The sequence below is a fragment of the Gordionus sp. m RMFG-2023 genome, chromosome 2 (genome assembly GCF_954871325.1).
Source record: "Gordionus sp. m RMFG-2023 chromosome 2, tfGorSpeb1-WG-v2, whole genome shotgun sequence".
In the NCBI taxonomy this organism is placed as follows: Eukaryota; Metazoa; Nematomorpha; class Gordioida; order Chordodea; family Parachordodidae; genus Gordionus; species Gordionus sp. m RMFG-2023.
Window position 1 is genome coordinate 23092847 of NC_088776.1, and position 71841 is coordinate 23164687.

A 71841-nucleotide genomic window follows, 5' to 3' on the forward strand; every position below is an offset into this window, starting at 1 on the left:
TTATGTATTTCATATAATCCCAAAATTTAAAAAAAATATAAATAAAAATATCTAAAATTTTTCTTAAAAATAAATTACTTACAACCACTAAAAATAGTTATTTAATATATGTTTAAAATATAAAAACTTAATTTACATAGCACACCTATCTCGAGTCCGTATAATGTCACCTTTCTATAGTATTATTTTCCGCCTTGATATGAAAGGTTTATAGAATTACGTTCACTTTGTATAATTTTTATATAAATATTGGGTTCCTTTACCCATAAATGTATCCAGGATTTTTTTAATGATGGGGGGAAGATTTTAATTGACTTTTTTACCATAAATTTTATTAGAATGTAAGCCCTTTTTTGAAAATCTCTGGCTGAATTAGATTTTTTTTAAAAAATGATTTTGGTGTACTTCTTTCTTAAACATTTTAATTATACTCTTTATTGAAAATATTAATAACATTCATTAAAAAATTTTTTTTATAATGACATTTTACTTGTATTCATTTTTTTGGGAGTTTAGGGGGGGGGGGAGGGATTTAGCTCAAAATCATATTTATCAAGACTGGAAAATTCGGAGCCTTTCTGCTATGTCTTTGAAAGCGCTCTTCATAATTTTTTTTAACCCAACATACTAGAAAAGTAGAATTTTTCCCAGCCAACCCAATCCAGAAATTTCTCAAAAAAAATCCCACTTACCTCGACCCGAAAAACAAATTGTAATAAAAATTTACCATATATTTTATTTATTTTTTAGTATATATATATCTAAAAATAAACAGTGACAAAATAATATATAATCAAACATAATTTTTTGATATCACTGATTGAAATCGATAACAAAAATATCTACAGACCAAAACCGACCCATTTGAAAAATTTAACATCCCAACTCGACCCATTCCGAAATAAAAGTTATTTACAATAATCCGACAATCAATATCTATATATTTTGAATAAATATCATATACCCACCCTTAAAAAAATTGCTTTTAATTTAGATTTAAAAAAAATTAAATATTTTACATGGCATTTAAAAATTTTGATTGACATTTTTTTATTTGAAAAATCGACATTTTTGAACCCAAACCGCCCTTATTTTTGCCAAACCCACCTCCATACCGAGTTCAAAATTTTGTTTTTCGAATTCAGAGCCTGGCTAATTTTGTTTGATGATTATCTCTTATGATACATATTTATCAACCACTTATTACATTTCAAATCCGCTTATTTTAAAGAGGAACAAAAGTTATGAGAGCCTCCTAACAATGTTTTTTTCCCTTTTTAAATCTTATATCATTTATTAAGTCTCTCCTGCCTTATATTTTCTTTATTTTTAGCTTTTTTTAGCCACATAGTATTTTCAAACACTATAGTATATTTTTCCAAACACATATTGGGCTTTTTCAATCTTGTTAATCTAAATTCATAATGTAATAATTCATAATATATAACGATATTTCAATCATAATTAACATATTTTTTAAAAAAGGCGCTCAATAATCTGGTTAAGAGGAAACTTTTTTAAAAATAAATATCACTATATGTTCGAAAAAGGACATTGTGGAAATAAAAATGCTTTATTATATTAATATAAAAATTTTTTAATATAATTTTAATATATATATATAATATTTCTATTTGTCTTTATAGTATGATTACTCATTTTACTTTATTGTTAATATCATACTAATGTTTAACATAAGTGTGCTTGGGGAAGAGGAATTATAAAAATTGCGCCTGAGATTAAAGTGCATTACTTGAAGAATGCGGGGAATTTACTAAAATTTTGTTTGAAATCGAATTTCTTTTTATTAGTTTATCAATTTTCGCAATGGTAAAATTTGGGAAATTAATGAAGAATATCGCTTATAATTAAATTTTCTTTCCAAGATTTCTTGCTCAATTGCTTATTTAAGAAGCTTCTAGTAATTCATTTTTAATCTGAAAATTCTTGAAAAATTTATATATGAAAAGAGTAGGCATATTTTATCGACATAACATCCTAGAGCCCTTTCCTCAGCCAATATTCCATTTGCATTGGAAACCGTAGGTCGTAATTTTTGAAAAATATTAGGCCAGGTGGAATGTTGTTCATACCATGGAGCAGCGGAATTCCACTTTGCACTATCCTTTAGCTTCAATTCTTTGTTAGATCGGAAATTAGAAAAATAATAAATATAATATCATTTCTAATATCACTTTAATCCCCATTGTTTCCGACACAAGCGGTACTTTTGGATCGAGAGCCTGAGGTTTCTTCGAAGCACTCAGTAAAGAATGTGCTTAATTTTGCGTGATCTCCTTAAGATTTTTTTTTACCTAGGGCAACGGATATGTAAGTCACACTTTATATCAAAGCGCGGTGCTGTTACCTAGAGGCACCTTCTCACTTTTTCTAAGCATATTTTTTATTATAAAATTTTTATCTAATTTTTTTTATAATTTCTTTTTTAAAATACATTTTATTTTGATGGTTTATATAATACTATATTTTTAATAAATTGAAATCGTTTTTAAATAAAGAAAAAATTTATACATGTGGCCCGGATATGAAAAAAAATCCATTTCCAATCCCAGGCCGAAATTTTTAAAAATATTTTGACCTAACTTGGATTTTTATTTTTAATTATTTTTACATCCCCAGCTCGAAATTTATAAAATTTAGTGATTTGGAATAACCTTGGTTCAGTTTATAAAATTGTTTCAAAGGGAAATTAAAAATATAGGCAGTAAATGAATTATAAACGCTCCATTCTAAAATTGCCGACATTCTCCCACTGATTAATTGATATAATTCTTTTTTTGAATTTTAAAATCGGCCCGGTCGAATTCTTAAAGTCATATCATTTTTTGGCCCACTCCGGGACGGATACGGAGTCGAGCTTGCAGGTCTCTGGATCAATATACTAGATTCTTGTTCCTTAATATTTGCTGCTTTTGTATATGTGAAGCCATATGATGAATTAGATGTGACTTCATAATGATATAATTTAATTAGAAAATTAAATTTAAAGATTTTAAAATTTATTCTTGTAAAAATACAAATTCCCATTATAATTTATTAATTTATATTTTACTTTCCTTAAGACTCCAAATTTTTAAAATCTATAAGCCTTGTGGGACTTCTTCTTATCAATCTTATTGACCAGTCTGCTCCTGGGTATGTCAAATATTTGATCCAGTTATAAATTTAACACTACAATATTTAATTGTCCCAATATAGATTTTAATATTGTTGATGTATATTCCATACCCAAAAACATTTCAAAATAATTAACGATTAAAAATTAATTTTTATGATATAAAACTTTGATGTCAAATTTCAAAAAATTATAGACATTTTTATAAAATAGGTTTTTATGTTGCGTCAATGTGTTTTTTCGGTAATATTTTTACAACTTTAAATCATTTTTTATGCACATTTTTAATTAAAAATTTTAAAATCTGACTTTACCTGAAATATATTCTATCATGTTTGGAATACCTATCTTATGAATTGTAGACACTTTTGTTGGTTCCTTTGAGTTATTTATAATTTATATAAAAAATATATGAAAATTTAAAATTATATTAAGCTTAAAAGTTCATAGAAAAATTGTTTGAAATTCATAGGGAAGGTATTCGGCATGCATTTCCGGTAAAATCAGATTTTTAAATCTTAAAAAACCCGCTTAAAAAACTATTTAAAGTTTAAAAAATACACATTGCCGGAAAAACACATTGACGCTAACATATATAAACCCCTTGGCAAAAAATATTTTTTGGATAATTTTATATGTTAATTTATTGTTTAAAATCTATATGAATTCTATTAAATACTATGTGAAAAAAGAGACAAGATTATAATTTATATTAAGTTTAAAAAATATTATAATTTAAAGTAGAGCCAGCCCTTTTTTATAATCTGAGAAAGTTTTACGAAACATTCATAGTGTCTATATATATTGTTTTAATCATGATTAATAAATATAGTGCTAATGGGGCATGGGAAACCAGGGTACTTTGTAACACTATTATATCATTATATATATTTTTTCATATGTATTTTATTTTTGGTTTTGTGAATTATATTTATATCAAATTTGGATATTATATAAAATTAAAAAACTAAGTATTTTATATGTCCAAAATATTTATATAATAATTAAAATTATGTTTTAACACTTGGCTAAATTTTATTGTATAGTTATAATTTAAACAATATAAAATATTAAAATAACCTAAAAGTAATATCTAATAATAATTTATGGAGAATATTAAAACACACTCCAATTAATTTACATTAAAGAAACGTCGCATTCAATTCCTAGCTCACAACATAAAGAACTCGGATCAAAATCTAGTTCATGACGCCATTACATGGCTCTACACTTATAATAGGAAAGAATACACAAAATATAAATCTTTATGGTATTATAAAACCATAAAAGATATTATGGAACTAAACTTAAACATGAAACAATTTATCAAGTTAGATTGAAATAATATCTAGGTATAATAAATATTCTCATAAAACTTTCCCAATTATAGAAGAGTGTTTAAACTTTGCTATAAAATTTAATTTACATATAAATTATTATATATTTTAATAAAAATTAAAATTCTTTCATGTAAAAATCTTTTGAAAATTTTATCAAAATTATATTTCTTAAATATAATTTTTAGTAATTAAATATTTCAAAAGATTTTTTGTCTATAGATGTAAACTTATAAAAACTATATTAAGATAAAATTTTAACCTTCTGGTGTATTTAAAATGAGATTAAGTGGTTTGCCAAGCCCTGGGGTTTACCTAACCCCAGCCTCCCCTACAAGAATAAAATTTGAAAGGACCCGGGTCCAGGGTTCGGGTTCAGGGAACATAAAAATAATGACTCAAAATAATATTTTTTTAAATTCATTTTTTATTATACTTCAATATATACATCATCATAATTTACAATTGGAAAATTTAAAAATGAAATAATTTACATTTTAAATGATTTATTCTCGCACAATCATAATATCTTCTAAAATATCATCCTTGAGAATTCCACGTAAAGTAGACAATATATATTTCAAAGATGAAAATTCACGTTCTACCCTTACCTAAATTAGTTATCTTTATAGTACATAAATTATTGTACTTGTGTCGCCGGTGCAGCCATGACGATTTTAGACAAGATACATAATTCCGGATATATTGAAGAATTTTCTTCCCAGAATATTAAAATATTTGTATCCATATTTATTCTCTTAATTTCTGAGAACTTTTCTATTAAAATGCAATATGCATTTTTTAATCCTCCTTTCTATCTGATGATAATTTAATTTTTTTTCTCTATCTAAAAGTAAAATTTCAAGATCATCAATGTAGCTTTCATTATCATCATTATCACTACAACCATTAGGTATTGTAGCCTCCAATATATTGTAAATAATGTAAGTTTTGCGTATGCCATAAATACTTAAGATGGTCTTTAGCATTTGTTTTTGCTCAATACTCAATAAAACTTGATATCGAGGGTCTAAATATATAGAAGCTTATACAACACTATTTTGCAAATATTGTTGCTCTCGAATTATCATGTTTTCTAATATTTCGTATAAAAAGGACTGTAAATTTTACTAAATCTAATCGGCATCTAATCCATATGCTATGAAATCAAATAAACATAATTGTTCTGATTGTAATCTTAATATTGTTATTTTTAAACAAACTAATACACTAGTAAGGTACTTTATTTGGCACCAATCATCTTCCGACAAAATGACTTAACATGCTCTTATAATAAAATCATTACAGAAATCTTTCAAACTTAATAATCGTTCTAGCATAATACAAATTGAGGACCAACGTGTTGTGCATTATCATTTAAATTAAAATATTATTACTTGTACTACAAAATAATTTACTTTCAAAATAATCAACGTATTCCTATTAATAAATTAACTAGTGTTGTTAAAGTAACTAGTTACCTTTTTTGCTAAAAAATAACTGTAACTAGTTATATTTTAAAAATTGTAACTAGTAACTGTAACTAGTTATATTTTTTGAAATGTAACTGCCAAAAGTAACTGGTTACTTCTAAAAATATGTATGTATATATTTAAATAATTTATTCAAAAAATTAATTTTATTTTTAATATGTGAATTGATCATTTATTAAAAGAATATTAAATTATAATTAATATACTATAACTTTATAAAAATATATAATTAAAAGAAGAGAAATAAAAAAAATAAAATAATATATTTTAAGTTTGGTCGGCGGGGCTTAATTACCCATGTATAGATATACAGTTGGATCAACAAATTTATTGATATTCTTTGTCGTAGGTAGAAGCCTTCTTTTGAATCACTTGTGATTAAACGTAACCTTTGCCCTATTATTTTGAATAATTTTAGGGCTTGGGGTCCAAATGATCCACAGGTGCCTGAGACTACCCGAACAAACAAAAGATTATTAAGGTGGCTATATTTATTTTTAGTATTTTCAGCTTTAGTGATGGAGTTAACATTGAAAGATCTGGCAAAACGATCTACACATGTTTAATCCCAAGCTTGTGGTAAACCTTGGTTCCAAGGGACTAGCTTTGTGCTAAATTGATTTTAAATTAAATTAAAAATTTTGTTTAAATGTCAGATTGTGTTCGCAAAGGATATGCCCAAATAAATTTTCTTTTCTTAAATTGTTACATTGCTGGATTTTATAATTTTGCAACCAAATTCAAGTAATAAACCTATTTTTTAATATTATATTTCCTTACAAATTTAGCACAATATTTTCGATATTTTTTGCCCTCAAGTTGATGTTGCATGCATATATAATTAAATAAAAAATAAATTATCTAATACCCTTCCCTTATTATTCTTATTATCACAATTTCTTGACTAAAAATATTCCAATATTATACAGTTCTATTTGAATTAACATTAAAAAATATATATTTGCAATAAGTTTAAAATAAATATTTGGAACAACTGTATATATAAATATCATATTTGTAAATATTAGAGTGAAATAATTAATAATTCTTAATACATAACCTGAAACCCATTTTTAGAATTAATAGAACATTTTAAAATTTATAAGAACCAGAAAGTAACTTATAATATAACTGTAACTAATAACTATTTACATTTATAAAAATGTAACTAGTAACTGTATCTAATTATATTTTTAACGATGTAACTAGTAGTAACTAGTTATGTTTCAAAAGTAACTTTAACAACACTAAAATTTACATAATAAAATATTATTACACTGGAAAATAATTTATGATATCAATCTCTATTTATAATGGAAGTCCAGGGAGAAAATTGTAAGAATAACGCGAAGAAAAAATAAATGATTCCACAAAAAAAGTTAATAAAATTTATATTATTTTTAAAAAAAATATTTTTATTTTTAAAAATATTTTATACCTAGAACCCTTGGACCCTCCACTTTTAAAAAAGGTCCGGGTTCAGCCAAAATACAAGGGTTCAAGGTCAGGATTCGGGTTCACATCCTTGGTGTTAGCTGGCCATAATATATTATTTAAGAATTTTATTATAAATATGAAATAATCAATATGAAATAGTTGTAAAAGACCTATGATAATATTTCTACAATTTTTAGTTATATAAAAATTTAATTATACACTAATTTAATTAGTATTAAAATTTCAATTTATCACCATCTATTTAATGATAATATTATAAATTAATATCTTAATTTTCTTTTTGCTAAGCATTCTAAAGCTTGTATCATTTGAAATTTCAGCAAATGTTGTTTTCGACGAGCTTTTCATTTTCATTTTAATATGAATATGTGAATGTGCGAATTGTGGCCAATCAATACATGGTCAAACAATACTCACCTCTTTATTATTATTAAGCGCCTTTATATATCTATTAAATAAAGCTTTTAGTCTAATTTTTTGTGTGAATAATGCTAAATGCATAAGGATATTATTTATATAAAATATTAGTAATCTAAATTAGTAATTTTTTAACCAAACTAAAAAATGTGTAGGTGATTTTTCCAGAAAGAGGTTCTAAAAACAGTTTATTTAAAATATTTTTTTATTGAATTGCTCTATTCAATAAATGAACTTAGATATGGTACATCTCATAAATATACACATTTTGATCAGTTTTGAGTGAAATTGGTCCAATAGATAAAAGACTAAAGGGTGGTGGCCAGTCTTCACACATGGCCATTTATAACACATTTCCCCTATATGAGTTAAATTTTCAGGCTTGCATAATATTATTTTGGTTATGATCTTTATCCGGCCGATTTCAAAAATCGACCCGAATCGGGCTTTTTAACAACACTAGTCCCAACAAGTTAAATTGTGTTATGCTATTGTAAGCGTTATATTAAGATAACGCTCTTGTAATTTTTGCATTTTAGTAACGAAGAGCTTCTGTAACCGTTATATTTGCTTGTGTAACGTTAATTTTGTTTTTCATTACTTTAGAAATAAAGCATTTTTTACTCTTTTTTAAAAAATATAAATAAATTTTTTTAATAAAAAAGGTATTAAATGTTTAAAATGGAATACCTTGTTATGCTTGCTAACGGAAAACAAAGAAACCAATTGAAAGAAGGAATATGATTTTTTTATTTTCAAATCTCTTCGTTGTGTGGTTTAGTCATTTCGTTTTCTATTTTCTTAAATCATGGCAACTATTTAAAAATTTATCATTTTAGCAGAAGATGAAAATTGGTCCATAAAATACCTTAAATCACATGCCCCAACCCTTTAACTAAAATATTTTTGCCCATCCGCCTTTGTTCAAATATTTAAGCCATTTCGTTCTTATTAAGGATTGGCGCTAAGAAATAATTTGTTTAATTAATTTGCTTTATAAAATACAATTTTCAAATTTTTAAAAATATACGTTTCAAAATATAATAATTAATTGCTGCTTTTTATATTAAAGTACATAATTTATAATTATATCATGGGTTAATGTTTTATCGACAAATATTGGTCTCTATTAATATACTTATATCTTGGTGAATTTGCATAGCATGTGTATCACGTTCATTGTACAAATAACCAAAATGATGCTTAAAAAATATTATTTATTTCCTAAATTATAATTGTATATTGAATAAATCATGTTTATCCTTTAGAATGGTAGATTATATATTATCTTCATGCCACATTTCCAGTTATAAAAGGTGACAATCAGATTCGCATAAAAGAGTCAGTCAATGTATCTATCGTTTATAGTAGATCGCTTAATATATCATTTTATATATAAAAGAAAATAAAATACAAGGCAAATCAAGACATCATACAACATCGTGATCATGCATATGATTATAAAACGCTTCATTTTATTTAACATATAAATAAATAAAAAATTAGGGTTTGCTAAGTTAGATACATTTATTGCCATTAATTTAAACCATATTTTTTTTTAAGAATTATATATCGATAAACTCATCAATTATTATAAATCGGAAATGAGCGTACGTATGATTTATAGAACGACAATTAAAACTAATTTGATAATCATGTGGCATTTTTAAAATATGTAAAATAGGATCAAATTTATACCAACAAATATAATGTAAAAGTAATCCTTTTTTTACAATAGGAAAAAAAACTAATCAATGTTTTTTCTTTTTTTCTTTCTTTCTATATTTCAATTTCGTCAAAATGATTTTAAAAAATTTATGATCAAATTTTATTATGGGCATATAAAGGCTTAAAAGAGCGACCAATCGAAGAAAATTGAAAATAAATACCTTCCTTATACTTTAATATTTTGAACTTATAAAATATTAATTATCTTTAATAAAAGAAATAATAATTTTTAAAAAAAATTAATTATAGTATAATATGTGGGAATAACAACATAGTGAGGATTCAGAATCTCCCAATTTTAAATAATCTACCAGGAATTTAAAAATAAAAAATTGATTTTGCCATATTTATTATAGCATGTGTGTAAGAGTGTATATTAGAGTTATGCAATGGAGAGTTTTTAAACACGAATCCCGCCTGTCCAGATTGTTTAAAAATTATTTGATTGGTTGGTTTGGCTCTTTATTCATTTGATTTTAATATAATTTTAGTTAAACCTCTAGAATATGAAATATTATGAAATAAAAAACTAACTTTAAAAAAAATATAAGCTCTTTATGTTCATTTCGCCCAAATATTTCAGATTTACTCCCATCCCCCCGTTTGCTTGATCATTGTTTATAAATATTTTTCATCACAAGCCAATGTTTAAAACCTTTAAACTACGAGCCCATACTCGCCCAAAATGTGTGCAGGTTAAAAACCACCCATTAAAACCTCTGGTGTCTATACCATAGGCACTCATACTACTCGGCAAAACGGCATATCCCTCTCTTCAAAAAGTTAAATCATTTCTTTCTAAATCTAATTAACAGATTAAAATTATGATTATAAAAATTTAGTATTAATAATAATTTTAGATTCCAAATGACTATAACTTAATAGAAGAAGCATAGATTTTGTTTGATTTATGTCAAAATAAAAATAACTAAGACTTTCGGCTAAACGGCTTAACTTGTAATAATTAACAAAGCACAATAAAATAATATCAGCAATCTCTTTTTTATATATGCTCTAGTAAAAATGTAAAAAATATATGTTCCCTCTTAGAAAGAAAGTATATGAGCACTCTTGATATAGTCTATGAATTCCAAACAATTTGGCCATAAGCTTTATTTTTAATTTATATGAAAACTATACATAAATCAGGATGCTCCAAATCTTACAATGTTGTACATAGGTTATTATTTTAATTTCGATAATCCCTTGAGAATTGATTTAGGCGAAGATTATAATATAATTACTGCGCATGATTATTAAAACAAATAAATAAGGCTATAGAAAATGTTATCACATTTTAATACATTAGAAATCTCAGTCTTAAAAAAATTTCTATACAAAGTAGGATAGGTGATATCATACTTGAATTTATAATATTATTGTGTGTATATATATATACTAAGCCAGATAAATTTATAGACAGGAATGTTATAATAATTTATCATTTATGAAACATATATAAATATTATAGTTATTATATGATATGTTTATACAAATCGAAAGGTGGCACCATTTTTATTTTATTAGGATTTATCATCGGATTCAATTATTTCAGCCATTGACCAAATTTTATTTTTTTTCGTGCTTAAAATGTTGATGTTTTCGTTTTTGAAATTTTTTTCTCCCTTCGAATTATCCAGGAACGAATTATTAAGTTCAATTGAAGAATCTGATTTCGAATTTTCTAGATATGTATAAATGAAATGATAATAATATTTATATTAAGGATAAATGAATTATTAATATAAATATTATAGAGTCTTATGATAGTATGGTTAGATATGCATCGATACCAAGATGAATTACTTAACCTTTTACCCATACCACTGGGTCTTACAAATACAATTTGAACAAATCAGAAATTACAATAAATATTTTATCAATAAGCCATCCTGCGAAATTTTTTATATTATTAATTTTAGAATAACAAATTTTTTTTATAGGAGACCGAATATATGAGGCCATAGGGGTTGGCTTGCCGCCCTCTAACATCTCATCTATTATATTATTTTATCCACAAATTTCTTCAAATTTATATAGTTAAATCATGTTACCCTGCCTATGTTCATTTATTCGATTGATTAATCAATAAAAAATATTAAAAAATAATGTTTTTTGTAACACAAAATCACGTTCTAACTTTTTTTTTGTCTAGCGAAGAATTTATGCTTTCAAATTTATAATAGGTTCTATTGATACTAAAACCTTTATTTATAGATTCTCTTATATTACGCTCAAACTGACCGTTTCAAACGTAAATAATGCATTTTAGATGGTATCATGCAAATTGTTCAAGCTAACGCTTTACTTTACATTTGCATTTATTTCGAAAAACCCAAATTGGTTTCATTTTTCTACTTTTTTATTCTTTATTTAGAAATATTATATAAAATTAAATTATTTATCTTTATGGAATATTTAGAAATAATAAAAAGGCAGACGATAATATAATTTATTTACAAAATCGAATTCTTTTGTAGAACTGTTAAAATTTTGAATCGACGATGATAAAAAGGCAGCTTCAAAAACAAGAGATGCGTTACGTTTCTTTTATTAAAAAAAGTGTGGCAAAACACAAAAGCTCAATTTGTTAACATTATTATGATATAAAACTTTCACTTCACAGGTTATAGAGAATGGTTTAAGCTTCATTTTATATATTATTTATTACTTAATGAATCTTATTAGTAAAACTCCAGATTAAACTCAATCGAACATAAATTTTTTGCATTTTAAGCGATAAAAACATAATTTTCAATATAAAATTTTAATGAGTTGACACATAAGCCAAATATTTTTGTCGAAAGGTATAATCCATAATTATCTATTAGAAAGAATCATATTTCAAACCTTAGATTTATTTATTTGAAATAAACTGGATTGGATACACGCTCCCCTAATATAATAAAGTTGTTAGTGTTTTTATATAAAAAATTATCAAAATTTAAAAAAACATGCAAATAAGAACACTCATATTTTTGGTTTGCACTTGGCTTGTTATGCTTTGTTTGCATTTCTTTCTTTTTTTAATTTTTCCCATTTATTAAGAATTTCTTATAATAACAAACCTCATATTTTTCGTTTCTGTCAATTCTGTTACTGCAAAATGATTTAAATCTACAAATTTATAATTTCTCATTTATAGTAAAAATGTAGGTAGAACTCTCCAATAATCAAGGGACGATATATGATATTATATATATATGTCATATTGGGATATATAATTCTTTGGGATTCTGAATCTCTCAATAGAATGAAATTCTTTCTTTCTTTCTTAAGTCATTTACTGCAAGCGATTTTTAAATCTGAAAAATCTGATTTGGCCGGAAATGTATTATAACTTTTATAGAGTACTCACTCTGCGAATTACAGATAATTTGTCCCCAAACTGTTGAAATACTGTTAATTTATATCCGTTTTTATATAGATTATTCATATATATAAAAAATTGTACAAAAGTTTATGTCGGAAATTATCTGGAATATAGGGTAAGTATTCTACACCTGTAGTAATACATTTCCGGTATAATCAGATTTAATAAGCGTCTTAAGTGATTAATATAAAATTGAGAGATTCCGAATTCCCATGGATTTCATTTCTTAATGAGACATGTTCTCATGGGAAAAAAATATAATTTGTCAACATTTAATTTATGATTTTTGATTATATACAATCATCTAAATAAATCTACCAATATTTTATCACATTTTTTATCAACGCATTCATTAAATAATTTGCTCATTTTGTTAAATTGTTTTATTAAATAAAAATTATTTAAATTTCTTTAAAATGATATTTACATTTTTATAAAAATCTTTTCTCCGTTGTTTTTCCCCCGTTCTTAGTGTTAAATTTTATTATGTTTTTATTTCATATATTCTCAATATACTTATATGCACAATAAATTATATACATATTTACCAGAATTCTGGAATAAGGGCATTATTTTGTGTGGTAGGTTGGTGTCACCTTTAAGTTTCTTAGTGCAATTTTCACTATTGCTATTGTGGTCGTCAAAACTTCTTTTGGGTGTTCTCTTATTACTGGAATTCGCATATGTTGTTATATTTTTGGAAATGGTATCTTTATCGTTAATTTCATTTTGGAAGGTTAACTCACCAAAGCTTGCGTTTGGTTTAATAATTTGTTCATTCATATTATTTTTATAATCATTTAGACTGTGTGTGTCATTTTCCTTAGATGTGTATTTAGTTTGTTCTTTATAAAAACTGTGGTGTTTGTGCAGGATATGCGGAAATGACGATGTTAGGTCTACATTGGATTTATCCAAGATCGTAGCTTGAGTAAAGGAATCTTTAGCATTGAGAGGTAAAGCAAAGCCGTCATAGCACGGAAAATAATATGGTGGATAGAAAGGCGGATAATAGCAATAGCTAAGTGATGTTGGAGGCATTAAATGTCTCATAGGAAAGAATGGTCTTTGCAACATTGAAGTATCTCTTAAAAATTGAGATTCATTAATTATTTTAGGGTTCCATTTATCAATATTTTTTGAAACTTTTTCATCAAAAATTTGCCGACGATTGATATCGGAGGAGATATCACAATGCACTGTGATTGGGGAAGACTGATTATCAGTTTTTGTGTTAGAAGAGTCATACTTTTGCGTGATAGTGGTTGTGGTAATACTTTGAAAACTGTTAGAATATTTGAGAGCTAGATCTTTATATTGTTGCCAGATATCTTCCTGATTATAATTATCCTCCTCCCTATTTTGGTCAGAAGAGGCGTCATCTTGGTCAAGTTCGCCTTCATTCTCATCGAGAAGCGATTTGAATGGAGAAGAATTTCCAGAATTTGGGGTAGAATCATTTATAATTTTGCCATTATCGCAAAAAACTAGGACAGCCTTACTTTCCTTCTTCAGCCTGCGCCTGGCGTTGGCGAACCAAGTGGATACTTGAGTCAGGGTCATTTTGGTGATAATGGCCAGCATTATTTTTTCACCTTTGGTAGGATAAGGATTTTTACGGTGGTCGATTAACCAGGCTTTCAGCGCGCTAGTCGTTTCTCGAGTTGCATTTTTCCTTCTAGGTTGCACTTGAGCGGCCGTAGCTCCCTCTTTGTCCTCGCCTTCTTCGTATTCCAAATTATCGGCATTTTTAGCTTCGAGTTTCGGTTTGAGAGAGTCATTTCTAGAGAATTCTCGGTCCCTCTGATGCATCATTGGCATAATCATCCTAATTTATGGGGAAAAAAGCAGACTATGTAATTATATTGTCTTATTAAAGCATATATTTACCCTAAAAATGTATTAGTTGAATTTTCTTCAGCGGGGTCATTAAAATTATAACTTTCTTCCAATTTCTCTATGTAATCCGAACTATCAAGCTTGATATTCTAGGAATAAGTAATCATTTTATAAAATATAATTGTTAATTTTATGCATAATAATAACATTTAAAAAATAAATTATCTCTTTATTATATCTTCCTAGCTAAATATTATATACTATGCTTTATTCCACCTTTGGTTTAATATATTATAGATATTTGGATCAAACAAGTCGCTTTTCCCAAGTTAAGCTTTTTTATATAACAATAACTATTTTTTTTTACTTATGTATAAAGATAAACAAATTTTGGCCTAACCATTAATTTGTTTAAAAACAAATTTATTATTACACTTATTCATATGTATTAATAATCGAAATCTTTTTTTGTTATTAATTTTGTTTTATTACGAATAATTATAAAGCAGTTCATATATTTTCTTAAAATATAATATTTATAATGGCGGCAAATTATGTTTATTAATATAAGATCAAAGCATATTTTTTTTTGAAAAGCCAAAAAACATTTTTTTTAATATTTAAAAATAAAATTATGTTTTTCGGTGTTAAAAAAATGAACTAAAATATATAGTCTCACTCTCAATTAAATAAATATCCTCTCATCTTGCTTATCTATTATACCCTATTCTGTTTCTGTATATTGTATTGTATACAGTCCGATTGTTACATTTATATTTAAAAAAATTAAATTAATTGAAAAAACAAAATTTGGCAGAGAACTGAATATTTTTTCAAAAAAAATGTCATTTTATGCTCTTTATACATAAAATGCTTTTAGGAGAGAGAAAGAAAGAGAGACTAATTAATTAATTTGAAAAAATACAAAGGAAAGTAAGGTTTTTTCCTCGTCATGTAAAAATTATATCATCTGTTTTTACATGGAAAATATAACTAAACAAATTTTATTTCAAGGATTTATAATTATGCTTAACATTCTTTTTCTGCTTCATTGCTTCATGCATTCATTCAATCTTGTTCAAGCAAGGAATGACTGCATATTACGTCAAAGGTTAAGTATATAACAAATTTTCCGCATACTATATATTATCCCCCCCCCTCATTTAATCTATAAATAATGTTGCTAATTCGACTCATCCTCCAAACCAACACAAGCTGTTTTTCATCCTCAAGGTTGGTTTTTCAGCTTAAGCCTCGAGATCCTAGCCAATGTTTTTCGGATAAAATATCGGCTAGGTTGTTTTGGAGTAGGCTCGAAATTATCTCAAGTGGCGCGATTTCGTTTAGCAACACTTTCTAATATAGAAGAAAGTCACTACAGTTACCCATTATTAACTCTGCTTACTTTTGGTTTAGTGGAAGTATATGATCCAAGACACAAAAAATTTTTAATAATTAAAAGATAAACTTATAATATACAGAAATTATATACAAAAAATAATAATCATAAAGAAAATAAAATTAATATGCTTACTCGAATATTCATTCAATATACATGAAATGTTTAAGATATAAAAAAAAATCTAAATTTAATTCCGAATACATGCAAAAAAAACAAATTTTAACAAATAATATATACAAAAAAAAGCCGAATATTGTTTAATATGTAAAAGAAGATGAAAAGAAACGAGATTATTTTGCGGTGTGATGTGCCTATCTTTATATCTTATAATGTATATAGTTATTTTCTGTATTGTGTTATTTATGCTCATATGATTGTTTGTATTTTATATTTTATTAAAGAATTGGAAATGTGAAATCATATTTTTTGTTGGAGTAAGAAGTGAACGAGCCCTCCAATAAATTCTTTTTGTAATTTTTTTTAAAAAAATGTTCAAATTAACACGCATAAACAAAAGGCTTGAACTTTTTCGTTTTGTTTGATTATTATTTGATTCGCGGTTTCTTTCATATTCAATTTTTTCATATAAAAATAAAAATATGAATATTTTTAAATGGATATTATATATTTTTTGAATAATGGTACATAACATCAACATTTGCTATGTTTTATATATGGAAAATAAGAATAAAATTTAAAAAATAATCGAGTGAACATTGTGATTTAATTATTGGAAAATTAGCAATAAAGTTGTTAACCTTCAGATATTAAATATTCTTAAAAAATATTAGAGATCCTTTGAGCAGTACCTAGGAGGATATATTCCATTTGTTTGAGCCCTATATAAATCATTTCTAAAAATTTAAAAGATAAGCCACATTAAAATTGCAAGTTCCATGATGTGCTCAATGGCAGTGCCAATTCTACATTATTTATCATTAGAAGTAACACTTTATGGCACATCTCATAAAATTATTTTATAGGAATAATTTAATATTCTCTTTAATTTGAACCCTAATTTGTTATTTATATTTTAAAGTAAAATTGTATTTCTTAAATCAATTGATCTTAACAAAATTTAATTTTTTTTAAGCAATTTCATTTGCATAATCACACTATTTTTTTTAATACTAATAATTTAAGTAAATCAATCTCTCTTGTGTCATTGCTGAATAAAGATAGATTTTGTTAACTTAAGATGAAAAACTATGCGGCAGTTAATATACTATATTTGATATTGTAAACACTATCCATTTTTAGTGCAATATATTTAAATATAGATAGGATACCAGTCTTTATGAACAAATATGTCGCAAAATATCGATTTCTTTATCGTCTTTTATTATAGAAGGACTAATAAATTTAAATTCTTTATACATTATGCTAACTTCAACATCCATATAATTTTCGCGAGTTAGAATTTTTCCCGAGGTTTTGCAATTCTGGAAAAGATATAATTCGACATTTTTTTATTGAATTATTTTTTTAAAATAACTATTGGGTATTTAGAAAGATTTTCAAACGTTATTAGATAAATTGAATAGCAATACCATTTTATATAGTTTAGATAATTTAATATAGTATGGCAAACTTCAATCCAATAACATAATCTGCCCCCAGGCCTCCAAGATAGTTTATAGAAGTATTTTTTTACAGTATAATATAGAGGTATCTATTTCATTGTAAAAAAATTATATGTAATGTTTTACTTTAAAATTTTTATAATGGCTTATATATATTATAGGTTAGAAAAATAAATTCAACATAGAATAAAATCCAATTATAACATTATTTCATCGTCATACCAATTTATGTGGTAATGCTCTAACTTTATTATAAACATAAAAATTAATAAATTACATAGCTCGGAATAAAAAAAAGGAAGAAGAACTTATAATAAATCGTTAATATTGATAAGATTTAGATCTCCAATTTTTAAAAATCGAAGAATCTTTTCTAGCTTTGTATAAAATATTTTAGATTTAAGAGATCTGCAGAGGTACCATTTGCACGGCCCGGTAAGGCCCGGGTTTTATATTTTCAGGCCCGGCTCGGATAATACATTTTATTCATTTTTATTTTTATAGCTAACAATGGCGATTACAATATTTGGTTTCAAAATATACCCCGGCCCGGGTATTTAAAAAATTAAAATGCAGCCCGGCCCGTGTACCCGGGCAGAGCTTAGGGCCGGGCCTGCAGGTTTTTGAAGTGATGAAAAATGAAAGCGAGTCAGTGATTAAATATAACAAAATATAAATTTTAAAAAGCAATCACTATAAATTGTAAGAGAAGATATAATAACCGAGCTTGCGAAATGATGCTTAGTTTTATTATACAATCCCTTAAACATTCATCGCAAATTATAGAAAATAAATATCAATTTTATGAATATAACATCTCTCGTTATGTATTATATGTAACTTAGTCTTTATTTTGTAATAACGACTTCTCCGTAATCCTAGTACGGATTCTAAATCTCTATTTTAAGTAATCTTCAAGGGTGATATTAATTACAGCGTGCATAGAATGCTCACCATGGGCGTTTCCAAAGGAAGGAGGAAGTGTGAGGAAATTATTCCCTCTTTGGCAAATATTTGTACATATTAGATTAAGTCAATAAAAATTATTTCCCTACACTATCCCCACCCCCATCAGTGTATTATGAATTATATTTCAATCTAGTTTATTGATAAAATATTTCACAACTATAAAATCAATTAAAATTTAAAAATATTCATATTTGTAATAGGTTGGCATCGGGAATCAAACCCATTGGGGAAACGAAATTAGTAAGTATGGTATAATATGGATTTCGAATATCTCATATTTGCAGAAGGCTATAAATTTGAAAACCTGATTTAATATGAAAGTGTATTCCAGCATGTATAGAGCAACATGCGGTGAATTTCATATAATTTTGCTGTAAACTTTTGGATAAAATACAAATTAAGTATAGTTTAAATGTTCACGACATAATTGTCTGAAATTCAGTATGACTCTTTTAGGCATGCTAATATGCATCATGTCAAATCCGATTTTCCAAATTTAAAAATGACCAAATGAATTGAAATATGATCCCGAATCCCCATGTTCTATATCCCGTTACGACATATAAATTATACTAATATTTGTAGTTTAATAAAAATTTACCTTTTTTACGATTTGGAATGTAGGTGATTCTGGATGATGTCTGTGCTTATTTTTATTAAGTATAGGCATTTTTACATCAGTGATATTATAAGGAAGCGAATTTTTATTTTTAAAAGGTGGATTATTGTGAAATGAATTGTAACTGGTGGTTGGTTGTACGTGATTGGATAGATACTGAATTGGAAAATGTGGCATGTCCCCCGAATGATGATGATAAGACAATGGATAATATATGTTATGTTTAAAAATGTCTTGGTTTTTAGAGACACTTGGTAGTTCCTTACTTGGCCATCGATGTGCAGGAGGAATCAAAGGCCAGTAATATGAAGGAACGTCTGATAATCCATAAAAAGAATTCATGTGGAGTGACTTAGATGTATTCGGGGATCCCTTGACATATGTTTCATTCTGCTCATCCAAATGTCGAGTTTGTTCTTTTATTTTACTATTCAGTGTTGAAGTTTCAAATGATAACTCTTGACCATTAGAACACACAATCGACATTAGAATTATATTAATAAGTATTATTATTTAAATTATTATTATCCAATGTATATTAATTATTACGTTATGGTGCATTTTTGTTTAATTAATATTTATTTAATTTGCAAGTTTTTATTCATTGTTTCTAAGAGTTAAGCTCATTTAAAATAATTTGTAATAAAATGTTTTATCACACAAAATATTATAATTATAAAAAACTAACATTTTAAATACGATTTATATTATATATTTTTATTAATTCGGATTTATATCAAGTAAAGAATATGTGATTATTAATTATTATATTTTTTTTTCCGTTATTACACTTAATTTATATTGTATATTTTTTCTTTTAGGTTTCTTTTTGTATAATATTTTTTTTTAAAATGATTCTATTAATGATTATTATAAAATAAACCCTTTAATTACCACATTTAATTCATCAATCATCTCATATCTCTATCATACATCATTCTTGTAAAACATTGTATATAAATCAAATAAATAAATATTGATTTATGTATATTATAAATTACTATAAAGGATTTACCTTATTTCTTTATACATTAAACATTACATTAAATTATTGTATAATGACTGAGTAATTAATATATCCTGTCTTTTTTTATAAACAAAAATCATCCTTATATAATTCTATTTGGGAAAATTTTAAATGGCCAAATAATATTTTAAAGAAAATCAAGTTATTATTTTTTAAAATAATTTTTTGTATATAAATTAATATAATTTCAAATTGTAATATTATGTAATTAATATTTACAAAATGGGTTATTTTGTTCAATAGTACGTAATGTTAAATTCAGTTTTGTAAAATTAATTTCATGTTAAAAAAATATACATTTTATGGGAGAAAAAATTTTCAAGCTATTGCAAAATATAATCGAGAATTATATAAAAACTCATCAATTGTTCTAGAGTGAAATAGTTTTTTCTTAACATTTAAGAAAAATTGGAAATTCATTACATATTTTTGATAAAGATGGCTTATTTTTATTACATTATATCGATATGATAATTGAGACATAATACTTGTAATATATATTTAAAATTTATTATATTTATATCTTGTTTCTTATTCTTGAAGTTGTAAAAATGCACAGTAGATATTGAAAAATTTAGCTTGTGGCCAATTATAAATTTAAAAAATAAACTTTATAAATAAACATTGTATATCAATTACTTTTATAAAATACACGTGTCAATCATTTCCTAAATAAATAGATAAAACTTACAATATAATAAAAAAAAACAACAAACAAATTTTTATCATGTATATTGTAAAGTAAATAATTTAATTTAATTATTAATACGAGAATGATTTATCTATTTATATTTTCTATCGTCAACTTTAAATGACTTATATTTACTGTCTGTCCAAACAAACTAATAAAATTTAATGATATCAATAATATTACTTGCTTGATAGAGCTTTTATTTTATATATGAAGGGTAAAATAGTTTTTTTAAAAAATGTGTCACTATTCCTAAGATAAAATAAATAGATTCTTATAGTAGGTCGAAGTAATAAGAGCATACAAGACCACTGAATCTTTTAGACTGATGTCAAGTTTGAAATAAGAATGAGTTTTAAAATAGTCCAGGTCAGATTCTAACTCTGGCCCTTTTGGGAAGGGGGGGGGTTGGGGAAGATAAAAATTTGGGAAGGGGGGGGCAGAACACAATAGAACGAATGTTTGAGTCAATTGAAAAAAAATTAAACTATAAAGCATTCAAAATAATTTTGGTTCAGATGCATTTTTAAATGCTTTAAAAATTTCCCAATCACTTAAGTCCTAATAAAACCAAGTACCCTTTCGTATATCATTACTAAAAACCAAAAGTCAAATTCGACCCAACTCGATTTTTTTTTTTTATTTTTCCCGAAAAGCCCTACCCGAAATAAAAATAAAGATTATTTTCCTGTCGCCCGAATTTATTTAAATATAGTTTTTTTGATTGTAAAAAAATATTCTACAAATAAAAATATTAGCTCCCTGTTTCTTGCAAGAATATTAAAATATATCAATTTGTCTCACAAAATTTAATGATATCTTATTAAAAAATTAGACCCACCCGACCCGGCACGGATTTTTAAAAAAAATATTAAACCCGACTCAGCCCGAACCGAAATTATAAAAAAGATTCGGTCAGGTCCAAAAATAGTTTAAACCGGGTACTAGTCGGACCGTGATTTGCAGATCTCTAATTCGAATATTTATATTTTTTTAATATAAAAAAACGTAAAATATTTTATATTAAAATGTATTTAAAATAGATAGAGATATCTCTGAAAATATATATACATACACTTTTATAAAGGTGTATTTCGATACAGATACCACATTTTATACCTAGATACTTTAACAAATCTGCAATTTTGGAAATTTTTTTTGAAAACAAGATTAATATATATTTATTAAACTTATAAAATATTAATATACAATTTAATTTTTATAGAAAAGTTTAAATCCACTTTTAGAAATTGAGAAAATTTTATAAACATTCATGATATCTAGGATAGTATTTAATCATGATTAGTAGAGTTCTAAAAATTTTATTAGATATAACGCACAAACTATTAATGCTTCTTTTTGTTCAAAAATATCTTTTAAATGGCGTAGACGTCAGTATTTCAAAATTATCTATTTTCAGCTTTAATCAGAGGGAACATTTTAACCGTTTTATTCATAACAGCTTACCCCAGTTAAGGTGTTAAGAATTAGGTTTACCTGAACAAATAAAACCAGCGTGTAGCTCAATCATTAATGTATAAATTAAATTTGAATCAATGTTTAAATATTTTTCAGCTAGATGAGATCTTAATTTATATATTGAAAAGTATAACATTATAATTAATTAATCAGATCATATTTAATTTTTTTACTTACGAATCTTAATTGTTAATATTATAAATTTTTTATGGGCACTCAAAACCTGACCACATATAATACTTACCTAATGAATCCATATAAGACTTGTGTTTAAATATTTTGCGTGAATAATGTTAAAAGCCCAGTGATTTTAAAAGTATAGTAAAGGACACCGGGGATGGTGTTCCCATTTCAAGTATTTTCATAAAATAATTTTAAAACTAATATACCTTGTGATGAACTCAATAATGTATTTTATTAAGGTGCTAAGGATAAAAATATTCTAATATTGATTCTTAAAATTTTTAACGGAATTTTTAAATTTTAACATCCCAAAAGTAATTTTAAAATTTTAACATTTTTTACTAATAAATTTTTTTATAAAACTTATTCAGGCTAAATATCAATTCTAAATCACAAACTAATCTCAGTTTTATCATGTATAGAAATTATTTTTGCTAATTTAATATTCTGAAGTTAACTTTTATTTAAATGAAGAAATGGGGCAGGTTTTGGCAGGGTGCTTATTAGCCTTTTTAATTAAGCATTTATTTATAATAAAATAAATCCAACTATATTTTGAAGTACAATAGTTATGAGTTTAACTAGGACCAGATAATATAAAGATGATTGACTTTTTTTGGAAATTATAATAATTTTAAATGACAAGTTTTACCAGATGCAGGCGCGTAACCAATGGGGAGGAAAGGGAAATCCCCCCACCCCATTGAAAATTTGACTGTTCTCATAAAAATCATTTTAGGCTAATCAAATCCCCCCTTATCCCCCCTTCCCATTTTCCCAAAAAATGAAGAAAGGATTTGAAAGAAAAATTAGTAAAAATAATAAATATTAAATAATAATGACTATAATTAAAAATTTTTAAAAAAAAAGCATTTTAACAAAAAGAAAGTGAAACCCCAAAATTAATTTTATAAAAATCTAATATAGTCAATGGTCTACCCCAACCAAAATTTATAGGGAAAAAATTAACCAAATAATGCCCGCCCCCCTTAGCAAAATCCTGGATACGCCAGTGACCTGATGATATATATATAATGGACGAGTCTGGTTTATTTAACTTATTTTGACAATGTATTTTCATTTATTACATAGAATTAACCTTTTCCCATAATTTTTTTAATAATAATCAGAAATAAAGAGAAGCTTTAACTAGACCTTAATTTTTTTTTTAACATAATTCTTAAATTTTTGTTTTTATAAATTATGTATTAATAGAGAATGCTTTTTTTATAACCCTTCAAATTTTATGGATAATCTTTCTTATTGAAACGGGTAATTTTAATCCACCAAAAAAATATTCATATATACAAGTCCATCTCCAAACAGAATGTTTTCCCAATTACTAAACAGAATAAAAAAAATTGTTGAATTAATTTAATATAATATTTTTTTTAAAAATCTGGATATGAATTTCAGATGTCATTTAATCGTTAATAAAATAAAATTACTGGTAATGCCTAAAAACCCGCTTCAAAAAAACGTTATGTTTGGAAATGGCCCAAATGTGATTATTTTAGAAGGAGGTAGGGGAGACCGAGGTTATGGCGAATCCTAAAAGTCAAATCTTAATAAAATAAAAAGTACATTTTTAACAAAAAATATCTCATTTATTTTGTTCAGCTGTATTAGTTTTAAGGTAGGTTTAAGTTGCAAAAATACATATCCAATACTTTTTTCGAAATTTTATTTTTTCTGAAATTTTTTGGGAACGAGTGAACGCTGCCAGGGGACGAATGAAACTTTGCTCGGGGCTATTATAAGCTTTGCTTAATTTTCCACATAAAAGTTATATATTTTTTTATAAGAACATATTTAATGTTAAAGCTTACAAGTAATATATAAAATCATTTATAAACAAAATAATGAAAACATTATCCACAATCTTTGCAAATAAAAAAAAGGATTAAAATTGCGACATCTTCCATGTGACCAATAACTACATTTACGACATTGAAACCAGTCTAGATTGTTATGAGGCTTGTAATAATTTTTTTGCACACTAAACAATATTTTTTAATAACATTTTTTCTATTTACTTCTTTTATTTGATCTCTCCATGGCCTTTTTTTCCATGTTAAAATTTAAAAAAAATGGGGGAAAAGGCTCGTTCTAACCTCGTAAAAATAGCCCCAATGCCACCACTTTGATTAAGAACATATTTTGAAGTATTTATAATATCAATTTTGTTCGGGTAAATTAATATTCCATAAAATTGGATATTTTCTTTTATATAAGATGATTTTTGGGTGGTAAATATGTAGATTAACATTAATCTTTATTTTTGAAAAATAGTAAAGGTTTAAAATTTACTTTTACAAGTACGAATCATGTAATGCATTATAAAAATTCCTCAAGCTGTCCGATAGAAATAAAAATGATAGGTTATAAACGATTTTAAAAAGTGGCTCACCTAGCCTCGGTTTCAAATTAAAAATTGCCTTCGGTAAATGGTTTAATGAGATATTCCGAATCACCAAAGGAGGATTCCGGAGGAGTCCTTATTCCAGCAGATTACCACTTGAATGAAAGAATATGTTGGATTAGACATAGTGTCTGTACAACTAGTGGAACGTTTTAGACACGTGGCCCAACAGATTTTTTTGTTTTTCTCCAAAGGAATTATATGAAAAAACAGGTATAAAAAATGATTATAAAGTATTAGAACTTTTTTGTGACACTTATTTATTTATTTTTTATAAATTTAAATATAATCATATGGAAATTCATTTATTGAGATATTTCGATAACTTCACATTCACATTATATTGATAAGTTTATATATTATTTTAAGGCAGTGCAGTTCAATTGTTCTTATTCAAGATTGATTTCTAAACTCTAGATAATTTTACCATTTATAATTCCTTTTTTAGAAAATTATTTCGAAAGAGTTTGTTAAAATTCTAATTATGATTAATTCCTCATATCATATAATATTCCAACTTTAATATTGTAAATTTAAATTAATATGCCTAACATGTTATTTAAATTTAAACCGCGAAATTAAACATTTACATTGCATACCGCGGAAAAAACTGGTTAACAATAATACCGTGAATAATTATTTTTTCTTTAGGGAATAATACCCTTAAATCCTTTGTGAAGGTGTAATTTTTAAATATATCCTTTCTCATTTCTCATTTCATCTTTTATATTTAGAAGAGACTGGGGCTATACGGGTTGTTTTTGCCTTTTTACGATAAAATTTTATGTGAGAACTAATTGTATCATTCGACGGGTACATCATTAGACTACAAAATAAATAAAAAACAGGGCTATCAACCTTTTATACGGTGAGCATCATTTAGGGTCATGGATGAGTAGAGACTTCGACCCCTATGACCTGGGAGTAAGATGGCACATATAAAATTCAACACATAAAACATAAAATTTTCAATTAAAATAAATATTCATGGCAATCTTAAAATGGATCATTACCAGCACAACTTGAGTGCCAGCTTTGTTTTTATGGTTATAACTGTTGCCGCACATTACATAGTTCCAATTTTTTTTATTATTATTTATTTTTATCGTTTTTAGATTTTAATAATTTTTTCCAGTTCAATTCAATTTTCTCTTATTTGCTATTTTACCCCCTGGCGTTTAGCTCCGGTGGTAGTGAGCTAGCGGAAATGGTTATAGAAATCTTTCTAGATAAGATAAAAATTTCGGACCAAATTTAATTTGTAGACTAGACATTAGGATATCACATAAATTTCATTGTTGTTAACAAAGAGCTAAAAAATTGTTTTTGTTCAACATTTTTTAAATAAGGAGCTCCTATGCTAAATGGACATATAATAAATAGTATGTTTAGAGATATATCTTTTGACAAAATTTGAAACGATGCATTAAAGATGAAAAGTTATAGCCGTTTGCCCCTTTACCCCACATAATCCAGGCCTTCCCAACAAAGGTCTTATCTATAAAATAAAAGTTATTGCTTAATGACAAGTCAAATATGACATTTCATACAATATATATCACCCTGGAGTAAAAAGTTATGAGCAAAACAGCCAAAATATTCAAAGGATTAAAGCTGTAAAAACAAAATTTCTAAAAAATAAATTATTGAGCAAAAAGGAACATTTAAAAAATTCCGTTTATTGACAATTAAAATTTTAAAAAATTTGCAAAAGGTGAAGAATAAAATGTAAAAGAGGCTTAAAATGGATGCATTCCAAATGTGTTAAACTTATACATTTCTTTACATGACCTTATTGTTATAATTAAAATAATAAATTAGTATCAAAATTGTAATATTTTGTTCAATAACATAATAAAGATATTACCAATTTTAACCACCAGTTACGCTGGTGCTATTTAACTAGGTGCTTATACTGGATAAAATATGGAAATAGAATATGAATAAATTTCTGAAATAAAAAAGAAAGAAGAAGCATTGGGTTGAAACAATTATAGATCTATAATAACAATCTCGCCCCTTCCTGATGACTTCATTTGTTAATATAGAGTAAATAGTTAACTAATGTTTTGAACGTTTTATATAAAATATGTTCCTTTTCAGAAAATAAAAATAAAGTATTGAAAAGAGTTGACAATATCCTCTTGGAATTAGAATATAATGAGGCCCAAAAAGTATATATGTATATTTTAAAAATTTTGTCTTTCTGGCTTTGTACATCAGCTTTATAACCAATCCACTTCTGCCCCTAAAAACAACCCTCTAAAATTTCATTCAATCCCCATATTTATATACGAACCAGATTATGATTATGATGAGAGAAAAAAATTATATCAAAAATATAATTATAGTATTTAAACGTGTGAGGTATATCTCTTTTATTTATCTTTTCATCTCAAATGCATTTAAAATTTCTAATTCTTAGAATTTACAAATCTATATAATATAAATTGGTTGATGAAATAATTTAACAAATATTTGTATGTTTTAAGATGTTTGATTTGCAAAAAAAATTTGTTTAAAAACACTTGTGTGTAACATATAAAACATTTTATAAAAAGAGAAAACATCAAACGTTTATATAATGTTTTGGCAACTTTAGAATCAAACAAAATCCTACCATTTCTAAAATAATATTTTTAAAAAAATATTGTAACAAAATACTATGATTATATATTTTGTGAAAATAATTAGTTTTATATAAAAAAAAACTTATATTGTATTACATCTCTACAACTGTTTCTTGTTATTTAACTAAAGTGAATTTTTTTGCATAACATCTTAAAATGTTTATATTAGTTAACTGTATTGAATTGCAATGATTAAGCTAATTATACTATTGAGAGAACGAGTTACCATTAAAGTGATTCTGCAAATGAACAACCAAGCAAGAAAACGTAATAATAAAAACTATTTAACCAATAAAACAAAGGGCATAGTTTATCAAAGCAATAAAATAATTTTTTAAAATTATATTATAAGTGTAATTGAGTGCATCTATCTATCACCTCCAACTAAGATTTAACAAGTAATAAGACAATGCCTGCATAAATTTGTATTGCACGAGAAAGTTTGCGTATAAAAAAAATCATAAAATTTATTTGTTGCATTTTGAATATATATATTTTTTTTTAAATTTCTAATCAAAACAGATGTTGTAATTTGGTTAAATTTATTTTTGCTAAAGTATAATTGTTAATATTTTTATGTAATAAATGTTATTTTTGTAGTTTTTTTAATTTTGTTTTTGGAAGATAACTTATATTTTAAAGATTTTTTTCTTTATCTAGTTTAAATTTTGAAAGAATGCGGCTTTAAATAATTCATTTTCAATTTGAAGTTGATTTTTTTTGAAAAAACCGTAAAATAGCAATATGTTTTTTAAAAAAATGTATAATTTATTGCATAATTATGGGATGGTGGTTGTTTGGTGTCGTGTGAGATCAACTATATATAAATTAGACATTACAATTTAAATAATAACGAGTAACGACGTTCGTTTTCCATTATTAACTTTAAAATAATAAAAAAAATCATAATTTCTTTATGGTGATTAAATGTATACTTAGAAAATTACGTATAACAAAAATTAAATTCTATTAATTAGATAAATTAATTAAAATTTAATATTTTATAACCATTATGAGTCAAATTAAAATTTATAATGATGACATGATATGATATAAAAGATAAATATAAATGTCTTAACTTAACATCTAAAACACATGGCTATGCATTATACTTTTTCATTTATCCGATTAATCATAATTAATTTAATTTAGATTAGGGATATACTTTACATTTATAATTTCCTAAGTTTATAATCATCAAAACCGATTGGACAACCAATGACGTATTTAAAGGAACCCTTTTGGGGATACAACAGATCTCGAAGTAAAATAAAAATTTTGGGAATAAAAATGTTACCATTTTTCAGTTTTGAATAGCAAAACTTATATTTACATACTATTCTCACCAACACAAAACATTGGTACATGATTTCATTTGGTATATAAGGAAAGTTTACATTACATTTCATAACGAGTCATTTATTCATTTAAGTGTCTTTGCATTTAAGATCTCATACAACAAAAATCCTTAACTAAGTGTAAAAGAAGAAAATCAAATATTTAGATTCGTTATTTTTGCACAATAATTGAGAGCTTAAGCTAAAGTTAACTATATTCCAAGTGCAAATGACATTAAGTTTATTTACTATCGAAATTACTTTAGCATGGTCAATTGGAAGAAAAAAAACAACAGGGCAAACAGAATATTCCAATCTTTACAAACTCTTAAAAATACTAAAGATCTCTAAAAAGTAAAAATTTGTATCCCGTAAAATATACAACGAACATTTTAGTCGAATAAATTATTATTAGATAACTATCTATACCTATGTGTAAGAAAATAATGCCTTTTGAGAAAAGGGATATTTATTACTGTATAAAGCAATTAAGGTGACTTGCATTTTTGTTGGAGTATATTTAATATGAACCACTTACATAAATGTCCTGGCAAAAAGACAATGGAGGAAAATGCCCTCGGACAAAGACTAAGTAATAATACCCCGATTTTGGAAAAAAAAATTAAATTCTCTAAAAAGGGTAATTTAAAATTTTTGCTCTTTGAAGTGAAATATCCATTGCCTAGGATTGAAGAAATTTTGGCCAATTTAAAAGGTGCCAAATATTTTTCCAAAGTTGATTTTTCTTCTGCTTACTTACAATTACTTTTGAAAGAAGAAATTCAAAATACTATAATGACTCCTAAAGGTTTATTTGACTTTTGTAGGTTACTATTTGGATTAAGTGTGTCAGCGCCGATATTTCAGCGTACTATGGCATCAGTTTTCCAAGGTCTTGAAAGAGTTTTTTATTATATGGATGATGTGTTGGTTACTGGTGTAACACCGGAACAACATAATCAACGTTTGGACAAAAGAATTCGTGATAAAGATCTAAGAGCCAGTAAAGAGAAAAGTGTTTTTGGGGTGAAGTTATCTACTTAGAACATCAAATTAATAGAATGGAGGTGAAACCTCTTGAAAAAAATTTAAAAAATATATAAATTCAATATGATTGACATTTTTAATAATTAATTTTTTAATATCTATACTACATAACTATCCTCCATTACAACACTTTTTTAAGCTTTTAAAATATTTTCGAAAATTGGGGTATTTTTGTCCGATGTCTTTTTGTCCAGGTATTTTCCTCGAGGTCTTCTGCCTAGGACATTTATGTCAATGATTTATTTAATATTGAGGGGAGGGGCGTGGTTTATCCATAAAAAATTCAAGGACTAGCAAAAAATAGATTTAGTAAGGTAGAAGTTAACATTTAAGAAAAATCGTATATATCATTTTTTTTAAATAAAAATTTAAGAATTATGAAAAATGCCCGGGATACCCTCTTTAGTCTTTCGCGGTGCGTGTTGTCGTCTCTTTATTTTAGATTTTATTAATTCTTTTATAAAAAAATTTTAACCCTATATAAATAAATGTAAAAGCATTGTCTAATGTGTTAAATGTACCAGGTTCAATATTATATATTATCACAAAACTTGTTGCCACAAAACTGTTATATAAACAAAAAGGAAGTCAACTTCCATATTATCATTAGTGTCTCTGAATAAACTAGTGGCTTTTGGTGTTCTTCTAATTGAAGTTGAATATTATTGAATGCTCAAAAAATGATAAATTGCACCCAGTCAAAACCTCCTCCAGTTTTAGGATATTAAATTAGCAAAATATTGTCAATGTTTTTATTATACATAATACAATTGAGTTTAGTTCATCATCTAAAATTTATATTAAGTCTGAGCGCATAAAAAAATTTATTGACAAAAAGTAAAAAATTCAAAAGTTACTTTTGTTGTGTTAATATAAATTTTCATGAACAATTGCATACCATTTTAAAAGCGATTTAAGTATCTTTATTGAATTAAATTCTTGTTTTAAATCTCAAATCTCAAGTTATATTAGTTGTAAAATTATTTTAAAAAATACCTACCACCCGATAACGCTATTCTCGGTCTTTCTCTGCTTTATAAAATTTTAAAAAAATATGGAAAAATTATAAAAATTTGCAGATGCCTTAACTATAAGATTTATACCAACTAGGTTTGTTTGTAAAGGCCTAGTGTTTTATAAGATTAGTCTTATAAGATGGTTAGGCTTAGATTAATATTTATTAATAAATATTATTTTGTTTAAATTTTCTACAACAAATATGTATAATAATTCTTATTTGAGGGAAGGTTAAATAGTGGACAAATCGCCACTCATAAATTGTAAATTTCTGAAAATACTCTTAAGAAAATATTTTATTGTTCCAATTTGAAATACATTTTAAATAATTTCTTTAATTTATTTATTATATATATAATATATATGGATAAAAATTGAAAGGTATGTATTTTGATAGATTTATCATTAATATTTTTTAACATTTCAGTTTCACTTCTTTTTCAACTTTTTTTTAAAGGAAGGAAAATACAATTCATTTTTAAAAAAATTTAGGGAAATGATAAGGATCTTTTGTAAGGGTGCCAGTAGAATTTTTATCTGGTTCAATAAAAAAAAATATATAGTCCTCTATTTTTAAATTTTATCTTCAAAATTTGTATTTTCGAATATTTTAGGGACTCTCTAAGAATTCTGAGAGCTCCAGCCTTCAATAGCCATTCCCTAGAAACGGCACTAATTTTTCGAATATTTATTACATCTACCTTGATTTAAATACCTCATATTTTTTTATGATTTATCAAAACGAAATAGGCAATTTGATAAAGAGGCCCCCAAAAATGATTAAGGAAGTATTTGTCCGCCAAACTAAAAAGTAGTCAGGCTAAAAATAATGTATAATATTGTCTATTCTCGGTAAATCTTTTTTTTTCTTTTTTAGATATATCTTTATATAATGTAATCCTAAATTCGTTCAATCATAATTATGAGATTCTTATAAGTTTATAAAAAGGCTGAAATAACTCAAGTTAGTCTTTTGGAGTTACATTTTTTGGAAATTTTATAATTAAATATATTTATTGTACAATAATTTTATTATTTATATTTAGGTAAGATTTTTCAAAATTACAGTAAGTATGAGAAGAATGAAAACAGATTAACCAGACCGTTATTAAAAAAACTTACTAGGTTATACAGAAATAGGGTATAAATAAATTATTTGAGGGGTTAATATACTGGTCTTCATTTTTATTTTTAAAGGTGACAACCCTAATTCTGTAAATTCAATATTATTTATTTATTCTTGGGCCCTAGTTCGCCATATTTTATTTTAGGCCGAAGTTTTTAATTAGAAAAAATAAATTAAACGTATATTTATCAAATTTAAAGTAAAAATCACTAATTGTTCTAATCTAATCAAGTATAAATTTATTTTGATAAAAAAAGTGAAAACATCATTTTCTATGTCTTGTATATTTTTTTAAAATATTTTTCAAGCCCAAGCCAAGCCTAATTTTTTTTATTTAAGCTAAGCCTGACCCAAAATATTATAAAAATTTTGGGCTTTAACTTGACCCAGGTTTTGGACCGACTTGCAGAGATCAGGCAATCATATTCACTTACAATGTCACCAATTTAGAAAACTTCTGCCTGTGTGTAATTAATAAGGGAGACTGGAGTTAGGTAAACTCCGGGGCTTGGCAAACCTCTTAATCTCATTTTAAAATTAAATAGACTAGAAGGTTTAAATTCTAACCTAATATAGCTTTTATTAGTATGCATGTATAGGCAAAAAATTTTTAAATAATTTTATTAAAAATTTTATATAAGAAATAAAATTTTGATGTAAAATTCAAAAAATTTTTACATGACAGAATTTTTATTTTTATTAAGTTCTATAATCATTTATAATATAAATTAAATTTTAAAGCAAAGTTTTACCCTCTTTTATAATTTGAGTAAGTTATATGAGTATATTTATTTTTTTAGATTTCAATCAAGATTAGTCAATTTAGAGCTAGCGGGGCTTGCTAAACCATACATGCCAATTATGACAGTTAATATGCGTTAATAAATCATAATCTCTCCTTAAGATTCTTATTTTTTATATATCCAAAATAATGTTTATCAAATTAACCAAAATTAAGTTTTAATTTTTATATATATAATTCGCGTATTATGATATTTTGAACAATAAAATAATAAAATTATTCTAAACATATCATTATTAATAAATAAAAATCACTTCAATCCATTATAGCCTAAAAAATTAATGGTTTAGAAAGTCCATTCAATATTTCGCCTAACCCCGCTATTGGGGCTTGTTGGGCAAAATTTCAACTTTAACAAAAAATAAAATTTCAAAATTATGATTATATTCTTTAAAATTTTTATAAAGCACTTTAGAGTGTAGTTATAGGTATCAATTGCTATTGTTCTTTATAATATCTAAAAAAAAACAAGAGTTATGGCCGATTTTACAAAAACCTGTTCGACTAGCCCCTCTCCCCTACTTATATATTAGTTGACCCATTTCATAATTAAAAAATTATATGTTATTAAAAAATATATCTTTAAAAATTGTTAAATTGTATATATAAAGATTTAGAGAAATTCTAGATAATTTATATATTCAGACGTCCAGCACAGCAATAGAAAGCACATAAATTTCACTGAGTTTTTATCCTTCAGAAAAAATGGATACCAAATCTTTGCTAAGCTTATGATGTATGACTATACCCCTTTTATGACGAATTGGAATCGACTAACGTAACCAATGTGTACTGGTCTCCCTAACTTCATTTAATTGTCAAAGTTATTGCTGAATACACAAAATTAAAAAAATAAAGAGTTTACATTTTTTGAATTTGAGATCTTTTCCCTTTAAGTTTTTTTAAGATCGGGTCGCAGGCTGGGTAAGGCCTATATCTGAAAAAATTTAACCCCAGGTCGTGGGCGGGCTAACGAAATTTATTGTATTTGCAGATCTCCTGAAAAACGAATCATAAAATGCCAAATTGATATATTTTTAAAAAGCCTAGCCGAAAATTTTTTTTAAACCCGTGCCTTAATTTTTTTAACCACCGTAAAAATTTTTTTTATAAATCTGGCCAAGCCAGGTCAAATTTTTTGTTAGTAATACAGACTGGGCCTGAAAATATAAAATCCGGGTCGTACCGTGCAACTAGTACTTCTGCTGTTTGTTCTCTGATATAAAAAATATTGAACATAAAAAATTAATTTATCTTATAAGAGTCCTAATATGCCAAATTTAACTAATCCCACAAATTTTAATTTTGATGTAAAAATATTTATAATAATATAAAAATATATATCATATACACACTTTTTCAAATATTGAGTGGGTATATATTTTGAATTAAATGAAATTTAAATGAGTCGAACGTGTATATTGTTATCTATGTGTTTAAAAAAATGTTGATACAATCAGAGCGTCATGTCATATCAACATTTTCCTTCTCTCTCTTATCATTCAATATAAATCATTGGTATAATAAATATTGTATATATTCTACATAATAATACTTTGTTAATTGATACCATGATCATGATTACAATACCTTATACATACAATAATTGTCAATACCTATTCGTATTGTAAGTATATAAAAAAAGCTGTTGAATATACGATAAAAGAGATTAACATATTCATTGACTTCTTTTTGAAATATATATCTATTCTATCGATTATAACAAACAATTATAAATGTGTGTAGGTAGGTGAAGCTTAAATATATGTATATTATGACAAAGATAATAATTATTTTGACTTCAATGGCAAACACAATGGAAATAATATTTTAAAAAGTAATATAAAAGTCGTTATAATGATATAAACCTTTTATATCGTTTTTGACAATCACGACAGACACAATACAATAAGTCTTTTTCTTGTGTTTTATAGATATACATCCCAATATTAATATATTATCATTTTATGTTTATATATTATAATGTCCTATTAGAAAATAACATAAAATAGCCATAGTAAATTTTTATCGATAATATTAAAAATTACAAAGGTGTGATTATTAGCCTTCATGTTATTCATTATTATGTTAGACGATAAAATTCGAAATGTCAAAATGTTTTAGTTGTTATACCGACCGCTAATAAAAATACATTTTCATTTTCTTATCAATCTGTTTTATAATAAACTTTTTTACTTTGATATGTATAAAAGATGTCTATTTTAACTATCTTTGAATGAATTGGTTTTAGAATTTTGTAGGAGTATAAAAGTATGTAATGATCTCAGATTTAAGTCTACAAGCAAATCTGCATTTTAATTTTCTGCCACAAATTTAACGGCGTTTGAATATTAAATATATATAAAAAATTCAAAATAATTCAATCAATCTAATGATTCTTGTCATTACACAATGCATAATTTAAAAAAAAACTCAAATTTAAATTTAAATTAATATAAATATCATTATACCGTATTGCGATGATTTTATGAAACATGTTGAAGATTAAATTAAACCCCATCCAGATCATTTGCTATTTATTAAAAAATTTAAATTTATAAAAAAAATTTAAAAAATCTTTTTTTTCCTTTAAAATTTGTTTTTATGGCCGAGGTTTTTTATAAAATTAATTTTTAGCTATAAACTGGAAGACTTTTTCACTGAGTTAAAAAATACACAATTTTTTTGGGGGTAAAACTTAAAGTAAATTATGATATTTTTTAACTTATTTTTTCGTTGTTTATTTTAATTTCTATTAAAATTACCTTTCTTATATTATAGTTTCGAAAATGACTTGTGAAATCTTTATTTAATGTACATTTATTTTATTTATATAAAAGATCAAAAAATTTATATAATATAACGAAAAAATATATTCATATTATATAATAAAGTGTAATTATCAATTAAATTAGTCGTTCAAAAATATAGATCGGATTCCATCTTCGATATATCGTATCATATGTGAGTAGAAAGAAGGCTGTGAAATCATAATTAATGAAATTAAGCAAAAGGCTAGTAATTAATTGCCTCGATTTTATGGATTCTGTTATTTGTTTTGGGATATATAGATCGATACGCCAAAAAAATTTCGATAGGGTTTAGTTGCGGGGAATAAGGTGGAAGATATGCTATATTTTGATAAATATGAGTTATTATATGGGCACGATGAATAGGGGCATTATCCACAATTATGAGTGAATTCAACAGCAAAATGGATGATAATTCATCCAGGTAAGTTTTAAATTTAATTGCTGCAAATGCCCCGTTTATAACCGTATATTTTCTGAGACAATTAATTCCTATGGCACACAAAACCGATACATTTTTCCCCTTCGAAGGAGGGAGTTTGATTAATGGCCTCTTACGCAGATGTGCCCATCCATAGAGGGAAATGACGTGGGAATTGAAGCCAGTTTCATCTAAATAAAATATATTTTGAAATGGCACGTTCATCATTTTTAGGTAATATTTTTTACGAATATTATTAACATCTGGAAAATTCCGCCTATCGGGTTCTTTTCCAACAGTTTTCCAGCTCCATCCCATTGATTTAATGCATCTATATATTCACGAATTAGATTAAATGGTAAATTTTCCATTATATCTTTTATCCTCAATCCATTATTATGATCTAGTAGTAGCTGTATAATTTTAAATTTTTTTCTGAATCCTTTTTCCTCCCTCTTTATTTAATTATGTAATCGGCCAAGACGTCATCATAGTATTCGGGGAATGTAATTCTTTTGAATCGGTATACCGTGGCAATAGATAAATTGAGGTCTTGCGCTTTTGTTTTTGTGGTTCTTCCTGTGAGGAAAAATCTAAAAAATTATATATAATAAACAATATAATAATAATTGTTACAAACCTGTAGAATTAGGAAGATCTAAGATACGAGAGATAGTCAAATTATTCATTATAAATAAGTTAAGAAAAGTTTTAAAAAATAATTTATAAATTTTTAAAAAAAATTTTAAAGAAAAAAGATTTTTTAAAATTTTTTTAAATAAATTGCAAATGTTTTTTGAAATTATTTTTGTAAGCAAAATACTTTTATCTGATCGTCATCATGTTTCATAAAATCATCACAATACTATGATAAAGGGGTGCAAGTGCAACTATAATTATATAATTCCATTTTAGCGATTTTTTTTTAATTTTCAGTTTAAATACAAGTATTTGATCCCCTAGTATCTATTAATATTAATTTCAAATTTACTTTAAAAATTTTCTAGGAGATATAAGCCATGTTCCCAATTTTTAGCGATTTTTGTTTTAGCGATTTAGAACGGGAACCAATTTAAAAGTTGGGTTTAGTTTTCAATAGTTGCAAATACAATTTTTATTATTATAATATAACTCGTTATTTTATACAAACATAACGAGTATACATACATATGATGGGATATGGAATTCATGGGTATTCGGAATCTCAATTATTTACCGAGGGCAAATTTAAAATTTTTGAAACCCCATTTAACCGGGAATGTATTTCAACATGCTTAAAGACATTGTGAATTTCAGACAATTTTACCGATAAATTAAAAATTATAAAGAACACAAAGATTTATGGAGAAAATTGTTTAAAATTTGTAGAATACATATACTCTACACATGCTGAAATTCATTTTTCCCAATTATTCAGATTTTAAAAATTAAAAAATCGCCATTCATTAATTGATTTAAAATAGAGAAATTTCGAATCCCTTTAGATTTCTAATCCCGTTTCCAATATGACATATATTTTTCGAATTTGTTAAAAAATTTATGATAGTTATTTTTTCTCACTATTCAGTGGATGTTCATGACATAGCCATGATAGACTAGGTGCCGATTATTTTTATAATATATTTATTTGAGGAACAATGGCCATAGACATAGTTCATATCATACACAAATTCCTTCAATATAAATATATTTGACTAAAAAAATTTTTTTTGTACAATATGATTGGCCATAATAATTATTATGACTAATAGAATAAGATCATTTCATATTAAATAAGGAATTGATATAATGTATATTTTTGGTTACCGGAATTTATCTGATTAGTTATCTTAATCTTTAAATAAATAACTATGAATAATTTGACAGTTTAGGTTAGTACATTCAGTCACTTAATTAAGAAGTGGGCCAGAACAAATAAATTTGTATAATAAGTCTATAATTGTTCGCAGCAAATTCTTATATCACGTCCTAGTTTAGTTAAATTTTTGCTTAATTTTAAATTCTATTCCGAAACGCAGCATGTGGAACTTACTTTTTTAATGATAGATTTTGACATAAGGTGACGATATTTTTAAAATACGCATAAAGGTGTACTTATTCCTATTCTTTTAAACTAAAAATGACTATATAAAACGGATATTTAGAATTAAAAGAAAAAAGGACGAGGACACTACTGCCAAAGGCTAGAATTGGGAAGCTAACTTTTTGTTTATACTATTTATTTTTAATGGCATATAAATTGCATAAAACGAAGCAAATATTGTCGAGTGGTATTCATGATGCGTGAAACCCATTGCGATTTTGTCAGTACATTACCATGGCATGCTTTTAGCACGCATATCTTCTAACACCATTGAAATACACGTGAATCTCATCTCAGATCCTTAAAACATTTCTTAGTTCTTTTATCAATTGGCATAACTGAACAATGATTAGATTTAATCGATGGCAAAAGACAAAATAAAAGCTGTTTTTGAAATCTCAGCTCTAATCAAAGCCTATATTTCTACGACCTCTACTCATGTTTAAAGCACCATCATAGCTTTGCCCAACTAAGAATACGAGGGGTAGATTCATGGAACTAAGTTTGCATATTATATATTTTTTAATATTAAGACCAGTCGTGTTATCATTTTCAATATATCTAACAAAGTTATTGCTTCTGATTTCAAAGCATCATATCTACCATCAACTATAATTGAAAAAGCCTTGTTAAATTCAATCTCTCTTTTAATTTTTTTATGACCATATTTTTCATGGTATTAATGAGAATATTTATATTAATATACGACAATAAATTAGAATATAATTTGGATTATAATCCCTTTTTTTTTCTTCCTTCTTTTTCATTTGAATTTACAATTTGAGGACAGGTTCCAAATCTACAAATAGTTTAATAATGTCTTTAAAAGCTACTATTAATGCTTTTCTTTATATCGTTAAATTTTTCTCACCATGTCTTTTTCTATTATGGTCTGTCCATTTATCATCTCTCATATTTTACCGTGTGCAATTATTAATTAAGCATTTGTATTTTTTTGGTTAATATTTTTGGGCATATTTTAAAATTGGAAAAATAATTTTATAAGACAATAAATCTTTTGGTTATGGATGGGTGAGGTAAAGCAAAAAAAATAATTTTTTGAAAAAATTTTAAGAAGAAATTGCTTCGACCCCCCCCCCCCCGTTGTAGGGGTCACTGGGGTCCAGAGTATTATTGATTTGTTTCTACTATGAGAGGATGCTATATACCAGTCCCCTTTATATACTTAAGTCATTCATAACTATTTAAATAAATGTGTATAAATATCTCGGAATCTTTCTATACTATCTTCACAACCGAAAAATGTTAATCATTTGAATCCACATTATTATGTTAATTAAAATATATGGTATGTTATTAAAATTTCTCAGAGCATGTTCTCCTACTATTTCTTATATTTAACACATAAAAAGGATTTTTTTTAATCACAAAAGTGAGTTTCTAATTTATAGGCAAATTTTATATTATCCTAAAAACTTCGCATTTATATTTTATTAAATAATTTTTATAAAAAGTAGAGACCTATAGAGCAGACCCAAAGCTCAGCCAATCCTTTATAGACCGACCACCGTTGATCTTCTTTAGTTCTGACCATTTAGGGTTGGTCAAAATGTTTTAGATAAATTAATTTTTTTTAATTTAAAGTTGCTGCCTGACGGTAATAATTTGAATTGCATTTATCATTTTAAAAAGTTTTCTTATAAATGCACTCCAATTTAAAGCCTATGAAAACTTGACATCATATATTACCAAAAAATGGATTGATTATGGATTTGTGTGTTATAAATTATTTATTATGTTAATTAATTTAGCACCTGGTAATTTGTATTTTTAAATTTTTAAAAAAAATTCACAAATTTATTTGTTACGCAATGTATAGAATAAGATATCAAGTAATTTGTGCATCATAAATTTCCTGTTCCTGTTCCGTGTGTAAATATAGGAACGGCGCCATTCAGAACATCTCCACATTTGTTAATTATTCATTTTTAAAAAACATCGTTTTTTAATTATAATAAATATTAATTTAAAGAGAGTGAACGAAATTATATTACATAAAACAGGCGTGATGAGATAAATTTTATAAATAAAATCATTTAGAAATTATACCACATTATATCTATGCTGATTTTATCTGGTTCTTTATTCTCATGTCGATTCATTATTGTCCATCACAAAATTTTTTTAATATGATAAATTATATATTATTACAATATTAATTTTCAACTTGAGTTTATTTGCTGACTATCTAATTTTGTTATACGTTTTTGAAATAAACGCACTACAGCTACATTTCAAAATATAAAAGATAGCATGCTACCACTACCGTTATTTTTTTTTAAACAGCGCTTATAAGTTACATTTATGCTGCTTTATATAGGAGAATAATTAAAGCCTCCAGAATTTTTGCGAAATTTCCATATTTCTTAGATCAACTCAGTATATATTTTTCATTTTTATGTTAATAATATAAAATTAATATTTGAATATAAATAATATATAATATCAGTATTTACAAATTTTGAGTATTTTTTGATAAGTAAAAATTAAAATTTATAATCAATAAAAATATAATTTGATCAGTTAAATAAAATAAGTTGTCAGTAAAAATAAAATTTGTTTGCAGTAAAAAAATCCACATTTTTTAATAGCTATTTGGATTGTGAAAGTCGATTGAGCCTGCCAAAACGAATTTATGGAAGAGCCAAAAATTGTGTCGGTATGAATGAATATCTATTAAGAAAGCCAAATAAAGTTTTCGCTTTCAGACTACTATGAAAATCATTTAAATTAAACATAAATTAAGGATATGACTATATCATCATATCTACACAATGTTATGAACCTCTTTGTTTAATGAAAGCCTGTAATACTTTATAAGAAACTTAGTAAACAATGCTCAAATATTAAACAAAAATGTCCTACTTAAAAAAATAAACTAATTATAAACTATATCTGTCTAATTTCCTATAAAATGGTTATCGGTTTCATTTCACTAGAATTTGTTTCAGAAAAAAATAATTGCTTTTTTTCAATTTTTATTTTGTGGTGGCCTCCTGGGAACTTTGGACATTTGCCATTATGGCCAGTCAGCCCCTGTCCTGTCTCAAACGATACACCAATAAAAAGTGTAATATATGTGATATTTAAAAATACAAAGTATAAAAATATTAATAAGGTAACATACAGTTTACATAAATTATTGTATTTGTTTCTTAAATAAGTAAATTATCATGAAATATTGTTTTCAGCTTAAGGACAAATTGATTACACCTTTTTTTAAGTGATATATATGATACATATTACATATCATTAAATATTCATTTTTCACTCTTTTATTACTTCATAAATCATACCTATTCTGATTTACATCTTATTTATTATGTTCATTTTACAAGTAATGTTCTTACATAATGGTTGAAGGGTAATTCTTTACATTCATTCAACCTTAAAATTTTTACGATTTATCTTAATTTATCACAAAATCTTTTTATCTTAAAACATTTGATAGTGATAAAAATATGTTTATATATTATGTCGAATGTTTGTTAATTCTATCAAAATTTTGTTAAGTAACATGTAAATGACGCAATAGTGCTGTAGTTTAAAAAGCTTTATAGTTAATTTCTTAAATTATTTTTTTAAGTAAGTTTATATTGTATATAGAGCATGGGCCTATCGAAAATTATTCGATTCGTTATTCGATCATTCAAGATTTATGAGTAATGTTTAAAAAAATTGTCGAATAATAAATTTAAATTATTCGTTAATTTTCGAAAATCGTAGTAATTATTCGAATTATTATCATTAATAATAATAATAAAGCAAATATTGATAATTTTTTTAAAAACATCCATTGGAATTAAATATTTTATTTTTTCTTGCATTTGCAATGGATTTTGATTGTGATGATGACTTTTTGTTTAAAATTTACTAAAATCAAATTAAAATATTTATAAATGGTAAGAACATGCAACTAATAGCAATGTTTGAATTTTATCTCTTTTATTGTATACTAAATAAAATATATTTAAAAAAAATTGGCTTATAAATAGAATTATTCATTACCGAATATTCGATTCGATTTTTGGAGATCTAATTCTACATAATTAGTAATTATAATTTTAGAATTTTATTTTATTCATACCAAAAATTATAGTATGTACCAGATGAATTAAAAACGTCGCGTTTTCAAATTTTCACAACTCTAAAATGTATCATTCATTTTTTATGAAATTCTTCATATTATTAAAGAATATATCAACCTTAATATACTTTTTTAAAATTTGATCTAGCCGTATGTAGGAAATTGAGATAAAAATTCTTGGTATTCGACAAAATATTACTCAAAACCCTCAATTATTTTTATTTCAAAAACGGGCTAGATTGTTCCCATTATGTTGAACTACGGCCGGATTATTGCCCTTTTTCTAAAATTTTTCCTTTATTTACATTCTTCACAAACATATATGATGGTTGATCAGGAAAGCAAAATGATAGGTCTTATAAAACCTATTGCAGATTCTGAACCTGTTCTCTAATTATATATATGTATACAAAAAAATGGAGAAAAAGGAAGGGATAAAAAAACAAAATGGATCAAAATCCAAATTATATTACAATCTTTTATCGTATAATAATATACAGGGTTTCCCATTCAAAAAAGGAAAAGTTCCAATCAAAAAAGGAAAAGTTTTAACATAAAAGGAAAAGGTCCGATCAAAAAGGAATAGGGCAGGAAAAGGTCAATCAAAAAGGAAAAGTCCCAAAGGTTTAGGAAAAAGTCTGATCAAAAAAGGAAAAGTGCCAAACAAAAAAGGAAAAGTGCCAAACAAAAAAGGAAAAGGTTCAATCAAAAAAGGAAAAGTGCCAAACAAAAAAGGAAAAGGTTCAATCATAAAAGGAAACGTGTCAATCAAAAAAAGAAAATTCCCATTCACAAAAGGAAAATCGTTATATTTAAAAAAGAAATTATAAATTTCTATTTTTCTGACTATCTTTTCTCAATTTATTTTTCTTCTCATTTTTGATATGTTTTTTAAAAAAATCATTTATAAATTTTCCGTTATTTTTCTTCACCTCTCTGCTCCATATTTTTAACAATTCTTTACTTTTATTTAGACTTTTCATGATTATTTCTCCTTATATTGTAATCTTTTACATATATTTCTAACCTTTTAAATCTCTTTAAGTCATTTTTAATCTCAATTTATTTTTTCTCATTTTTGAAAATCCTTCTTAGGAATTATATTTAATTTTCACTAAATTTTTAGCAGACAATTTTTTTCTATTAGAATTTTTTGCATATCAAATTATTTAATTACAATTACGATGTATAATACAGTAAGAAACAAAAATTTATATTAATCATTAATAATTTCCCCTCTTCTATATTTTAGATATGGGTCTACATATTTCTAAAATAATTTTTTGCATTCTCCTCAGATATTCCTCTCTCCATGCTCAATGAAATTAATTAATTCTTCCTCGTTACTGAGATCTTAATTTCTGACAAAATCTTTCCATTGAAAAAACAAATTTTCAATAGAATTAAGATAAGGACTCTAAGGTGGTAAGTATTACAATGTTTGCCCTCTTCTTTCTTTCGATTCCCTAATTGTATGATTCAGTGGTGTATCCATGATTTTCTTATGGGGGGGGGGGGGGCATTTTTGGGAGGACTTCGCCTCAAACCCCTCTTACCTGGCCTTCGGCCGGGTCTTATGATATAGCTATTTTATTAAATTATTCATAATTTAATAATAATTATATTTCTATTTTTAACTTTTATTTACTAATTCGTGCTTATGGATATTACAAGCCTATTTTTTATTATTTTAAGTTAGGTATATTATATTTAATAAAGTTTTTTTAAATGTAAAGTTGAAATAAAGTTTAATGTCATTTTTTTTATAAAATTTGCTTTAAAAACTAGCCTCAAAATTCCATACAATATAAGTAGAATATAATTTTTTTATTGAAAATACTAATAGTAGTGTGTATAAAACATTGACTAGAAAATAACTTAAAAACAAGTTTTTTTTAACTTCTTATCAAATACAATATTTTACAAAAAAATTTATTAAATACTATAATAATAATGTGATTTTTAATCTTCGTAGCCAATTCATCAAGAATTTCGTTTGTCGTTGGAATCAAATCTCTGTGGATATTTAACAGAGCTAACCCATTTAGCAGAGATTCGGAATTAGGTATCTAAGATACAAGATACAAGATCCTTTTGTATCTTGTACTCAGTATCTTATTGAAATTTTTAATAAGATACTAGTATCTGTATCTAAGATCCTTTATTTTGAAAAGAATCTTGTATCTTTTTCATTTTCTTTAATAAGATACAGATACTGATTTTTTTTAATATTCATGTTTAAAACATTTACATATCACACAATGTAACTTTATCTTCTTCGTGAAATTTTGTATTATTTTCTTTATTTTTTCCTGTTATATTTTAAATATATTGATAACCAAAATTAGTTGGAAATTTTACAGATCATAAAGATAGATAGATTAACAATAACAACACCAAAACTAAATAAGTAAAGGTTATATTTTATATGTAATATTTTTTAATGTGTAGAATGTTTAACATTTGTAGAAGTGAGAATGAAATTATGGAGATAGGTTCTCCTGAATCAAATCCGAATCTTAAAATTCTAGATGGAAAATTTTATAAATTAATTCATGAGAAAAAGGACAAGGTACAAGCCGATTATCAAAATTGCACAAGTAAAAAAGTTATTAAAGGTTCAACAAACTCCTCTACAAACTTTGTTAAACATATTAAAGTATATTAGTATACATTTTTATTTTATAATTATTAACATAATAATAATACCTATACTTAAGTCCCTCTTAGATAATTGTTATTAAAATTTTTTATAGAAGATGGTTGATTAAAATCATTTTGGATATATATTTTTTAGGGGTGTACCGTACCACTTTTTAGAAGTCGATCCGATCCAATATTCCCGATATTAAATTGATATCGGCCGATTACCGATCCGATATCATATCTAATGTTGTTCTGTAAAGATACCAATGGTTTTAATTTTTAATATACTTTTTATTAGTGTATAACATCTATAATTTAACTATACCATAACTTATGTCATTTAAATATATTATAATGGTCAGTTATAGTTTATATTCAATTCAATTGCAATTCTAAAAGTATATAAAATATTTTTATTGTTAAATCACTTTTATATAATAAGTAATAACATTAATCTACAATAAACAATTATATTATGAAATTTGAAATAAATATTTATTTAACATTAATATAGCGAAGATTTCTTTTTAGAAATGCCAATATTTCCAATTTATCAGCAGAGGTCAGCATGCGGCGATAGTAACTGTCAATATCACCAGCTTCATTAAAAACACATTCTGAAGAGATTATCTCACACTTTTATAAACAAAATGCGCAAAAAAATAACAATATGGTAGAATGTTTATATTTAAAAAATATACATAAAAATGGATTTCGATTTTATTTATAAAAATAAATGATTTTAGATATAACAATTTTTTTAAATTTTATAACATTTTATTTTTGTTAAAGAAGCCATTTTATATCGAATAATTTTATAATATTGACCTATAACCGATATTTTAAAATGGGTGAAATATCGGCCCGATCTGATAAAAAATATCGGCACATCCCTAATAAATTTTATATATAATTATTTAGCAAGTTTTTATTAGAGGAAATATTTAAGCTACAATTAATATATAATAATAGATAATTTTAAAAGATTCTTAATAAAATAATTATAATAAGGTAGAATTTCTTTATTAGTTACTTTTATTTATTTATGATATAAGTAAAATTACATTACAGTATTTATTTACAAAATTTAATCAATTTAAAATGTATTAAAGAAAATTGTTATGTATTTAATAATTAAATAATATAATGTTGTGCATTATTTTCATATTTTTTATATATAATTAATGATTTTGCAAGAAATATATAAAAAAAATTTGAAAAGAGATTTAAATGATATTTATATATATATGATATTACAAATGCAAGAATTAATAAGTCATATTAGAAAATAAAACTAATTTAAAAAATACATAAATATCACAAACAAGTAATGATAAATAGTATTTAAATACTTATTAAAGATAATGAATAAAATAAAACTAGTATATTTTTTTTAGAGATGCCATTTAGCCATATACACCGAATATAAGCTATATTTAAAACAACACAGAAAATAACCTGGAAATTCTAACAAATCATTTGATTTTTTTTTTTTCTTATTTGAACATTTTCAACTCCCATTAAATATATTACTCTCCCTTCCTTGTATGGGCAAAAATTAATATTAAAATCCCTGGTTATTAAAATTAATTCATCAATAAATATTTTATTAATTATTGCAAATATTCATTCTTATATGTGTATGCTATGTTCTTCACAAATAAATAATAAAAACTTTATTTTATAAACTATTCTAATTTAATTGGTAATGATAATTTAAAAGTATCTTGTATTTAAGATACTCTAATTTAGTAAAAGATACTTTCCCGTATTATTAATATTTTTGAATAATGATAATGTACTCATGAGGAAAGGAAATTTTAATAAAATCTATTTATAAAAAATAAGTTTTATGTTGGAAAATTGATATTCAAATATTTGTAAAATTTTGAGGAAAGGGTGGGTGTGGGGGGGGGGGGGTAAAATTTTTATTAGCTTAAAGTGATATTTATGAAAACAGTCAAATTTGCGATCATTGGTTATGCGCCTGGTATAATTATAATGAAATGGAACATTATCCATCACAAAAATCATATTCATCATGTTACCTTCTTCAAAATGATTTAATATTTCATTTACAAAGTTGTTAAAATATATAGCGTTACAGGGGCCATCAAGATCTTCGAATCTGAATATTCCTGCAATTGTGAGAGCATCAATGATAGTATAATTTATTGTCTTTATCCCTTGAACATTTTTAATATGTGCATATCCATATAACCGCCTCATTGATATTGAAAACCCGCTATCATCGATAAATATAAATTTTCTTTCATATAGGTTACATCTACAAACCAATTCGCACATTCTTTGCAAATCTCGATATTTGATTCGGTATTTTCTCTAACTGAACGTAGTGATATTCTTTTAAAGCTATACCTAAATCCTGAGACTTGATATCGTATTTTTTGATATTTCCACATCATAGCTTTCTTTAATCATTTCACATAACCTTTTTAAGGATAAAGTGTACTCCAAATTTTTTACAATTTAATATATATTCTTTCTGTTCTTGATTGAATTTTTTGCGTGCACTTGAACCTCCTTTGGGCAAACTATATTTTATTCCATTTTGAGATGGGAGTATTTAATATTTGCCACTGTGTTATAGCTTACTTTAAAACATGATGCTATATTTTCGATATTATCCTTTTTTAACGCGTCAATTATTAGAGCTTTTGTTTCACTATTATTGTTTTTCCCCTTGTTTTTACGATATCTTCATAATTTTATTTTTTAAAACAAATAAAAATTTCTTTTTAAAATATATACTCAACATAGTTTTAAAAATAATTACAAAAAATATTATTTACTTGCTCAAAAATATTGAAAACTTCTTGCTTAAATATTAAAATTTTAAAAATAAGAATTTAAAAATGATTATATTTTATTAATTTACATATCGTTTGGTATTACAGTTCAAACTTATTTAATTTTAAAAAGGTACATTATAACCAAACGATTAATTTAATTTAGCAATTATAATTAAATAATTTGATATGCAAAAAATTCTAAGAAAAAAAATTGTCTGCTAAATATTTAGTGAAAATTAAATAAAATTCCTAAAAAGGATTATCAAAAATGAGAAGAAAAAAAATTGAGAAAAGATCAAAAAAATAAAGATTAAAAATTACTTAAACAGATTGAAAAGGTTAGAAATGTATGTAAAAGATTATAATATAAGGGAGAAAAAATCATGAAAAGTAAAAATAAAAGTAAAGAATTGTTAAAAATATGGAGCAGAAAGGTGAAGAAAAATAACGGAAAATTTATAAATTATTTTTAAAAAGGCAAAAGAATTATCAAAAATGAGAAGAAAAATAAATTGAGAAAAGATATAGTAAGAAAAATAAAAATTTATAAATTTTTTTTTAAAATAACAATTTTCCTTTTTTGAATGGGAGTTTTCCTTTTTTAATTGACACTTTTCCTTTCCTTTTAGGAATTTTCCTTTTATGATTGACGCTTTTCCCTTTTTGATTGGACCTTTTCCATTTTTGTTTGACACTTTTCCTTTTTTGATTGATTCTCTTTCTTTTTTGTTTGACACTTTTCATTTTTTGATCGGACTTTTTCCTAAACCTTTGGGACTTTTCCTTTTTTGATTAATTTACCTTTTTTGATTGGACCTTTTCCTTTTATGATTGACCCTTTTCCTTTTTTGATCGCACCGTTTCCTTTTATGATTGAAACTTTTCCTTTTTTGTGGGAAACCCTGTAAATATACTCTAGAAACCATGAAAAATACGGTTACAAAAAAATGCAAAAGGAAATTAAATTTAACAGATGCTTTTCAATTATAGTTGATGATATGGTGGTACATATGATTTTTCGAAATCGAAGCAATAGCTTTGTTAGTAGGATATATTGAAAATAGTCAAACTCCTAAGCCGGTTAAAGGAGTATAATATTGTATGGGTAACACGACTGGTCTTGATATTAAAAAAATATAATATGCAAACTTAGTTCCAAAAATCTACCCCACGGTTTTTAATTAGGTAAAACTATGGTCTTTCAAACATGAGAGGTAAAATCTATGGAGTACAAGCTTTGATTAGAGCTGAGGCCCCAAAAGAAATTTTTTTTGGTGCTTTTTATAGATTAAATTTAATCATTGTCAATTAAACGAATTGGTAAAAGAACTAAGAAATGTTTTCGGGATCTTAGAAGTGATTCATTCATACCTCAATTGTGCTAAAAGATATGTTGTGCTCAAAGCATGTCAGAGTGATGTATTCACAAAATCGAAATGATATTTACACTTCAAGAATAACACTAAGTAGTATTATCTTAAAATGTGTATTTTATATCTTTATAGAAGCTGGCTATCATCATATATAAAGCTTTGTTATCTTTTTCTACTTTATGATGCCTTGAGGGCAGCTTTGACAGATTTAGCGGATTCTGAAGATCCTGTCACTTCTACCATGACTGTGTTGCAAATTTTATAAGAAAAAAAATTATTTTATTTTATTAATTAGTGTTTTGGATAAAATATTGTTGTTAACAAGCTTGACTTGTACTAAATTGCAAACCATGTCAAAGGATATAGGGTTTTACAAAATCGAATTCAATTGGCAAAAGTTTGTATGTTTAATTTGGGAAATATAATTTAAATGATTTTCTTTTATCATTTCTTAATCTAATTAGAGAATAACATCGAATCTTTTTTAAAGGCACAAGATTTTATAAAGGGGAGAAATACCCTTTGATTTTGAAAGGTCTAGGTTTCAAACATTACCACCAAAAAGGGAAGGCATATATATACTTTCATTATTAATTATCATATTTTATTTTTGCTTTAAACCCAGTTTGTTTTATGCTGCCTATTGATAATAATGCAGTTTAGTGAAAGATTTAATGATGAATCGACAAATTCTTTTAAATTAAGCATCATTTTCAGCATATGGAATAGGGAAATACATTTGTTAAAGATGATATCGAGTATATTAAGATTACTATTTGAATTAGAGTGAAGTTTTTGAAGAAATGTCTAAGTTTCTAAATTTTATATCATAGCTTAAAAGAAGGATGTATTACACATGACCTGGAGGTTAAAAAAATCGAAAGACTTCCCAGATTCTGAGAATTGTAAATTTAATTTGAATTTAGATTCTTTTTCTGATAATGATTCTGAGACTTAGGATTCAGACTGGAAAAACTATTCGTTTCTAATTATTCTGCTTTCCCTAATTTATCAATTTTATATAAATATTTATCAACTACTCCTACTACCTCACTCTGTGCCGAAAGGGTCATGAGAAAAATTAAACTAATTAACAAGACTTCGTAGTACCATAAGTGATCCTTTTCTTAATATAATCAATGAAGCAACGTTTTAAGCAATTAAATATTGATGAAATTATAAATTCTTTCGCTTTTTATTACCCTAATTTGTATTATTCATTTAAAAATAATATATATTTTTACATTTATTTATATATTAAAGATTGATGTAATAAAAACTATTTATAAAACTTGTAATTGAGATTGGGAGTCAAAAAATAATCAACTGCTTTTTATGTGGAAGGGGGGGGGGGGGTATTTTTTGAGATAATAACGTTATCTCTTTCAAAAACAAATTAATAAAAATAATAAAACCTTAGAAAAGAAAAAATATTTCTGTGAGTCATCTAAATCAAAATCCAAAAAAAAGCAAAAGGAAGAGATGCGTTAGGAATGGGCACACGTAAATTATATCTGATTATGTCTGCACCTCAGATGCGTGGCTAGCAGGGGGGAGGAAACAAATTCCCTCAAAGGCAAAAATGCAGAAATTAAAATATTTTTAAAAAGCCTTTCACTATTAAATAATCATCTATTTAGTTAAGTTTGAAGAGCCTATTATACGTGCTTCTCTTAGTGAAATTACCTGAAAAAGACTTTTTTTTGGAAGAAGACGCCTTACTGGTCTTAACAATAGTCAAATTTTTCTTTGCAAAGGCATCAAAAAATTATTTAATTATATTTGTATTTTATGCAATCTCTTTCAAAAAAATGATATAGATTTAGTTGAATGACATTATAAAAATTGCATAAAGTATTGTATTAATGCTTAAAGAAATTAAGTCAAATGTTGATGATAAATTTCATATAACTATGTGATTGTTAGGTTCAAAGTCTAGGTAGATCATTAAGTAATTGATATTCCTTGACTTGTATTTACCATCATTCAAATATTGTAGGTGTAGTAGAATATTATAAAATAATTCTCTTTATCCAATCCCCAACCAAATATAACCTAATTCTGAAGATTTCGCGAAAAGATGGCTAAGCCTTTTTGTAATGTTTTGGTATGACGATGGCTAGGTAATATTTGTTTAGTAATCTCGATTTAACCGCTTTTTAAGGATAACATAAATCGAGGTTTTTGGCAACATTGCCAAATACTGACGTAACCATTTAGATTCAATCACAAAGGAGATTGCTTATACTTATTTGATGGCGGGTTGCAATATTTCTTAAGAATATCGTTGAGTATTAATCTACAACATTTAATTTTAAATATAGTTTATATATTAGAAATGGGTGTATTTTTTTCTAATAAGCAATTCTTATAAATAAATATATGTTTTTGTACAAATTTTTTTCAGCAAATATTTTTTGTTGTATACTAAACGCCATTTTTAGCCGTTTCATTCCAAAAAAGACGAAACCAAATTTTAGCCGAAATATATCCTTAGCCTCGGTGATGCCGTTATTTAATAATTTATAACAGAAAATTTGTGCATACAATTATTTTCTGAATAATAATTGATAAATATTCAGATTATTTAGATCCTAGTAACTATCGATTTTTTAGTCACTATATAACCTAATAAATTTACAAAATTTTAGATTTTTAATGATAACTTCAAGATAAATTTCAGAATTTTTTTATAAAAGTTAGCCCCCCACCCCTCCCTCAAAGCAAAGTATACTGCCTGCTGTCGATTGATCCTTTTTGTAAATTCATGTAATTCCAACTTATAAATTGCTAATTTATTCAATAAAAATAGCGATTTATGTTTTTTCTGGCTTTAATTTATCTTAACCACATATTTTGCCATATAATCAGGTAATTAAGCGAGATGGTAAAAAATATTGGCATCTACGGAATCCTAAATCGCATCCGCATTATATGAGGTTCGAATTTTGTTTTGCTTTATAGGCTAATGATTATTCTATCAGTAACAATTGAAGTGAAATAATTTTCATCGCAAACGAGCAGAATCTGCCGTTTAATCCGGTCTGCCCTTTCTGTTTTTAGAATTTCGGGCCTCGGGAAATCTTAACATTTGTTTCTAGTTCTTCTTAACGTTTATTGCTTTTTATAAAAAAAGAATATTTGAAAGATTTATAAGAGGGTTATATTGTGCCTTTCTTTTTAAGAGAAAAATTATTAATATTTTATTTATAATGAATTCTTTATAAAACGCTAATGAGAATATATATTTTATTTATTTTTAGAGTAACTGCTTTGAAAGAAATGATATACCACATAAAAAAAAATCGAATAGGATAACTATTATATTAAATCATATTTACAGCGATATTTATATGATAATATAATATAAGTGTGGAGTTTAAAAGTGGTTAAATTAAAACTTATTGTTGTGCTTGCAATAATATAATAATACAAAATTTACCAAAATATTAAAAATTGAAAATGAATTCTCCAGAGAAAATGCTATATATAATATATATTACGTATATATATTATATATTAAGGATTGCTGTATTGTACCGCATTAAACAATAAATCCTTTTTTCAGAAGAAAAAGAACATAGTAATATAAATATTAAATTATTTAATCTATTTTTTTAAACATTCTTTGTTAAATTTAAAAAAAATCTATTATTATTTTGTCCCCAAGTGACGCTTAAAATTATTGCAAATTATTTCAATAGTTAATTAACTTTATGCATAGTTATTATGTCCATTATAAATGTTATTATACTTATGATAAATTAAAAAAAAAAATAAGTATAAGATCGTTGAATGATTTATACCAAAAATTTAAGATTCGTTAATATTTTTTGATATTATAATATAATCATCATCTATCCCAAAGTCAGCCTTAGATAATCTTATTCAATTCTTATGAATCTTGACTTGTCTTTTTTTTTAAACTCTAAATAGCTGTTCTGAGTAGTAATTAGATTTAAAAATAAGGAAAAGTATACATATCAAGCGTATTTTATTGATATCATCACATTATGTCAATATCATAATTTTTTTTAAAAAATGGTGTCCATGCTGCTTTGAATAGAATTCAAATTTAAGTTGTATGAAGCGGTCTGAAATTCTAAGTAATCAAATTTTTATATATGTATAGTTTATTTGCTAACAGAATTGAGCAATATCACGAATACTTGTATAATGAATATTTTAGAGACTATACTTAATATATTTGTATTTTAAATGTTAAAAAGTAAAAGTATTTTAAATAGTGCTTTTCATTTTGTGATCCAAGTTAGAAAAAAAAATAAAGTCATTATCTGTTTTATTCTATTTTATTAAAATCAGAACGTTCATACTGAAATGAAACAATAATATTTTTTGAAGACCATGATATAGAACTAGAAGATATGAATTCTAATTCAACAAAGTTAACATATTATGATGTTTATATATTTTTAGCCTAGTATCTGAAAGTGTCACATCTACTACATGTCATTTAACTATATTCGACAAAAGATTCTTCAAGATATCTGCCAAAATCCATAATAAATTTAAAGCATTATGAATTATTTGAAATTGTTTTATATATTTTCCTTATTATATTAAGATTCTGTGCCTTTGATATAAATCTTTTATAAATAAATATACAATATTCTGATGTGATATTATTTTTTACATAATTTTTTAATGATAGTCAATAAAATAACCTAAGTAAGAAAAAATCTTTTTCCTTAATTCACAATATTTTTGAATCTTATGATTATATTATCTATATACATATTATTTGTTCTTTTCGGTTTATTTAATAGATAGAGAAGTAAAATAGTTTAATTTCATTATATTTTGAATCTAGTTAGATTTTTCAAAAATTTTGATATGAATCTGACTCATATCAAAACGTAATGAAATTTATTATTTTATAAAATTAGAAAATTAATAAGTGGGTTTTTCAATTTAAAAGAATTAGCAAATTTTCATTTAGATATAAATATAAAAGTATAATAATTTATTTTACCTAATCATGTTTTTCATGAGGGGATTCCCTCATTGCCTACGCTACTGGCTCTGCCTTCAAATCAGACTCCAATTAACCAAGTTTTTACATTTTAGAAGGCATTCATGTTTCTTAACCATCATAACAAAATCTTACAACTAAAATTAGGGTTAAATGCAAAAATATCGATGCCTTCAGTTAGTGTTTTTAAACGGCTCATTTTGAGCCGATTTTTAAAAACGGCTAGCTCAATATTTTATTAGGAAAAATATTATGCAAGCCTTAAGATTTTGCTCATAGTTTGAACATCTATTGGCGAAATCTCGAGGCTTAAAAAATATTTTTCCGGCTAAAAATTAAGTTAGCCATTATTAAAAATCGGCTTAAATCGAGTCGTTTAACAACACTACCTTCAGTTTTACAGGTGAGGATTCCATATTAGAACGATAGATGTGACAAAAACGATCCTCCCTGCACTCATATTTTATCTATAAACTATAGATCCGGTGATGTAGCGAAAGCAAAAGGGATTTTATACATTATTTGCAATTTACTACAATTATTTGTATGTTTATATTCAAAAATTATTATCAATGTGTTCTTCTAACATTTCTAAATATTTGCAAAAATCAGATTCGAGCATATCAAGAGCATTGGCTGCTGTTAAATCTCTTATCGTTTTTTTTGTCAGAATTAAGAAATAATTCCCTTTTCTTAATTATTTGCTGAAGAAAATAAATTTTGTAATTTATATAATATAATCCCAAATAAAAGAAAATAATTAAGTTCCATTTTGAATTATTCGCTTCAAATGGATGATAATGTTTCGTCTTATTTTTCTGATCTAACATTTTGGATATTATGATAAATGAATTTTAAAAAAGATTTAGACAAGAAAACAATAATATATTAAAAGCTATAAGTACATCCCTTATCCCTCTATTTAAAATTCTGATGTTATTAAATTATTTTTTTACATTAACTTCTGAACCAATTGTAGAATACGCAATTTTAATTTACAATAGACACAAGAACCGAATTTTAAACTATTAATAAATTTGCTAAAACTGATATGCAACGATATATTCCCTCGCATATATAAATGCCTTAAAATTGCGTCACTATACTCCTTAATTCGTGTTTACATGAAAGTTTGTTTTCACCATTAATACGTGGACAGGAAAGATTGAATTCGTTGGCTCTTTTGAGCATTGGAAAAGTATTATAAATAATGCATCTATTGATTCAATATTAGATGAATACACTAAATTAACCAATAGGCGAGAGAACTTATTTTGTCTGTCAGAAAATTTAATGTCTCATAATTTTTGTTTAATATTTTATATCATTTCTTCATTTATTATATGATAAAATCGGCATTTTAACTATTATTTTGTATACTTTACTCAGAATATTTTTTTAATCCGCAATCGTGAATTTCCACTCCTAGATTTTATAATAAATACTGTACATCTAAATATAAAAATCAGTGTTTGCTGATCTAAATTTAAAAAATATGAAAAAATGGGCAGGCCTATTTCTTCTAAATTGGGGATTAAATGAATTTGGCGAAGGTGTTTTAGCCATATATCATTTCTGATATGTGGTGCTAAAATGATTTTTCATGAATATTTATTTTGTTTAAGGATTCTAGGAATCGTCTGAAAGAGGTATAAATGACAAAAATAAAAAATGCTTTCTTTTATAAAATTAGCAAAAGGTATTTAATTTTAAAATTAATTATTTTGTTATAATCAATTTATTATAATTATTTCAAAGTTCCCAAAATATAGTTGAGAAGAAAATAGGGGAGGAAATGTAAGTAGGCTCGGTAAGTAGATTACCATTGAAGCGAATATAGTTCGCTTTGAGGATAAATATAACAAGCCACTTTTGTAGGAATAAGTCTTTCCTAGGCTCATCGGAGAGCTTGCAGGTGTGAGATCCCAAGTCCTAGAAATACTTAAAAATAAATTTTTTAATTTAAACTAAAAAAACTATCTGCACCTGACGCAACGATGTCAAATATATAAATGAAGCTAAAATACCCCTTATCTGCCTAAGATTTACTGAGGTGGTTCCTCCTACCAGCAGTTAAAAGTGCTACTGATATATATATATTATATATTTCGATTTATTAATTAATTAAATAATTATTAAAAATTTTTTTAAATTAGCAATGATTTTTAAGTTTTAATAATGCAAATGCGATTTTATAGATCTGTCATATATAATAATGTCAAATTTTGGTTTTATGTACAAACCTTTATTAATGTAAAGGCGAACATAAAAATATTAAAATGAATATAATTGTTTTGTTATACGTAATATACAAAATATATAGATACAAACTATTTGTTGTATAAATATCTATAAAATAATAAATTTTCAATCATAAAATATTTTAAAGTTTGATATAGGCATTTATTTATAAATTTAAGTTTGATAAAAGCATTAATAAATGTTTTTTTTACTAAAACTATAAAATTTTTGTAATATTATGCTATTTTAAAGAATATAATTACCTACTGACGGAAAGAATGACAACTAAAATATTTAATTATCACGATATTTAAAGCCATAAAATAATCGACTCCGATTAAAATTTATTGCCACTAAAATTATGTTTCTATTTATATAAATGTTCTCTGATTTTTCTATATAACGTATATTAAAATTCTCTTCATTGAAGCGGAAGCGTTTTTTAAAAAATATGTTTAAAAAATGTATATTTAAATTAATATAAACCAGCAGAATTTACAAAGGATGCTACCACAATGATTAATTAAATTACAAGTTATTTTTTTTATGTAATATTTTTAGAACCTTTTTAGATACAAACTCCAGCTTATTCAATGGCTTATTAAAGGAACCCATATCGGAAATTGAACGGGCTTCGAAATTTTTTATTTTGCTTATTTTCGATTTATATTTCTCCGTTTTTTCTTTGCTAATTTTAGATTGGATTTCTTTTTTTGCTCATTTTATTTTTGAACGGGTCCTAAAATGAAATCCTGGATACACCATTGAACATATTATACAAATAGATTAGCAAGCCCTATTTTTTGGCATCGGTAAAGATATTATTTCTGAACAGTGAAGTCGATTGCATTCCTATATCTTTTAAAGCGGAACCTCGCTACCAAGATTTTCGAGTGTGGAAGCAACTAAAATAGTAATGCACTATATCTTAGACATGCAAGTGATACACCTTTTACCCAAGAACCAATTTATTTAGCGAGAGATGTACTGCATAAAATGTTTGACAATTCAATGCATAGTAGATTATATTGTTCATAGCGTTCAACAGAGAGTTACTAAGCATAAGCGGAAACCTGGAAATGCGAATCTTACTCTTAGAAAGATGAAACTAAATATTCTACCTACTGGCCTTAAGCTATTTTTACTATAATTTCATGTTTGCATTTAAAGTGAACGTTTTCCGGAGTTTTGGGGTTCGAACGGCAAACAAATAAATGACAAATGAGCAATATAAGATGCCAATTATTTTGCAAAATTGAGTAGACTAATAGAAATAGGAGATTGGCTCATGGGCTCTCTCAGGAATTTTTATGGGAGGTGGAAAAAAATATTTTTATTAATTTTCAGAAGTTTTTATTTCTTTGATTTAATTATGCAAATCATGATTCATTTTAATTTTTAAGAATAAAATATATAAGTTAGAATATAAAAAAAATGTAGCACTTGTGAAAATATTGCTATTGAACAAAAATTTTATTTTACCAAGAATCATGACAATGCTGATTTGGCTCTAGATGACAGGACTTATTTGATTCTAAATGACAGGATTCATTTTGCTCTAAATGACAAGGCTGATTTGATTCTTAATGACAAGGCTGATTTGATTCTTAATAACAATGCTGATTTGGCTCTAAATGGAAAAACTTCGGACTCTTAATAAGTGCGGATTTGGCTCTTAATGACAATGCTTATTATCTGTAAATGACATGACTGATTTAGCTAAATGGTATTTATTACCAATTTGATTCTAAATGAGAAGATTGATTTGGCTCTTAATGACAAGACTGATTTGGTTTTAAATGACAGAACTTATTTTGCTATGATAAGACTGATTTGGCATTTAATGAGAAAGGATTTGAGAGCCTAGATTTTTGAAGAATGCTAGGACAAGTTTAATGAAGGTGGTATTTGTGGTAAAAATGATTGGTAAGAAAAAATGGTCCTTCAAAATTTCTGAATATTTTAAAATTTTATATTGTTCTTTGTAGTCCAAGATGTTGAGCTTGGTTGGAGAGGACAGGAAGTCAATACTAGAATAGTCCCACAATAGTTGTAGCCAGGAATTTCCTAAGGGGAGGGGGAGAGAAATAAATTTTTACTCCTCACAGACCCTCCTTTTAGTGGGCCTTCGGCCCACCTTCCCTGTCTTCAGCCGGGTTTCTTTAGCCTATATAGCTAGAAGATATTTTTATAGGATAGGAGGTAATTTTAATTAAAACAACTTGTTATCATTATTAAAAATGTGCGCAATTGGTTACCAATTTATTAAATTGTTATATTGATTCTTCCGTTTTATTCATAATACATAACATCAGTCAAAATGCAATAATGGAAAAAGATATTTATAAACGTTAGGTAACTAAACCTTAACCAAATACTATATAATAGTGTTACAATTCCTTATATGAATTGTAATCAAATTGTCGAAGGCTCGTGGGAGAGACTTTAATGAATTTAATGGAACCTAGTATTAATAAAAAAGAATATATAAAAAATTAAATAATTCGTTTAATAAATCTTACGACTCCTGTTTTTCGCTAAACAAATTTTATATCTTGAATTTTTCACAACAATACTAAATTTCTTCAAATTATAAAACCATGCACTAACTTTTATTTTAAAATTTTTTATTTATATACAATTTTTTTATATGCAAAAAAATTACAAATATATTAAAAATTCATAAAAAATAATTAAAATTACAAGTATCATAAAAAATAATTAAAATTACAAGTCTATTCAAGTTCATAAAAAATAAATTCCTAGACTGCATATTGAAATTAATACTTAACAATCGTCGATCACATGTTCACAAAGCGAATATAACAAATAGTATACATATAAAGTCATTATAAATATCGAATAAAGTAATTCATAATATATTACATTATAAAAATACAAATATATTTTTATCATATCAATGGTAAAATATATATGTAAAATCATTCTATAAAGTAATTCATAATATATAGCATTATAAATATAATTTTTATTTACTACAAGCAAGAGATGATATCAATAAAAAAGCTGTATTTTTATAAATAAATGTGCTTTTCCAAAAAAAATATGAAGGATAGTCATTAGTTTTAGTTTAAATAATTAACTTTTACATTTTTTCTTTCAAATTATTGTTTAAGATATATGCGTATATTTTTGGGGGACAGGGTTTGAAAAGGAGGTTAAGGAGAATATTTTTATTAGCTTAAAACGATATTCACAAAAAGTGACATATTTTGAAGGGAAGGGGGAAATTTCTACTTGCATACCGCCTCCTGGCTACGCCTATGAGTCACATATTAATAATTGGCCTCTCTTTCATGAAATTTGAGTGATTCTATCAGGTCGGGTACCGTCTGATTTGAAAATACCAGGAGGTTCTACTTTTGAAGGTATTTGAGCTGATTTCAAAGCTTGTGGGATGATTGTTACATTATGTATGGTTGATAATTTGACCATTAGAGTAATGACAAAATAAACTACGCCTTCCCTATATGTCCACAGATGAATTACAACCTGAGCAAGTATGGGGATGAGTGATGGAGAAGTTAGGGCGAATATCAATGGCATGGTAAGTTCGCTACTAGAAAGTTGAAGAATAACAGAGGGAATGGCTTCGAGAAACACATGTTCAGTACCATTGAGCACAGAAGAGAAAATGGTGCGGTCAGTAGATTGCAGACTAGATAAGGATGTATCAATGCAGCGAGCAATATAGGCATAACCCAAACCTTCTGCTATGGGTTGTGGGAGAATGAGAATCACCAGTGATCCTACAAATTTATGACCTCAATATAGAAAGAGTCTTCTTAAGAAGCTACTAAATTGTTTATTTGCTTTGAATTTTGGGTGAATTTTGTAAATTGCTTCAAATAGAAAATATAACGCTCCATTAAATTATTTTCCAACTGATAACCTTCCATCATATTTTAATACACCCCCCCCCCCCGACCCTGATTGTTCAATGTCAGAAAAAATGGCCCCATTAGAATTATTATTAAACTTAATGTGGAAACATTACATCACTAAAAGAAGTAAAAGGGTTATTAGCTGCAGAAGTTAAAGAAACACATTATTTTGAAAATACTAATATTATTTATAAAAAATTACTTGCATTTATGGAATTGTATAATGCTACTCAGCAGCCATCATCAATGGGGTATCAACGGCTTCTTGTGAGGCCTCATTCTCTACACTAAAGAGAGTTCTATCGAGCATAGAGAATCGATGAAAGATCAACGTAAACAAAATTTAGTATTAATGGCTTATGAGAAAAGAATAACACAGAATTTATCTTTTAATTCATTTATGTTAAAATTTAAAAATAAAAATAGTCGTAATATTAAAGTATTATTTTGTATATTCAAATATAGTATTATTCATATTACATTTACAAATTTTAATAAAAATAGCAAAAATTTCTATGAATGCTGAATTATTTGTTTTAATTTAAAAAAATAATAACTCCCTTAAATAAGGAGCTGGCACCCCCAGCTGTAATTTCCTAGCTACGGCCCTGAAAATATATATATAAAAAGAACTAAAAATAAGGTGGTACATATTACCCTAGAGAGGAGTGAATGCTTACGAAATTGGACTGCTGACGAAGGTAGAATCCTTCGTTGGGGTAGCTGTAATCTATATTTTTTTGCATATGGTTTTGATAAAATTAAGGGCCAGAATTGATATGAACACTGTGTTTGCTAGATCAGCAGAGTTGATTTATTAATTGAATATAATTTTTTAATAAATATTATACTAATAGCAAACCTTTTTTCTTATAACCATATATATAACTACCATATAATAGCTTTTAAAAGTAGAAAAAAAATGCATTAAATTATTTAAGGAATATATTATGTTTCATAGAATATCATTTACATGTAAATTATAATTTAATTTTTTGTAATTTTTTTACATATACAACATATTACATTTACTATGTTACATTACTTCCTAGATAAAAAATTGCTGTTTAATTATTACAACCAGTATTATTGTTATTTATTATTCCTCATCAATTTAATAATATAATTAAATCATTCTAATTAATCAACGAAGATTTATTTCTGATTGAAGAAATCATAGGAAATAAATTTAATATTTGAATTATCGCGTTAGAGTCTCCGAACCTGGACTATATTTAGAAAATTGGTGCTGTGACTAGTGTTTCGGGATATAAATTTAAGTGTTGAAAAATTATCTATACAATAAATAGTGTTGCTATATAATTTAAGTAATGAATTTAAAGCAAATAGTATTGATAAATAATATTAAAAGTTTTGAAACGCGACTATAAATTATATTTAAAATATTGAAACATTAAATAACTCTGATAAATAGTATTTAAAGTGTTGAATTAACGTGAAGTTAAATTTTTAAACAAATTTAATTAGAGCAAACGCGAAATAGCGTGGATAAATAAAATTAAAAGCGATGGATTTAAAAAAATTATACATAAAATAGCTATGATAAATAATCTTAATTCATATGTACTTAATTAGGTATTTTACTTGACATTACAAATAATAAAAATATTTATTTTATAGTAAATCTTTATAAAGTGGAGATGAAAAGTTTGCGAAGTACTGGGAGGTCTAGTATAATATTTGAGGTATTAATTATATTATTAATATGGATGTAAAATTTAATTCATAGACCATTGAAGGGCATAATAGAGAAGATGTAATGGGAAAGGTAACGTGATTACCAGTGCAAGAGTTAGGATGAACCGATAATGAGGACATGGAGTTGGAAAATAAAGGAATGAGCAAACCATAAAGGGATGACAAAAATAAATGGTCGGCATACATTAATTAAGAATTCGCAAGGAAGGCGAATAGAGATGATATCCAATTTCGATGCTCAAGAAGGATTCTAAAGTGATGTGAAAAGCAAGAGCACACGATAAGAAATTATAGGGAAACGAAGTGTTTCGAATGTGGGAAATATGGTAATATAGTCCCGTATTGTCTGAGAAAACGGAACAAATTACGTTGGGCAGTGTAACGTTTAAAAATATTCCAGTTATAGATATAATCTTTCTTTCAGAATTCATAACAAATTCTTCGATTATAATGTATTTCTTTATGTGAGTATGTTTTTAACGATGTTTTTCTTATTATTTTATTTTTTTTAAATTTGTAAAAATAATTACTTTTTCCTGAAGACAATAAATAAAGTTAAGAAAATTTATTATTTATTCTATTCATTTTAATATGACAAACTATTGGGCAGTATTTTGAAAGTCATTTAGTATATGTATTAGCACCAACATTGCAATGGATTTTTATTTAGTCGAAATATGGAAGGGATGGAGATGGCTTCGCAACCCAAGGAGATAGATAATTTTGGTAAGGTAGAGAAATCGGAGGGAATACTGGGGGTAATATTAAGAGGGGGGGGGGGGTGGTAAAGGAAAATAGAGAAATCAGGCGCATAGTCACAGGAGAAGGGAATCCCCCCTCCTCCCGTAGCAAATTTAAAGCTAATTTTCTTGCATTTTTTAAACCTTAATTACTAATGGATATAAGAAAATAATTCTATTTAATTTTTTCTAATAACTATAATTAGAAAATTTCTAGAGTGTATGAAATTTTCAGATATTCAAGACAAAATTTGATGAATATAATTATTTCTTCGATTTTTTGTGCTTCTGGCTAAAAAAAACTGCAAAATGCACGACAAGATAACGCCTTCGATATAAAGCTGTTACAGCATTTTTTGGATCTAGAAGAGTCTATTTTGTATGCTCTTGGAGAAATATCAGGATCACCTCAAACAGATATATAACCTGAAACTGATACATTATTAGATTTAATATGACTGTCAATTTTTTTCATTGGAATGTATTAATAAATTATTTAATAGCAACAATTTTATGGATTTGCTGAAGTTATGAGAATCGCGAATATTATTATATTACAATTTAGAAAACTAAGAGATTTTATCTATATTGAGTTTCTCGAGGTTTATGGGGTTATTGTGGTGAAGGTGAAATTATATGATTTTGAGATTCACAAGCCTCAACTTTTGCCGATAAACAAATCGTTCCAATATTAACTTGACACAATTGAGAATTACCATAAAATAACTTTTTTTATTCCACTTTTGAATTTAGTTTTGACTCAAATCAATGAACGATTTAATATCATTTGGCTCTATTCAATTTAGAAATACCATAGCTTATAACTTCTGATCTGAGAATATATCAAATCTTGGTATTGAAAAATTAAATATTTAACTAAATGTTATTCATAGGATATAAATGTATCTGAAGGCCAATTAATTTCAGAATTTAAATGGTATGAATGAAAAATTCATTTTTATAGATAATCCTCCAAGAAATTCAACTAAGTATCGTATAATTTAAAATATATATTATAAGTTTTCCAAATTATGTAAGTTATTGTATTATTTGGCAATGATACCAATTAGTACAAGCACAAATGAGAGGACCTTTTAATTACAGAGTAAAAACCTATATCAAAATTACGGCATCTTAAAATTGATTAAATGGACTAGCTTTACCCATCGAGATCTAATCCCCAATACAGAATAAATTATTAAAAAATTAGCGCAATCGCATAAATGATTAAATGTTAATTTATAAACATAAACGATATTTTGACTAACTTAAATCATTAATAAATGTTTAATTTTATATTTTATTGTTTACATTCTGGTTTATATAGCTATAATATTTTTTAACCGTTTTATATTAGCTCATAATATTTTGTTTTTAATATTTTATTATGTGTTCAAAATTATCATATTTACAAATATAATTGGTTTCAATAAATTTTATATGATTAGTTCTAAAACTAAAATGCTCCAAAAAATATCATTTCAATATAAAAAAAATTATTACCCCCCCCCCCCCCTATAATATTACTGGCTACGCGCCTGAGAGAGATCATGGGGAGGAAATAAGGATTTGTAAAAACCATTGCAATTTTAGGAAGAAAAAGAAGAAAGTTGAGATTTAGGTGGAGAAAAAATTTCTGGGTAAAATCGTGTTGCCATAATATAAAAAAATAGTCGCGAAAGGAACGGACGGTAGAGCAGATGAATATGAAAGAAAATTTGTGGGAGAAAAACATGTGAAAGGAGTTGTAGAGAATGGATTAACCTAAAAATATGTAGTTGCAAAATAAAGAGGTGGAATTAAAAATTGTCAAGGTACAGAAAGGATTAAAATTAATGAATAAATATCAAAAAACTTTTGATAAGGTGCATTTGGGACACTAAATTGGGAATAACTACTAGGCTAAGTCAAATATTAAATTGGAGATGCAGACCTTTCTAGGGATAGTAAATTATTAATTATTATCACCGATTTGTGAAGTGTTTTGCACACGTAGCGATGCCATTGTATAAATTGTTAAAGAATAAAAACGATTTAAGTATAAAGAGGAACAAGAGAAGGCACTTGAAGTTTTGAAATGTAAAATAAGAATGGAGCCTATTTTAATAATGAATTTTAAGTGTTTTTGGCAGTAAATTCCTCGAATGAAGTGGTAAAGGGATCATTATTCCTTTGTTTAGATGGGTTAGAAAGACCAGTTTAATTTTTCTCAAGAATTTTTAGAGCGGCTGAAATGAGATACTCAGTTATGAAACAGGTGCGATGATTATTATATTTGGATTAACGAAGTGCCGAGAATATGTGATAGGGCGTAGATTTATATATATATATACCTATCACAAGTTGTTTGTGTATCTTGTTCGATAGAACAATAAAGAGTGATGTTTTGGACTAGATTACAGTGGTGGTTGCTGCTTCTGGGCAGTTTTGATGTGCAAGTGAGATATAGGCGAAAGGGAATACAGGATATTTTATCTAGATATGAAGCTGGAGAATATTTGGAAGAGTTAAGACGCGAAGAGATGGAAGAGATGAATGAAAAAGTGCTGATTCTAACGATAACAGGAAAATCTAGAAGTGGGGCCAATAATGTGGGAAGAACGGGGCCACATTGAAATACGAGTTGATAAGAATTAAAGCGTGGAAGCAATGGTGTAAATATGTGTGGTGTCCTGGGATAAATAAAGAGATAGAAAACATATGCAAGAGTTGTGAAATGTGTATTGGGTCAGTATGCCCTGTAAGGACAAGGGAAGTAAATGGTTAAAAGTTACTCAAGCGAGGGAGCGGATACACATAGATTTCTTTGATTTTGAAAATAAAAAATATATATACTCGTGGTAGTTTGGTGGAATATGAAGAGGTGAGAGGGTTAGCGACCCAGGTTGTGTTAAAAACATTAAACCCTATGGCCCAGGTTTGTAATGGCGAAGATTAGTATGTGGAGAGTCAGTCTTCATCAGTGGGAGCTTAACTTTTTGTGCTGAAACCAGGGTGAGACACATTTTATCCCGCAGTATCACCTGGGCTTAAATAACCAGGCTGGTGGCATTGATTGATATCTCAGCGGCTGAATTAGAATAAATATCTGGAACGACCTCTGAGGTTAACTGAGATTTAACGAGAGGGTGCATGGTATAATAACATGTATAATAATCAATTTTTGGGGAATGTTTACCATTATTTTCAAGTATTGTTTATATTTTTTTGTTTATTATTTTGCGCGAATATTTATATTATTTAATCAATATTATAAATAAGTAATATATTCGTATTATCTAGTGTTTACTTTTCAAATTATAAAATAAGATTACTTAAATTATTTAAAATTTTATAAAGTTTTCAAAATAAATATACCTCATATAATAGCAAATTGCAATTATTGGACACAAAAATATATAACTTAATAATTCTCTTGATAAATAAATCAATAATATATACCATCACAATATGAAAATATAAAACTACTTTGTAGATGTGTAGTTAAAATTAATATGATATTAATATAATATTTTGTGATAATACAAAGTCCGTATTGGTAATTAACTGGACGGATATATTTTTTGATATCTAAATTGCGTAAAATTTATCTTATAATTTTGTAAAAAATAAATAAATGTTAAAAATATATATATAGCCTGATTATGCTTATAAATCATTTTCACTTAGAGGTCTTTTCGTTGGTGGTTGTCACTAGTAATTTAGCAGTGGTCTAAGGATGAGCGGGAACCGAAAAGGCTAGCTGAGATCTGTATGCTATTATTTCTCCTATCCGTTTCCCCGATCCCATTACCGTATCTGGAGTCAAGTAAAATGGTCAAAAATGTAAAGCCGGCAACAAATTTACTAATCGAATAATAATATTTCACTCTCTTTTATCATATTTAACAATAATTGGCATCATCATACATTCTGATTTTATAATCACTTAATTGCAAAAAGTTATTCATTATATTTTTTTAATGAAAGTATGGATTTAGCCTAATTATATGAGCTTTTTTAAACGATCGTTTTTAAGTTTTTTTAACATACCAAATCAAATTACCAACTATAATTTTTTTTATTTAAAAAACGCAATGATCCAAATTATCGACCACTATCACCCAGAATGTAATGATTATTATAAGGAAAAATAGTACGTTGAAAAAGCTACCATAGGTTTTATTCATAGGCGTAGCCAAGGGGGGGGGCAAGGGGAAATCCCCCCTTCAGAAATTTATCACTTTTTGTGTATATTATTTCAAGCTAATAAAAAATATCGCCCTTAGTCGTCCCCCCACTCCCTGATCCTTAAAAATGTATGCTTATATCTTAAACAATAATTTGAAAGAAAGAATGTAAAAGTTGATATTTTTTATAAAACTATTCATCATAATTTATACATTTTTGGAAAAAAAGTATTAATATAAATAAAAAGTGAACCAAAAATTTTTTTAAGAAATTGAATATAAGCCAAAGATGATTCTTAAGACAAAAGCGAAATGTATTATAATTATTAATAATAGATCCATAAAATTACTAAATAATATAATATATCAAATATAGTTTTTTATAAAGTGAGTAATTTAAATTTATTTATCTTAATAAAAGTAAAATATAATTATAAAACTATTGATTAAATCATAAATTAAATTAAAAAAATTAAAGCACAATACAAACAGTAGAATATTATATGTCGTAGAATTACAGTATATCTAATTTTATCAATTATCATATGACAATCAAGTCATTTTTACTAATATAGTGAATTATATATTATACAGAAAACTATAAAATATTGATAAGGACATCATAAAATATCTTTTAAAGACATTGTGGGCTGAATAATATAAAGATTAATTTTAAATATCATTTTTTATTTAATTAAATAAAAAGATGGCGTTAAATAATTGAATGCATATTGTTGCTATATTTATTATCAAGTGATTAGTAAAATTTGTTAAAATATTAATTCTAATATATTCTCTAACTGTCAAATATATCTGCAAAAGTGGAATTTTACCTAGTATTTTGTAATAATTCTATATAATAGAGGAATTCAATTATATGTTTACTTACTTTTTATAAATAAATTTCTTATACTTGTTAGGAATAAATTATTACCATACTTTTATAATAATTTATATACAAGTAATTTATTATATTTTATATAAATAAATAAAAAATATATTTCATATTTGTTCCAGGTTTATTTTTTTTATTTAAATTAACCTCCTATCTCGTAAAAAAAATTTAATGACTATATATAGACTAAGGTAACCCGGCAGAAAGCCGGGCAAAAGCGGGCCGAAGACCCGCCCAAAATGAGGTCTGGGGGCGAAACCCCCAGTAATCTTTTAATCCCCCACTTAAGAAAATCCTGGCTACCCCATGGTTTTATTAAATATTTTTTATGTATAAAAGTGTGATTTGTAAGAATATTTTTGGCTCATGTAATCAAGCGTTAGAAACAAAAATAGTTCTCTGAGAAGCCTAAATCATATCTCATACGCAAACTGTTTTGTTCTGAATACTATGAGAAATAGAGTAAATTATATTCTTGATACCTTTGTTAAAATCATCTTAAAACCATGTGCTTGAGAAATAGCCAGAATTAATGTAGTTGCCTATTAAAAGAATAAGCTTGAGAATTTTTGTAAATTTTTTGCTATTTTTTAATTGTTAGCAAAATGTGGATACAGCAACAATCGCTATTTTTTAAATAAAGAAAAATTCTATTCGTTAATTTAATTTTGTTTGTTAAAAAACTTTAAAAAATGACCGTTTAAAAAGCTTATGTAATTAGACTAATTGCCTAATTTCATTAAAAAAAATATAATGATTAACCTTTTTGCAATTACATGGTTATATGATGCCAAATTATTGTTAAATATGATTAGAAAAGGTGGGTAAAGTATCATTATTATTAGATTAGCATATTTTACAGGTTTTACATCGTTGACCATTCTCTATATTTATTTTTAAAGCAAATACATTTTAAACAAAAAGTGATGTCTTTTGATAGGGGAAATCTAAGTTTGAATAAGTTTTTAAATTTAATTTTTTAAATAAATTTTAATATTAAACAAAGGATTGTGATAAAAGTCCAGAGTTGTTAAAGATAATTTCAAATATATCTAGATATAAAAAACAATATATTTCAAGATATGTTTTTTAATTATAATCATATTAAATGTGAAAAATATCAAAATTGAAAATCTATTGTTAAAATTAATGTTAATTGAACCATACATATTTTATAATTAAATTATTGTTAAGGTTGGTAGGGAGTTAGACAAGATTTAAAAGATAATTTGAAATTTTTATTTATTAAATCTATTTTGACTAAAAAAATACAATAAATTTATTCTTTATATATAAAAACAAATCTATTAAATAATTTAAATAAAACTATTAAGTGAAGTTAATATCATTTTAGTATAAAGAAAATTATATCATTAAGTTAACAGTTGTGAATAAAATGAATGCGACATACAAAAATTTGCGCTATATAACCAGTAAATAATTATATATATATATCCATGTTTAACATTCCACCCTCTAAAGGAACCCCAACTAGGTTCTCTTTTGTTGTGTTCTGATGAAGTTTCTCATCTATTTTGATCATGAAATCTGTCATGGTTTTTGTTATGTTCTACCTCCCCCCTTCCCTCTTTTCCCGTATAACTTATTTCTTTAAGTTTTTCTCCACTTGTTTCTTTTGTTTTCCCATCGTCCTTTTTTTTATATTGATATTATACCTTATTTTTATATTGTATTTGAAACTGGTTCTGACCAGTTTCAAGAATGATTGTATCGCGATATTATATAACAACATGTTATTTTTTTTCTTTGTTTGATATATTATAAAAGGTTAATACCTTTATTATGGATACTTTGAATTATTTTACTGATTTTTTTTTGTGTTAAATAAAATTCTGAAAGTTTTATTCTTTGGTAAATTGTGATATTTTAACAATAAATTAAATTACTAAAATTACCCGATGATGACTAAGTTAAAACTCAACGTCAACCTACCAGAAAATCCCGGTCCCTCGAATTCTACCGATCCTTCTCCCTATCCCCCGATAGAACAGCCCGCGGTCGTGGCCGCGAACATATCAGTTTTGTCATGGAAAATGATAGTTATTTTGGTTGTTAAATCTTTGGTTGCTATAATATGGTCGAGTCTGCCATGGTTGTCTAAACTGATGTTTTTAATTTTAGTAAAAATGATATTTAAATTTAATCTTCATATTATTCATCCCACAATGTCTTTAAAAGATATTTTCTGATGTCCTTATCAATATTTTATAGTTTTCTGTAAAATATATAATTCTTATATTGGTAAAAATTACTTGATTGTCATTTGATAATTAGATATACTGTAAATCTACGACATATAATATTCCACGGTTTGTATTGTGCTTTAATATTTTTTTTAATTTATGATTTAATTTTATCAATAGTTTTATAATTATATTTTACTTTTATTAAGATAAATAAATTAAAATTACTCGCTTTATAAAAAATTATATTTGATACATTATATTATTTAGTAATTTTATGGATCTATTATTAATAATTATAATACATTTCACTTTTGTCTTTTGGCTTATATTCCATTTATTAAAAAACATTTTTGGTTCACTTTTTATATATATAAATGCTTTTTTCCAAAAATGTAAAAATTATGATGAATAGTTATATAAAAATATATCAACTTTTACATTCTTTTTTCGAATTATTGTTTAAAATATATCTATACATTTTTGAGGGTCAGGGAGTGGGGGAGGGGGGGGGGAAGAGGACTAAAGGGAATATTTTTTATTAGTTTAAAATGATATTCACAAAAAGTGATAAATTTCTGAAGGGGAGGGGGTATGATATAGATGATTATTGTAAAAGAGGAAGGACTTTCCCTGACCATTGATATATAGACCTTTAGTAATATATCTATATTAATTTATTGTATATTTTCACCATAATCCTCACTCCCGATAACTCGTTATCCATCAATCCACCGGATAACACAACAGCTCTTACGCAAGCTATATTGACCATCTCGCAACAAATGCAGAACATGTCAACGCGTATGCAAGCCATGGAACAGGCCAACCGGGAAAGATCGCCATCAAGGAACAACATGACGTCAACACCATACGTTCCGCCAAGGAGCAGGCCTCCGTCTCCCGCACCAGTGCCATCTATTCCGTTGCCAAGACCACCGCCCGTACCACTTACTATAGAAGAAAAAGTGGCTAAATTACAAAGAAATTGGGCGGGAGTGTGTACCGATCTCTTAGAACCTCGCTGCAAAGCTAGCGAACGTGATAGACACGAGCTCAAGCATATTAAAGAAGTAGTTGACCAGATTACGATCAACACGGAACCAGGAATAGTTGACTCAATGACAAAAAGGGTCAGGATCTTAGGCCTAGCCATCCATTGGGGCTGGGATACTGCCAGACTAAATGATATGTCATACCAAGAGAAATTCCTAGACTCAGAGGAAATCAAATTAGCCAGAGATCCCTTTCGAGCAAGGGCCCGCGGAGGGCCCTCAACATCCTACCAAAGGAGACCCGCCAGGAAGGAGACGGCCTCCACCAGGGGTAAGAAAAGAAAATAGACACCCCAGCCGTGACACTAATACGCTATTTCTCCCTTCTTCTTCCACTTTCCCCCCCCTAATACCCAAAGGCCCTTTTTAGGGCCACTCATTCATGATCTAACGGAAGTCACGAATCCGGACAACGGTCCTCCGGTCCGAAGAGCAGAAGCAGTGCAATTCCCCGACTGGCTTAAAAGGGTAAATCTCTACCTAAGGGAATTGAGGCATCAACTGTTTTCTCCTGATGAAGGTATTAGTTCGGACGAAGAAAATAACAATAA

General features: G+C 26.0%; 1 protein-coding gene and 1 long non-coding RNA gene across 4 annotated transcripts; one reads left to right on the forward strand and one right to left on the reverse strand.

Annotated features, from left to right (window-relative positions):
* Positions 1-10973: 10973 nt before the first annotated feature.
* Positions 10974-19936, reverse strand: LOC135923516 (iroquois-class homeodomain protein irx-1-like). 2 transcript variants are annotated; one of them, XM_065458314.1, is made up of 4 exons: positions 19337-19936; positions 14833-14930; positions 13491-14770; positions 10974-11253 (listed from the first exon to the last, which is right to left on the reverse strand). In XM_065458314.1, exons 1-4 carry the CDS (start codon positions 19838-19840, stop codon positions 11093-11095), a joined length of 2043 nt encoding a protein of 680 aa, XP_065314386.1. In that variant the 5' UTR covers positions 19841-19936; the 3' UTR covers positions 10974-11092. The 2 variants fall into 2 exon arrangements, with proteins under 2 accessions (XP_065314386.1, XP_065314387.1); XM_065458315.1 differs by lacking the exon at positions 19337-19936 and adding an exon at positions 16316-16342 and having other exon boundaries at positions 10975-11253.
* Positions 19937-28909: 8973 nt separating this feature from the next.
* Positions 28910-53879, forward strand: LOC135925062 (uncharacterized). Of its 2 annotated transcripts, none has more exons than XR_010571511.1 (3): positions 28910-29050; positions 29390-29477; positions 53693-53879. It is a non-coding gene; the product is annotated as an uncharacterized LOC135925062 (long non-coding RNA). The 2 variants fall into 2 exon arrangements; XR_010571510.1 differs by lacking the exon at positions 53693-53879 and adding an exon at positions 30544-30645.
* Positions 53880-71841: the final 17962 nt, after the last annotated feature.

What these genes read in the sequence shown, in the direction of transcription:
- LOC135923516 (XM_065458314.1), bottom strand. Translation starts at nt 19,840, where the DNA reads ATGTCGATTGTGTGTTCTAATGGTCAAGAGTTATCATTTGAAACTTCA. An exon ending in CATTCCAAATCGTAAAAAAG is followed by an intron (nt 14,931 to 19,336) that starts GTAAATTTTTAT and finishes ACTTATTCCTAG; the next exon opens with AATATCAAGCTTGATAGTTC. An exon ending in GCCCTTATTCCAGAATTCTG is followed by an intron (nt 11,254 to 13,490) that starts GTAAATATGTAT and finishes ATACATATCTAG; the next exon opens with AAAATTCGAAATCAGATTCT.